We start from the raw sequence: 72,089 nt of genomic DNA on the forward strand, positions 1-72,089 counted from the left end.
GTAACAGAAAATTTTTTGTGAAGAACTGAATCATACCTAGAATTCAGTGCTTCAGCCCTCTAACTTCAACTGCACTTTGGAAAAACTGTGATATAAGCATAATTAGCTTCAGCTGTTGATCTTCATTTGTGCAGAATTGTGAAACTTCAGTGATTTCAAATCACTTCAGATAGAATCTATTTGTAATGAGCATGAATATATTTAATTTGATCTCTATTGGTGTAATGGAAAAGAAGTATGAACTGTAGCTATTTGGGTTGTACCTTGGTTAATGAGCAATAAAGGCAGGAAATAAGTGTTCTAAGAAAATACTTTTTTTTCCTAGAAAACAGAAAAAGCTGTTTTAAGTAATATTTTTAAGTGATATTTTATGTGGTGAACACCCATTCAGTGTTCAGTTAGTGTGAAAAATATATGGAGAGAATACCAATGGACTAGCATTGGTACTGCTTGGAGAAGCAGTGGGATTATGGAAGAGAGAAGGAAACTTTGGAATGTTCAAGCAATTTAAAAATCTAGCAATCAAAGGACAAAAAACCCCAAGTCTTGAAGACTAGAATGGTATGCAAGGTTTGAGGAAAATGCAGAGCCATGCAAGTACTGAAAGGCCAAGTGAGTTTGGTAATTCACAGATGAAGGGGGTAGGACATTTTTAAGAGGACTGACATGAATCAGAGGTGAAATTAATGGAAAGGATATAAATTTGTAACATGACAGGAGAAAAGGCAAAGAACAACAGAATTTAAATTTTGACTGACCGTTTAACACCAATAGTTAAAACTTGTGGGGAAGTCAGGGATAGCCAAGAAGCAGCTTTAGAGGAGTCTACAGCGTATGTCTTCAGGATATCTAGTTCTAGGTGGAAATACTGAGGGTTTTTTTTTCTTAACCTGTAGAAGTAACGATTGTGCATTTCTGTCTAACTTCATTCTTTGCTGTACTGCAAGTGTATATATACCATCTCTTTCAGTTGCCATGGAAAGTAATGTGGCTTCACACCTGTTTGTCCACTTCAGCATGAAACTGGTCAGTGAAAACACTTCTAAACATATGCTCTTCCCTTCATCCTCTGCTCTTCTGCAGAGATCAGCATCTCCTGGAAATGAGCCACCTCACTTCACCATGCAGTAACTGGGTTTTGGGGGTTTGGTTTTTTTTTGGTAACATCTGTGTTTAGCTTTGAGCTGAAGGTTTTAATTTCTTATTTGAAATGGGAAATAGTTGCCTATATCTGTTGATTACATTAAAGACTTCCTTACCAGTATTTTCATTTACAGGAACTTGTGTAACATTGCCTGTCATATTTGGACAGTCAAGTTCTTCTGAAAATAGTTCTTATGCCACTTCTTGTGTGTACAGGAAAGAAGAAGAGGAGAATCCTGTGGGTAACAACTTTTGGTTCTCAGGCAGCTAACTCGCAACAAGTATTTAATGCACAGAAAAAGAAATGTGGATGTTATATGTTACACCTTTCTTAAAGTTTGGGGGGAACTCTGAGATAATTATTATCTACATGGTTCTCATAGAACTTTTCCTCAGAAATGTTACATATCAGTTACTGCAGTTTGTTAGAGTGATCTGGGGTATTTGGGCATTCAGAATACTAAAGGAAAGAGCCAAGGAAGAAACAGCTGCTTGGGGGACCAGCTACTTGCTGTTACTGTGACTTCTCGATCAAAGACGACAATGTGCGGACTGAAGCAGAAGTATTTCTATGTATCAAAATCTTTCTTCAGTGCAAAATATCAACTTACTAATAGACTAAAGTGATGAGGAGTCAATAGAATGAAAAGGGTAGGCAATCTCTACTTTTTAGATATCATACTTGGGAAACCGTTGATTGAAGGGATAGGAAGATAAGAGGATAGATGGTATAAAAATAGTATGTTGCAACTGCCTTTTATCCAGAAAGAAAAATAAAGCAAAACTTCCAATGTTTCTGTATGAGTCATGTTTTCTAACCACCTCTTGTTTTCCTCCGCATCTTTTTTCAGTTTGTCCACTGCTTTTTGAAATACTGTCTGTGAAACTTGGTCCAAGAAATACTTGTCTGTAAAACTTAGGTGAGACCTGATTAGTTCTGTGTAGCATGGTATAGTTAACTCTTAATTTTGTTCATCAGACTTCTGCTAATTATACTGTAAAAATATTTGTCTTTTTTCTAACAGCATCACATTCTGATTTAGGGTATTTTGTTGAACAGTGTAATTCTCCAAATTCTTTTTTGCAGGATTATGTTAATTCTGCCATCCATGATTTTTCAGCTCAATGCCATCTGGGATTTTAAAATTATTACTATCTGTTTCATGAATATAGAAAATATTGACTTGTAGTAGGCCCAGGATTAGTGCTGTAAAAACTCTGTTAAAGTGCCATCCAGTTTGGTTACAGACTGTTTATAATTACTGGTCTACGTTTTTTAAATCATTTATGCACCTTACAGAAATTTTCACCATGCTTCCTTAGTGTGCTATGATTTTATGTGGAATGCTCAAAAACTAGTGGGTTGTATGCTTATATTTCCTACCTACAAGACACACATTTTGTCAAAAAAAGAAATAGTTTCTTTTAACCAAGATGCAGGCTTGATGAGACTTTCCCCAGCAAAATTCTTGTTTACTGCTTCTTGTAACTTTGTTATTTTTGAGTCCTTACATATTGGTTCTTCACTAGACTCACGAATATTTCAAGCAAGCATTAAGGATGTAATTTTTCTAACCCTTTTTTCAAGGCATTCTGTAAAGTGAGCCAGATGCTGTCTGAAAATATAAGCCTATATATATGATGATGGAAATTTTCTTTCATCTAAATCACCAAATCCACATCTGAAAAGAAGTATAAGCCATGCCTGCATTAGCACATAGTATCATGCAACAGCAGTGGTGTTGCTTGGGACCTGGCATCCATGTTTTATTCATTTAGTGGTGTTTACTTTGGACTACTCTCATCTCTAAGACTGACTGCCTTTAGCTATGAGAGCACGTTAGGTGCCCATCTTCATATTTAGTTTCATTGGACAGGAATTCAAATAGTGTTCTGAAACCACTCTGATGCAAACCAAAATGCAGTAAAGTGAGAGTGATCAGAAGATTGTCTAAAAAGCTCACCCCTAATGCAGTCTAAAATGCTGATGTATAACTGCCATGTGTACATGCCCCAAATAAGAGGTCTTAAAGAACCAAGTTCCTAGCTTTGCGAGAAATCTGGTTCAGGTACTCAAGATCATCAGCAGAAGTCTTCCTGCTTCATTCAGACAATTGACTGTCACAAAAATTTATCAGTTAATGTAGCATGAAGAAAATATGTATATGTTGAGGAAATCCCAACGGTTCATTGTGCAGAGTGTCATTCTGCTGTTCTTTTCTTCACTGAATTGTGGACGAGACTTTAAGTGTTTGTCAGGGTGATCCACAAAGAGGTGGTGTCAGATAAGAATAAAGATAAATTGCAAAAAGGTTCACATTTCTGAGAAGGCCCTAAAGCATTGTTGACACAAATCTGGCTTAATCTGCTTTTCCTGCTCTTTCTTTGAAGAATGGTGCAAAATGGCTGTGACACAAACCATTTAAATGGACATATGTTTTATCCCCCATCTACTGGGGATGTTCCAGAAATATCTGATCATCTTTTCAGCAGACAGAATCTTCCATAACATTTTATTCATTCATCTGTGTTTCAGAATACTCGCTGGTTTTATGCACAAAAGCAGTATGACATCAGAACAGCTTTCTATAAAGAGAGGTCAGTCCAAATACATGAATGTTGAGCAATCAGTCTCATATAGGAAGTTCTTTGCGCTACAGTTTCCAGATTCCTTTGTAAGACAGAGCAGTAGCTTGGGGATCACTTGGGGATTACCTTTATAAAGCAAAACAAACTGTATGCAGTGTAACAAATCTGATATCCATGCTGTGAATATAGCTCAAAAGTCAGTGGTATTGAAGAAGGTATGTGGTGGAGATGGAATTTACTGTGCCAAGTTCATGGTTGTATTTTGTGGAGAATAATCAGAGATATATTTGTCCTAACATTAAAGAATTGTATATGATGATTCTATTGACTTGTTTTTATTTAATGTTTCACTATGGAAATTACCGTATCTTTTAAGTTTATCTTTATAGAAGCTTTTCAAATGGAGTTATATTTAATGTTATGGTATACAACCTCAGGGAAGAGCATACTCTAGATAATGCATTATATTGCTGAAATGAAGTAGTAAGGTATTTCTCTAATATTCCCCAAGGGTGATTTGAGGCATTACTGGAGCACATTGTAGGAACACCAGTGGAGCCATCTAGTGTCTTCTGAAGATTGGTTTCTGTAATGGATTACCCATGGTTTTGCCCTGGCGGAGAAGTTTATTCAAAATAAAATGGTATTTTTTTCCTTTGAAGTGCAGATATTTGTATTTATATTGGTGTCAGTAGTGCAGCTTGTGAACAGAAATATAGGTATATTTATAGTTTATAATTCCAAAAAAAAAAAAAAATTCACAAAAGAGTATCAGCGATTTGTAGTGATCTTGCAGGCTTAGATTATTTAAATCCCTTTACCAGCTTTATAAGCAATGTGCACTTGAGTCATTTACCTGCCTGAAGGGCTGCCATATAGCTGGAGTCCTTTAGTGTTTCTGGAACACAAGTTGGAAGATGGGAAATTCCATTCAGATTATTAGGAAAAAAATCTTTGCCATAAGGGTGGTGAAGTATTGGAAGAGGTTGTCTAGAGAGCTTGTGGAATATTTATCTTTGGAAATGTTCAAGCCTTGACTGGATATGGCCCTGAGCAACCCAGTCTAATTAGACCTGCTTTAAGCGGGGAGTTGGAATAGATGGCCTCCAGAGGTCTCTCTTAACCAAAATTATTCTATGATTCTAAGTTAAAAATATGATACCTCAGAAACAAAATGTTTTGTACACTCTGAACATTCATGAATAAATGCATTCTTGTATAATTCCAGTTTTGGAAGACTTTTGTTTAAGTGAATGTCTAGGTATACTGTGCTTCTGTTTTGAAGCCTTCCAAGATGATGATACTTTGTATTTTCTAGCAATCTCAAAGCCATTCAGCTTCATATGGAAATTATCTGTAATTATTTTACCTATAAAATCTTAGCCTTTAGTAAAGCTAGTAATCTAAACTAAAACATTAGTCAAATTGTGTAATCAGCTGCTACATGAAACAAGCCCATATCTTTTTCTGTTTCTGTTTGTGTCCATACTAGTTCATATGGAAACTACTCATAAACATAGAGAAGTACAGCCTACAAAGTACTGAGTCGTGAAACAGAATGTTGAAATATTCTTAAAAGATCAGCCAATCCTTCTTTATTATGTTTGGAAAGAAATATGGTTAAAATACTACTGGAGTAAGTTGGTTTTTGTTTTTTAATATTGTGCAACTTTCCTTTTATATCATGCTAAATTAATGTCTTTAAATTATTTTATCATTCTCTGTGGAAAAATAGATACTGAACTTTTCCTTCAGTAATGATCAAAAGTTGGTAACCTTGGGATCCTGATCTCCCTTTTTTAGTAGCAAAAGGCATTGGGAGTTGCTTTCTCTTCTTCTGTATTAAAAAAAAAAAAAAGCTGAAAACCATTGTATTTGAGAGTAGTACCTTTTCTGAGTTTGTTATTAGAAAATAGAAGTTTCCAGTCATACTGGTCTTATTTTTGGTTCCAAAAACCCTTGTAACCACTTTGTGAAAATTTAAGAGAAAGAAGCCTTTTCAGTGCCAATGGTAAAGTTATGCATTCAATTTAGAGATCTCTAAGAACAAAATGAAAAGTTTATTCCTAAGGGTTATATTATTTTTATTATTAGATTGGAGTATGTATCTACACTTGTAAAATAAGTAATGTATATATTTTGATGAACTTAAATAAACATTATCTGGGTGAACTTTACGATGGAGAATTTTAATATCTGTTTGAATATAAACACGCTGTAAAAGACTTCTAGATCATTGAATCCAATTGTCTGGTATTACAAACCAAAACAAAATATAATATAATTCTTTCATTATGCTCTGTCTTAAAAGTTGGTAGGAGTCCTGCAGACATGCTGCAGCTGTTCCAGAGCCTAATTTCTCATGATTTTTAATTTCCACCTAAAGTAGTTACCTAATCTAATTTCAGTTAAATAAAACTAATAGTTGATCAATATCTACTACTTCTTTTTTCTGCCTGGCATTAAAATACTCACATATATTTCTTGGCCACCACCTTTGGTATGCAACCCAAATCTGGATTTTTTTTTAGTTTCATTTCATAATAGTGGCTCTCATTCCGTGTAGTCATTGAATTAGAGCTTCTCTGTATCAGTTCCACTTTGAGTTGCTTTTTTTTAAATAAGGCTCCCATAATGGCATACACAACTCCAAATGCAGTCTTACCATCAATACTTTTCTCTGCCTAATGAAAATACTTCTGGCTTGTACACCCAAGGTTTTTGTTTGCCTGTTTATGGCTGCATTCACACTATTGTTTACTGTTTATCTTTAATGATCAAATAAAACTTCGTATTCCTTTTCCTCATGATCATTTTCTGATGATAAACTTTCAGCTCATATGAGAATATTTTCTTTTGGCTCCTCAGTATGTGGTCTTGCATGTTATAATTTTGAAATCCTATTTCTCTCTAGTCTTTTCTCTATGACTTTGTCATCCTTTACTGTGGTACTTGCAAAGAATTTAACTAGACTGATATTACTGCCTCTTCTAGGTTAAAATAAGCTTGACTAAAAATTGACTTTGCTGTACTTTTTTACTTATGCGCTTTTAAGGATCGTGCTTCCTGATAGTTGAAACTGGGACTTGTGTAACAGCTTCTGTTCTAATAGCCTGACAATCACATTTTTATAATACAATGTTTCTTCTGTATCATATCTTTTTAACTTCAGCTGTTAGCTTTGGCTGCTTCAAAAATCAGACAGATACGATCATATGTTAATTCAATAATATCATTGAAACTCCAGGCAAAATTGTATAAAAATATAACTCTTTAGTTACCTTACTRCACCTTATAGATGGTGATACACTGTTTTCATTTACTTCTGGGTGTCTTTTTGTTTCACAAGAGTGGTACATTTTAATTAAAAAAAAAAAATCTCAGCTGGAAATATTGTGCTATTACAGAGAGAAACAGAGCTGCAATTTAAAATTGTATGTACTTTCAGGACCAAACATTATTTAACCAGATATTCTCTTATTTCTGCAAATACTTTCAACTTTAGACTCTGTGTTCTCGTCCGTAGTGGTGCGTAACTTGACTGTGCATGAATTCTCTGCCCGTAAAAGCTTATAGGTAGTTGAAGTTAAGGTGTTTCATCAAAAATAATAAGCATTCTTATTTACTAAAATTAAAAGATGATTTGCACAATTTCTGGATGCTTGCTGGGTACGAGGGAAGTGCATTTAGATGCTGCATCTCAGGACTTGTATGAAGTGAAAAGAGTCAATACTCTAAACACTGATTGTCAGAAAAGATTATCACTGATGAAATGCAGCAAAATTTGCCAAACTTCATTACAATGTTTCATAAATGATTTTACAACAGAATTAGAATTTGATATAGAATTGTCTCTAAGATTCCACATGCACACTAAATGAGTGTCCTCTACAAAATAACAAGATCTGACTGGTTCCTAAACAAACCAGATTTATTTCTGTGATAGTATTCTAAAATTGATATTTTTAAATTAGAAAAATGGCCAAGGTCACCGGGAGAGTGAATTCCTGCCAAACTGTATTTAAAGACAGTATTTTAAATCAAAAGCATTTTACAGAAGTTGATGTTTCATTCTTCTGTATAACTTCAAAAGTTTTTCAGAATTTAATGCTTTTCATTGTAACTAAAAATCTGTTATCTTAGGGGGACGTACCTAACTTTCAGTTATGGAATTTGAAAATGCTTTCTTAAGCTTTTGCTTCAACAAACTAGTAAATAAATACTCCCTTTTAAATATGTACTTAAACCTTGTAATCTTTAGTAGGGTTAAGTGCATGATTTTCTTTCCAAGCGTAGATTTCCATGCTGTGACAAATAAACATAGATATAATTTTGAACTTAAGTGCTTTGTAATTTGGGACATGAGTTTACATTTGCAGAGGGTTTGTAAATTCAGAAGTTAAAAAGTACGGTTTGATAAAGTGAAATAACTGTTTTTGAGGAAAGAATGAAGAGCAGATGGAAACACAGAAGTCTTCTGGTGTGGGTTTTTCTGCCTAGCTATAAGGGATGTTCATCTCATTTCAAAGCAATGAGTTCACCAGTATGTGACAAAGTCACTGATGATTGTTGCTTATACTAAGTTACTCGGTACAGCAAAGATCAAGCTTACTGTGAAGAACTTCAAAACCTTACGAGACAGATGTATAGTTAAGTATAAAATGATATGTGGCAGAAAACATCCAAGGTTTAGTTATGTAATGATGGGCTATGAGCTGTGTATTCTGTAATGAAATATTGGGCTTGTAATATATAGTTCTATGAAAACATAAACTTAGTGCTCAGTAGTGGTTAGAAGAGCATGTTAGAAACTATTAGGAATGGAATAGAGAATAGAACAGAGAATGTTATGGTGTCATTTAAACTCATGATTGTTTTCAGTGTTATGCACAATTTTGTTTCCCCTGTCTCAAAAAAGATAAGGTCTGGTACAAGCAAAGATGTGGAAGAAAAAGGCTTGTGGCTTCTGTAATTTCCAGCTGAATGATGCCCCTACTTCACTTCTGCCTTTATTTGCATTACTGTTTTTTCTCATATTTTTCCTTCCCGCAATTAGAGGTATATGGCTGGGACATGTGATCCTGAGTGTTTGGATGATTGGACGGTTTAATGCTCGAAGTGGTAGTCAGTTAGGAATGTAGACATGCTCTTACCTGAGAGAACTTAGATTTAGAATGACAGAAGGGAAGAAAAAGTTACTTGTTTCTTTCATAATATATTCTTGATGCGAGATGTATTCATCCTTAGTGTTCTAAGGTTTAACTACCATGTCAAACAAAGAAATAGTTTGTCAAAGGAAATAAAAATTGTATAGGACTTTTTCAGGCCACTCCAATACTGTCAGCTACTGGATAACTAAGAAAAAAAAACCCTACTGTGGTTCAGATTGTTTTTCCATTTATTGTCATAGTATTACCACTGAGTCTGAAGGTCTAGACTCATATTTTGTTAACTAGGCAAAGGCTATGTGAAGGCTATGCAAATATATTCCAAATATCAGTAGCAGCAGATCTGTCAAAGCAACAATTATGCACAATTTTGAGCAAGCTCTCTCCATGAATAGAGCACTTTCGAACGCCAGAGCTTATGATGTGGAAAAATATTGGGTAACTTTGCTTTGTTAACTAAAGAAAATTTAACAATCGTTACATTTATTAGTGGGTTCTGCAGAGAGGAAGAGTAGTTTATGTGCTGCACGTCTGTGTTTTTATAACAGTCTTACAAAATGTAAACCAAATTGTAGTAGGAGTCATATTAAAACAATTGAATGTGGGGGTGTAGCTAGGAGTAGCCTATTCTGACACTTGATTACATGTTACTCTAAATCATCAATGTATGTTCTTTTAACTTCAAGTTCATGTTTTATATGCAGATAAATATGTGGAAAAAATTAACCCTTTAAACTAGTGAATGAATACTCTTGGAAGTCAGTTAGCTATATTCGAATCTTATAAACTGACTACTTTCTCCATAATCCTTTGCTTATGAGCAGATTACTGTGGATTTCTAAAGGGATAAGCTTAGTTAGAGAAAGCACTGAACAATGCAAGGATTTAATTTTCCTTCATATGAAAATAATTTTTTGATCTGATTTTCCATTATGTGTAAAAATTCCTTGTTCATTAATTTCCATATTGTTCAGAGAATAGTTAATTGCTGCTTTAGGTAGGGCAGAAACATATTTAGACAGCACAAACGAAGATGTTCAGGGGAAGGGGTGAAGTTAATAGAGGAAGTACACTTTTTTTATTCCTTTAACATAGAGGAGCAACAAGCTTTTGTCTCAACTTTAATATACACTATTTTGGTCATTATACGTAGCTGATCATAACTGATTAGTAATTGGTCAGTAAATCTGATATATAAAATGCATGTATGAAATACATATACGTATATGAAATAAGTATCCAGAATTTATTTCTGTATTCTACAGGGTTTTTGCAAATGAATTAAAGAGGACTTTTCTCCCTTCTAAGGCCAGTAGAAAAAATTTTGTTGAGGTCAATGAAGCAGCATTGTATCTGTAATGAAAGTGTAAATTGGTGGGAAAGGGAGAGGAGGGTTATAAAAAATGTATATTTTTTTTAATTAAGCTGGTATTAAGCTATAGAAAGAATGAGGAAATAATACATAAGATTTATCAACTCAAAGGAAAGTTGCTTTACTACTGTTTTTTTACAGTGAAAAAAACTCCTGAGATAGAACTGAATAGTGAGATGAACATTCCCACTTTAAAACTGTTTGCGTAGCTGTCAGCAAAAATGCTACAAGAATATCAAAACTTCTTGCAGTAATCTATTTAGTTATTAGGAGATCTAAAATAACAGGCAGAGTCATTGGTGTATGTTATCTATACATATCTATGTATGTATCTATACATATATCTATTGTTTCTATCTGGGGCCATGTAGTTTCATTGGCTGTAGAAATTATTGCATAAGTCTTTTCTTGTTTCAGAATTACGCTATAGCCCTCTGCTTCATTTGTGATTGAGTGGAAGTAGAACCACAATGATTGTGATTGTAGAAACAAAACCTTTCCTGGTGTGATTTGCCTCCATTTTCTTCAGTTATCTGTCTCAAATCTTTGATTTCCATAATCATGGAAAATGAGCGTTTATGAACACGTATCTGGCATTTTTGCCATCTCATTCACCATTTTGCCCAACAAATTGTTTCTGTCTTGGTATGTGTTCTGTTTCTTTCTTTATTTGCATTATACTCTGTTCCATGGAGGTCATGTGAGGAGGAGAGGGAACAAAAACCAGTACAAAAAGAGCCAGAAGTCTGAAGGGAGCAGTTTAGCTTAAGTTAAAATCAGTGTTAATAAAGCTGTGGGTCACAATGAATGTTTGGTAGACCTGAGATGATTATACAGGTCTTCAGCTGGTTCGATATTTTGTCCTCTGAACCTTGTAAAACTAGACTCTCTTATTGCCATGAATGCTAACCTAACATTTACCTCTAAATAAAATCAACAGATAATGCCATGTAAAGTCAGAGAAATATTTATGGTTCTTCTCACAGATCATATTTTGTCCTTTGAACTAGTAGGTTCTGTGAATGAAAGTCAAGGCATGCTAATGGTTTGGTTTCCTTGGCACATATGAATGATGACAATATATTACACATTTTGTATTGGCCTTCTGTTTGCCAAGAAAAAACCTACAGTCTTAATCTTTAATTTAGCCAGAGAGGAACACGGTTCATTAGAAATTTATATTTTAATTTTTGCTGTGGACTGGATTGAACATACCTGCTGTGGAAGGTGTCTAATATGGTAAGGTTTCTTTTATATTCTATGGAACCGATCTTTGCTCTATTGATTAAATAATTGTATCTTTTAATTAAACAGTTTTTGGTACCTGGATTAAATGGGACATGAGGGGCAAAGGCAGCATCATTTTATGGAATCTGTTGGCAGGGGTAAGAAAGAGAGGAAGTTTACTGGAAGCTACGGGAGAACAATTAAAGCAGGAAATAACTCCTTTTGAAATGGTGTGAGTAGGAGGCAGTAAAAGGGAGGCGGAAGAAAGGCAATTGACAACAGGAGACAGAAAAGCAGTGTATTCACCTTTGCTTTACTAGTTTTGACAATGCAAGATGTTCGGTGTTCTAGAGGCTAATATAAAAAGTTGTTGGCTTTTTTTCTCTTCAAACTTTATGGAGAAGAAGTATTTAACTTGTAGAATATGTGAATAATTTTTAATTGTTCCCAAATTTTAAGTGGGAAAACATGATGAGTAAAAGTTTACTAATTCATAAAGACTTAAAGTGGCATTTCTGTAATTGTAACATGGTGAATAAAATTATGGTTATACCCCCCAAATTTGAAAATACGAACTTACTTGATTCTATGGAAATTGTTTTTTACATATGCTTCTTCCCGTTTTTTAAGGTCTTCGTTAATCAGTGACTGAGATTAGATTTTTTGATTTTGTGGTACAAAAACCAACCTAGGCTGAAGTGTTACTTCTTAAATAGATATATGGGCTTTTTCCAGAGCTGTGAATAATTTTTGTAAAGCTGGGAATGTAATGACAAGGCTCCTTTATAAGTTAGCAATTTAATAGAGGTTGAAATTCTTCATTTAGTTTTTGTTTGCAAACATAGACTGTGGCAATTTCCCATTTGCCAAAGGTCATTTAAATTTTTTGGAGAATATGCAGACAAGTTTTTGAGAGGGTGTTTGTGCTGCGGCAGAGTAATGCTCATAACAATTTCTAGCTAGGGTGCTGGAGGTTGCAGGGGATTACAGCTATCTGACAGCTGTTCAGTGACCTAGGTGGAATGAGTCAACCTCATTACAGCTAGTGCTAATTGGCAATCAGTAGAGTTACTGAATCAGACAAAGTGCCAGGTTGGTTTGATTTACATTGGTGAGAGTTAGTTGAAGAACATTCTCTTTTTGGTTCTCTCAAAGAAACCATTTTCTCTGGTTGAGTAAGAGATATTTTTCACTGTTGACAAGGGATCATCGCTTCCTGACATTGTGTATATTCATACATAGAATTTGTAATGGTAGCAATGGTAGAAGATCAAGAACAAGGATTACTGTTTATTTCTATATTTATATATCTTTGTGAAAAACGCTGAAATACCGTGAAAGCATAATAGTACTTTTTTGTGAAATTACTTGACTGATAGATGTCACAGCAATCTTGAAGAAAACTACTACTGAGAGGAAGTAAGTAAGAGAAAAAATTGTTTTCTCAGTTTATTTTGTAGAAGTTAGGATGATGCTTTACTTTTTTCTGGTGCATCCCTCTCACCTCAGTGAAATAAAAAATATTTTTATAAAGCAATATAAAATTAACAGCGGTTAACTGAAAGCAGAAGAGCTCATAATATTTTGGAAGACTTGACACGCTTTTTCTCATTCTGTTTTTTTTATATAGTTTAGAAGTGTGGATCTGATGCCTTCTGTCAGAATTACTATGCTGTGTGTCATAGTAGAATATAATACTGTGTTGTGACCTGAACACAGGGTTCTGAGCCCAAAATCATGCTTGTTTTCCAAGTATAGCAGGTATTACAAGAATTCTGAAAGCCCTTGAGGCTGGTATGCAGTAAAATCTATTAGAGGCCCCAGAACATATGTAGCAGCTGAAATAATATTTTATTATTATAAAATTGGCTAGATTGTCCGTGTTCCCAGTGTTCTTTTAAATCCTTCAATACTTTTTGACATTCTCTGAAAAATAAAAAAATTAATAAAGATGGACTGAGGATGTGGAATATTTGGAGAAGTTGGAGGTTGCTTGTCATTTGGGAATTTACCAAATAGATTTATCCTATTACCAAAAAAAAGCCAAATATATGAAAGCTAAATATATGAAGGGTATTGTCTGCTTTTTTACATTCTCAGACCATAATCTCCTAAGTTGTCTTAGCTTTCTGCATAGCTATATTCAAATCACTCATTATTAAACCCTATAAATCTTATTTTCTCCATTTATAAGTTGGGACTAAAAGCACTTCATAATCGTTTTATGTTTCTAAAGTATTTGAATATTTGAGGTGGTGGTCAAGTACTAAGTTTAAGTATTTGTTCCTAAGCAAGACAATTGGATTTGGTTAGGTTTTGGCTGTTACCTTCAAAGAACGTTTACAATACTTAAAATGCTTCCTATCTTTGCGACCCTTTTATAGTCTTGGCAACTTTCATTGGTATCCCCAGAACCACCCATTCAGTCCTGGTCTATAATGTTTCCATATCCTCTCTCCTCTCAGGCTTTTCTGAGCTATAAACCAGACTATTTCATTTGATGTGTTGTGATGTTCCCTAAGTCACTGGTTTGCCTTTCCTGATTTTTCCACTAAGCACTGTTTTTGCAGTATATTAATACAGAAGGGGATAGTGGACAGATTTTCACACTAGGTAAATATGGTCATGTCTGCGTATCTGGAGCAACAGAAGGCATGTGACTGTAGGAAATAAATGTATTAAGCATAGGGTTCATAAGTTTTTATTATTTATTTGATCATTTATTTGAGGCTATTCTGAAAAATGAGACAGATGATGTAAACAGTCTGAAGGCAGAAGAAACTGAGTTTAAATTAAACATTTTTGGAGAAAACCATGTGTTTAACAGGCAGTTATTATTTGAACATAGGCAGAAAAGGGAAGAGTTTTATTATGATCTAATAAAATCTTCTGAATGTTTGGTAAAATATTTTTCTTTGAAATGTGTCATTCTCATAATCGAATAGATTACTCCATGTCATCATTATCATTGTTACAATCTTAGAAAAAGAGTTTAGATTCATTATATACATTTTCTATACATAGGCTATATTTTCCCACAGGTGAAAGACTGACATCAAAACGTCAACCTGTTTTGTTTGGTTTTTTTTCAACCTTTCTATCTGCAAACTCCAAAACATTTTCCAGCTGAAGGATGCCTATCCCAAATAGTAAATTTCAACTTCAAATATGCTTGGGTTTTTTTTAATTACCTTTTCCTAATCCCAAAGGGTTGACAGACCATAAATCAAAGGCCACTGTCCTAAACATCTCGGGCATCCATTTGTTTATGATTTGCTTAAAGAAACATAATCAAGTTTCTAGCAGGTCATAAGGATATAGGTCAAATTCATTTTTTGAAATGATTGGTAGCCGAATACTACACTAGTTCATAGCCCCCAACATGGAATATTGTCTGGTGGGGGAACTAGACAATAGCAATTTATGATTTTTTTTTCCCAGTTCTCATTTATTTTTCTCTGCCACATACAGAAGTGTAAAGCTCATTCATTTACGCAAGTTATAAAATAGAAAAACTGCATTTGGACGAAGCGAAATGGATTTTCAAGAAAATTCCTCTCATACTGAAGGGAAGAATAATCTCAAACCTGTAACTATTAAGCTTCAATTAGAGCAAATATATTGAATGGATCATTATACTTTTCAGGAACTGTCCGTTCTTCTTATTATTAAGCTGAATAGTTGTATTTAGTTTTGTACAGTACAGTAATAAATTAAGAAATCTGTATATGTGATCATGATATCCTTCATGAAATACATGTTCATTCCAGGTATTTTCCTGGAATGAACTGTGTTAAATAAGTTGGCTCACTCTGCTGTAATGAGGATACCATTATACAGCTAAATGTTCTTTCATATATTTATGGGGTCATAAATTTTTATTTTAAATGGTGCATTTTCTCTCTCTTTTTTTTTCCCTCATAGCATTTTCTTAATTACTCCAGTTGAATGAGTGCAAAAATACCTCAGATTCTCTGTTCATGCACTAGTTTAAAAATGAAGCCACTGCAGTCAACTAAATTATGTCATAGTGCCTGTTGTGTCAATGTTAAACTGATCAGAAAGAAGGATTAGACTTAAGCTGGTATTTTGAAAAGACGATTGTCTCATTTTCAAAATGACTAAAACACTGAAGTGTCAAAAAGTATAAGCAGCTCTCCTTTTGTAGTTGCAACAGTTCAAGGAATTGCTCTCTTCATTCACTCTCTGTTGCCCGTGTAACTTGGACACAATGATTTAGGTTAACCTGGCTTACCTTGTAATATGTGAACACTAATCCATATGGCGGAGGAGCACTTATCCAAACCATTATCAAAACTCAAATGTGGGGGCTCTTGCTTCTATTTAGGGGACAGTAATATATTGGTTTTTGCAGGTACTACTTAAACCTGCAGCAGCATATTGGTTTACATTATAAATCTTTGTGAAATTGTTGAGATTTTGACAGCCAGATCCAATAATGGTTTAATTATAGATCTCCTGGTGCATAGACCATAATCAAAAGTACAGGCTTAGACACCAAGAAAGAGTTGTGGGACTTCAGAGGTGTGTTTCTTCCTCTCCGTTGCCGCCTCACTTTCCCTTTCCAGCACAGGCATATTAAGCAAGAACCACCTTAAAGCTAAGTAGGAAAAATGCTAAACACAAAAATGCATATGAACTACTGCTCTCTCCAGTGATTAGGTGGTTGTGTCAGAACTACACAGAAATATTTTATCTGCTCGTGATCCAGTGCACCTAATCTTGCCCAACTATTGTTGAAATGACAAGTACCATAAAAATAAGTGTTTGTCCAATAGCAGGAACCTGAGATTTTCTCCTCTCAGATTAAGTATTAAGCACAACGCTGTGCAGTCATGGTCTGTTTTCCTTTGACTCCAACAATCTTTGTTCTTTTCTGCATTTTGGCCTAACTTAACTAAGAGCCCTACCCAGAGCAGTGGATACCCTGGTGGTTAGGGCATTCCCCCTGGACATAAAAGATGTGCCTTTGAGTCCCTTCATGTTGAAAAATGGAACTGAATTCCTGTTTCCCTTGAGTGGGAGCTCTAAATAGGCTGTTATATAAAAGGTAGCTGTATGGCTGCCACAGGCTGTCACATGTATCTGAATGTGCTTTCACTGCATTTTGTTAAGGCTCAGTTTTACTGGTGTGTGTTAGATGTGTTCTGAATTGCGTGTTAGATCGGCCTGATCTCAGGATTAGGCCTTGTTGTGTCAATTATTGTAGATATAAAGCACCCTGGTTCTTTGTGAGCATTTGGAGAACTTCGAGATCAAACAGGAAGGAAGTAAAAACTAGCCACTGACAATGGGTTGGATCAGTTTTGCATATTGGCTTATAAAAACTGCCTAACCTATTATTTTGGGTATAGCCATGTTGCTTTTGAGTCATGTGAGCCCTATTATCAAATTCCTACTATATAAGGGGGAAGCACTGCACTATTACAAATAAAATGGAGACTATTCATTTGTGATTTTCTTACAGGAAACAGATTCGAGCTCTTCTAGGACAGTTTAGCCAGGCAGAGGCTTTGTTAATCTCATCTGGAGTTGAGCCAGGGACTCTAGATGGAGTTCTCTTGGATGCTGGCTGTTCTTCAATGCAATTTGATACACCTGAAAGAGGTTTTTCCCTGCAGAAGGATGGTCCTTTGGACATGAGGATGGATAGTGACAGGTACCTATTAATAAAATATTTCTCCTTAGAACTCCAAAAGCTATTGCTTAGCAAAACTCTGTGCATTTCATTTCAGGTTGAAGAATTCCCATCATAAAACCACGTCTAATTTTGCACTAGTACGCTCTCTTTCTTCTGCCCTGAAGCTTCTCTAGATTTTAATTCTTAGAACCTTGGTTATGTTCTCTTTCACCTCTTTGAAATAAGAGGGTGGATCCAGTGATGAGTAATTAAAACAGTAATATTTTTTAACTATTAAAATTTTTTGTGACGTATAGCATGTACAGTTATTGGGACAGCTTTTAATGTAAGACTGAAAGATTTCTGATAACCTTGAGGAGAGTAAGGAAACTGCCAAGTATGATGATTATGTTGACAGGTCACTGAGTTAAGGTAGCTTTGAGGTAGATTTCCTACACCTTCTATAGTGAGTTCTCCAAGAAACATCACAGGCTTTTAAAGTTTAAAAATACATTTATTAACTAGAATTTCTTTTTTTTCCTCTCTCTCTCTTTTAATTGAGAAGAAGTGACTAGGTGAGACAGTATTTTTTTTTTTTCCTTTCCTTTAAAAGTTGAAATTACTCTACCCTTTCCTGTTAGGTCACTGTGAGGTTTCTAGTCTTGATTTCAGCAACTCCATGACTAGCTGCGTTGTAGCAAGCTCTGCACAGTCTGCTTTGACCCCTAGGAGGCTTTTTGTTTGTTTTTTCTTCACTTTGCTGAAATAACAGGGAGAAAACAGGCCTCAGTTTTTCAGACTCTGTTTGATCTGCAGGCTGACAACTCCTTACTGGGATCCCTTTCCTTTTCTGCCACGCTTACTATTTGCAGAAATTTCACTTAAGCATATTCAGTTGCTCCCTCGGGAAAGGAACAACCTCCCTCTTTTCTGGAATGGCCATCTGACCCAGTTACTTCTCTTTAACGTGAATATAATGTAAAATTAAAACAACAACAACAACAAAAAAAGATCTTGTCTTTGATACCTGTCAATTAAAATCAGAGGGCAACATTGCTTTTAACATAAGAGTGTAACATTGTCTTATGCGAACTTAGATTTTACTGTAAGCTTTCCTTAGCAATATTATAAGCTTCCTTTCACATTGTGTAAAAGGCATATCAGGCTTACTTAAGTCACAAATAAACAACTATGAGTAAATCTCGTGTGTACCTGAATTATCAGAATTGGTGCTGAGTACATTCAAGAGGATGAAATGCAGTAGTAGGATAATAATTCCTATTTATGTAGGAGTTTTCATCTTCAAGCAACCTAATACAGGATCGTACTTTTTACGAGAAAAAAACAAAGATCTTTGTGTAGATGATAGTAATCGCATAATGCGTTACTAGGAAAATTAAAATTCCTTGCCCAGTATTTTGATGAACCTGTAGTCTTGAGGCATATCATTTGACCTTTCATTGTTCACATAGAGCCTGTGGGAAACCTCAGTTACTGAGGAAATTATTCAGAAGTCTTAACACATAGCAAATTTCGTGATACTCACTTTTTCCAGTTTTGTATAAAAATCTCAGATGATCCTATTGGGATTCAGCCCTCTGATTTCAAGAATCTGAACTTCAGGCTTGTATTTGTATCATAAGAATACATACATGTAGCAGTATCATAAGAACAAAGAATACCTGTGGCATAACAAAAGCCTAAGCTACAGTTGTTGCTATGATACTACCTGCCTCTGATTTCTAAGTTTTGTTATCTTTTGTGAGATACTGCAGGAGGGTAATAAATGGCTGAAAAATATTCTGCATGTTAGTAGAAGAGAATTTATTAAACAGTAGATTGTATGTTCTCTCCACATGAGTAAACCTGTACATAATGTTCATAAAATACCTTGAACTATTTCAGTAGCAAAGTGTCATAGATTAAAAAAAAAGTATGTATGGTATGTACTATTTATATTTTAATAGTTCTTTTCATTTGTAATATTAGGTCTTTTGTATTCCCTCAAAAACAGTATTTGAATATAAATTCTGATGCCTTGTAATGAAAAGTAAATTATTTTCATAAGCAATTATTTTCATAGCAGTAGATGTGAGAGAAAAGATCTTTGAGATCAGTTCTGAATAGAAAACGTATAATACAAGGTGACTAAAATGAACCTGTAAAGGACAAGTTTATATTCTGAAGCTGTCTAAATAGGAACAGTCACACAGCATTTCCATTTTAATGTGATACTGAAATATATTTATTCTTGTCAACTCATTAGGTATAGTTGTATTGTAGTGCTTGGAAGTTTAAGCTAGTCTAATTAATGTTAAGGAACATACTCTGTCTAAAATAGCAAGAAATAGGATTTAAAAGGTACAAGCTCTATCTGTTTTCATAGGGTTCCTGTCTCTTATTTAAAAACCTCAAAGGCACTTGTATGCAATGTGTGTGTTTGACTTTATGTCTTAATGCTATGAAGCTTCACCTCTTGTCAATGAAAACTGACGTCAGTGAACTAATTGACTCTTCTTGTGCGTAGGTACCCTGACATGCCCACTGCTGCTGATGTTGTGAATGCTTTAGATCAACAGGCGCTTGCGTCCATCCTGAGAACATACGGGGAGGAGAGGCATGCCAAGAAAATCGCTTCAGCCATCGTTCAGGCACGCAGCATATACCCCATCACCAGAACTCAGCAGCTTGCAAGCATTGTTGCAGGTATCCTCATTAATTCTTCACAGTGGCTGAGAGAGGAAAAAATATTAATCCCCAAAGTCCCAGAGGGATCTATTTGTACTTGAAATCATGCAGGATCTAATCCTGCCTATTCTGCTCTGATGTCAGCTCTTCCTTTTTTCATTTTGTAAGCTCCCACTTTTTCTACTGTAGTTCGCCGATTAGTATAATAATAGATTTTACATGAAGCGATTTATTATTTGTGCCAACCAAGTTGAAACACAATGACAGCAGCCTAGAGAATTCTTTATCCCAGCTATGGATAAGCCTTCAAATATCAGATATGTGATATACTTCTCTTAGTTTTAAATTTCTATTGTTTAATATTTTGGAGGGGATAGGGATGTACCACAGCAGTTTCCAATTACAAATGAAATTAGATTATTTCTTTCCTTAAAGAACCAGAAAGCAAAAAGAATATATAGCTTGCTTCACTTTGTGAATGCCAACCAGATCAGCCTGAAGCACCTGTTGAAATATTTTATCTTACTTGCTCTTCACTGTAAACAACTTGAACAAAATGTAGTTAGGCACTACAAGAACCTTCATGTTTGTGTTCTAGAGTGAAAATTTTAAAGGAGAAAAATTAGATACAAATACTGTTCCTTAATGTTATAATATATAACTTTTTTTCCCAAGAAATGAAAATTACTGGGTCTTGTCACAGATATGTCTACATTGTTCACCCCTTAAAACTGGCTATCCAAATTTAACATTTAGTAAAAAATAGTGTTAAAGTTGTGTGTATATCCTAAAGACCTTTAAAATTATTATTGTTTTCACAAAAATTTGTATTACCTAAACTTTAAATTTAATAATTTCTAATAAGTGATAAGTAATAGAACAGTAATTAATAATTGACAAATATGCTAGTAATTAATAGAAAACCTTAGTAAGTTTAATAGGGGCTTATTTTTAAAGACAAGAAACAAAAATTTTGGATTTGTATAAGTCAGGATACTTAAGCAAGTTGTCAGGTTAACCCCGGCCCAAAGTTTAGCTGGTATGATAAAAGTACCTGAAGGGACTGCTTGCTATAGGAAGACTCTGTTGTGAATACAGTGTATGTGGGGAACAAATAATGTTGAATAACAAAGAGGTAAATCACTATATGATCCTTTAATAATACTTGACAAGTTACATTTTTAAAATAATCATTGTCATCAGCTTTATGAGCTAATAATTTGGGGAGTTTTGTCACATATATCTCATGCTCTTTGGAAGACTGTTAATTAAAAGTATACCATTACTAATGGATTTAAAGCAGCCATATTGCTATGCTACAGATATAATGTGTTATGTGCTGTAAAAAAAAAAAAAAACCTTCCAAATTGATTTTGCCCCAAACTTGCCCAAACTAAGTTGCTTGAACTTTAATGGGTTACATGTGAGTCATCACCTAATGGTCACTTTAGGTGACAGTGAGAGCTTTTTTTTGTTCTCATTTTTAAACTCTTACTGCTATTTGAAGAGCTGTTTGATATGTGAATCAAGTACTCATGTATAGTATACACGCCAAAGAAAATCCAGCACACATCCACCAAGGTGGTTCGTAAATACATATGGTTTTTATGTGCCTTTTCAAAGTATGCAAATAATTAAAACAATTTTAGATTAATTGTTTTAGATTTAGATTGGTACCTGTTTGGGTAGAATTTAATTTGATTTCTCTAGTAAGGAGCACAAGGGTGGATCTTTACTAGTTTTTAAATTGGTTATACCTTAAGAAAAATTCTAAATAATTAATAATTTTCAAATAAGAGGAGACAAACCACCAAGCACTGGTAACTATAATGTATTTTGTGTAATTCATCATCTCTCATCGATATATGTTCTTCTGCAAAATGATACCCATGAAGGAATTGAGATAAGCTAAAGTGCCAGACACCAACACCTCCAGAATGCCCTTGGTGGCCCAGCACAAAAACCTCACACTAATTAAAGATTTAACCAGAGTACAATCTGTGACCCATTGTTTAAATGTGAAGTCCTTAAAAAAAAAAAAAAATTAAAACAGAAAAATAAAATCTCGCATTTTAGATTTCACAGACTCTATATGAACATGATTTCTTCTCCAGAACGGAATCATTTTTGCCCAGTATAGGGGCAAGAAGAGAAATAAAAAGCCTAGCCAATGAAGCTATGTCTCTCTATCTCTTTCCCTGCTGATTCTTTTTGCTGATTTGAGTATCTGAGAATTCATGTATAGTCCATACTTGTTTCACAAGACATAGTTTACTATGGCTTCAGATTTTCTAAGACTCCAAACTTCTTTGTTAAGGTCCAGCTGATAACCAGAATCTGACCAAGTCCAAGCTAGGTTTGGACCAGCCCATAGAATGCTAGATTTCTGGTCTAAACAAACAAAAAAAAATTAGAGGAAGTATTGTTGTTCTTAATAAATTGATGGGGAGATAAGTGTGCAGGAAATTAAAAAAAAAAAAAAAAAAAGCTCACAGAAATGTCAGAAATTTGTAAAGTTTTATTGGCAAGAGATATAATTTTGAGATATAGTGTGAGAAATTTATAAATAGATTTGTATTTCAGAGTTGCCTACAACAGCTTGGGGCTAACTCAGGTGTCCAAGTGATTTCTTTCAGCCCTGTGTTCCAGTTCAAGAAAATACTTTGTTCAAGTTCTTACTGTAGAGCCTGAAGGTCATCTCTACATACTGGGCCAATGAATGAATTCCTACAAAAAAAAGTAAAGTGTTTGGCTTGATATTTTTTTCTGAATGCTGTCTGAAAGGCTTCTAATCCATTTAAATAAGCAGACCTCATTGCTATGGAATTTGTAGTTTACTTGGGGAAAAAGGAGTGTTGTTCTCATAGAATTAATAAAACTTAAAAGTTTAACCATGTCGACTATCTTGTAACCCTCATGCACTCAAATCTTGAAATCTTATCGGACGTCTCATTTTTTATTCACTCCTGTGAACATTGTCTCTTTCTGCAGCACAACCAAACCCCGCTCACTGTTTATATTTCTTCACACAGCTATCTGTAATGATGAATGCTCTGTAAATACTAGATGTCAGTGGTTCTTAACTGAAGATCTGTGAATAGATGTGTGGAAGTCAATTAAGAAGTACTTTCCAATGGCTTTTGCTGTAGCTAGTTGAGTTCTGTTTGGAAATGCTAGGCTTAACAGGATGTGCATTTAACTGTTTAGAAAAATTAATTATTGAATTTTTTCAATGTAATTTTAATATGCTTTTTCTGATCATCTACTTTGATTTCTTTTCAGTTGGTAATATACCTTGTTACCTCTTTCTTTGTGTTCAGAACTTAATTTTTCTCAGTGTCATTTAGATAGGTAATCTATTAGCAGGTTATTTTGAGATCATGTAATCATTTGGACTTGACAGAAATTGATGATGAGCTATTAAAGAAAGTTGAAGTTTGAAAAGAACTAGTGGGTAAAGCCAGTCTCATCCAGATCTGTTCACACTTAGACTTTAATTATCAGTTTGAAATTTGTAATATTGCCTGAATTTCAGATGGGTGTGAATTAACACCATACTAAGGGAGCCTAGACAAAAGGACATTAGTTGCGTCACAGAAACTTATTAAATGCAATGCTAATTCAACAGACGGATTCCTGCAAACAGGTGCAGGATCTGAATTAATTTTTAAACTCTCCCACTCTCATACACTCTAGGGAGTTTAATAGTTCATATTGACAGGCACAGCACATTGCTAATTTCATTCACAAGCTTAAAAATTTCAATATACTTTAACATGTAAGTTTATTAGATTTTTAAAAGTGCAAGTAGCATGAGGGCATCCCAAAACAAAAAATGATAATTTCTCTCACTGGGATTTCAAACCAGTCATCTAGCCAGAAGCATGGTGTTTTTATGAATGAAATCCATTTTACAAGCTTCCCATACAGATTTTTTTATATTATTGTACCTTGTACAGCCTATTACCAGGAAGGATTTTCTTTTAGTATCATGATAATTGGAGGGAGCTGGGTGAGGGATTTTGTTCCTTAGCAGAAAGCACAATTAGGTCATTATTTAGCTATATCAAGATTAACAGTGGGGCAGAAAAATTTTTCACCCCAGCATAGATCAAATCTACTGCCTGTGCTAAAAAGAGGAAGGCCAGTATGACAAAAGTCACAATGACAAATTATATTTATTAGTAATTAGTGATCTCTGAAGACAAACCAGTAAGTCATTGGACTTGAATATGGTTTGAGTTTAGATGTGGGGCTTTAGCTACATAAAGCTGCAACGTGTTACTGTGAATATTAATATTCTGTACTGCTCTATAGGACCTGCAGTGCTATTTGTTCCTGTTCATCTGAGGCATACAAGGCTGTATTATACTTACAGAATATACTTGGGTTTTTATTTATTTTTCTTCAACATATATCATAAGTCTGTATCCTAAGGATTCAGTTTTCAAATCCAACTCTTACTTTACAGATATTTCAAAGCACAGTTAGCTGATACTGTAGGAAGACATGGCGCTCTACAATGGCCATGCATTTAGAAGAACCTTCCTAAGGCACTTTAGTGTTCTAGTTATCCTGGTAGCCTGAGTTTCTCATTTCTTTTATTTGTCCATGCAGTATTGCAATTGCAAAGCACAGAATGGTGTTCATGGTCAGACTGTAAAAAAAACCTGATCAGATATCACTGTGTCATGTCTATTTAGATTTTTACAAAAGCAGTTTCGAAATAGAGCAGATCTTTATATTATTCTTCTTAGTTCAGATAAGTAAAAGATATTTTGATGACATAGAAGATAAAGCTTTCAGTAGTTGACTAAAATTCCAGTATGATGGGCTGTGGAAATTAAAATAAAAGATCTCATTCTAGGCTTCTGCTTTTATGGGTTGGTCCCAAAAAATAGACACAGATCTGTACCTGGATTTCACTCTGCCCTCTTGTGGATTGGCTTCGCTTTTATCTGTGATGCTTTTGGAACCTCAGAACATCAGGAATGGATCATCCCCAGAAAACCAGCAGTATTTTTAGAAAACACTTTAGTATTTAGACTACTAATATATGATACTTAAAGTTTCTGGGTCCTGCTTTGAGAAGTGAACATGAGCTCTGGATAGTAACAGCCCAAAATTGGAAGTATAGAACTGATGTTAAAACTGAAGTCACAGCTGTAAATTTTTCAGCAAATGGCAGGAGAAAAGAGGTCCTGTGTAAAGCTAACAGAATAACACAGGTAGAACTGAAAAAATGCTGTTTTCTAATCCACTAGCTTGCTAGTAGCTAATATTTTTGTAAGGGAACAGTGCCTTTTCATTCTAGTTTTAACTATTTTCAGTAAATGAACATGAGGGGATGGATTTGGTTTTGGAATGGGGGGGTAGAAGAGTGAGATTTTTAAATGTAGGCTTGCAAAAAGCAAGAAATAGGTTTGTGATGTGAAGTCTTTTACGAAAAGAGTAGTTTCTTCTCTCAAGAAACCAACAACTTCTGTAACTTAGTCCCCAAAAATTCTCAGGTGTCAGATGTGACCTTAAATTCTGTTGAAGAAAAATCCTAATGTCTCTTATGGAGACTATGAAGCTATGTGTATTTAGTCACTTAGTGTATAAATTTCAAAGAAGGATATCTGTGTGTTCCTTCTGACTGTGCTACAGAAACATGCATGTCCTGTGGTATTTTGGATATATTACGATTTTAAACCCTGCTCTTTCAATATAATTGATAACTGTCCAAGAGTCCTGAGCAAATTATTAGTATTTGTAGTTTTATTAGTTGAACATTTAAAGGAAATTGTTCATTTTGCTCAGCACAGTGTTCTCTTACGTCTTAAGAAGCAGTTTTCTTCACACATAAATGGCAGTCAGTGGTAGTTTCAAGGACTCCATTTTCAAATTGGAATGTATTTTTAGATATGTAAAGAAATATGGAAACAGATATTGTGCCAAATAACACAAACTTGGTGTCAGTTGGTTTTTTGGGACATCTTACTTTCTGAGATCCTGAGTTCTCCTTTTGGTTCACCCTTCATCAAGTCAGATTTTGTGACTCTGACACTGACAGTGTGAGGGGTTGTTTTCTTATTATTTACAGATTTACACGAAGCACACACTATGGTATTCTCAGAAACAGAAATGATAGTAGCTACCTAGTGTAATTTTTTCTAAAGTTTGCAAGAAATGTAGGAGCCCAATTTCCCACAGATTAAATCTGTTTTGTGAAACAGAATTTTAAACTGAATTCCTATGAACTTCTGGGCAGTGGTTTGTGTTGGGAGAAGTTGATCCAGTTGCTATTTTCTGTCTTGAAGAATTCAGAAGAGAGTAACAGGAAAAAGCCCCGGTTATGCTTTGGGCTTTTTTGGTTGGTTGGTTGGATTTCGTTGTTGGGGGGATGCAGGGGGGTAGGGTGGGGTTTTTTTCATTTAATTCAAGCATTCTTATCAGACTTAGAGGAGGTGGGGAATGTAATTTGGAAAATTGAATATGTAGAAACACATCTTGGATACACCACATATAGGAAAATAACTTAAAATTAAATCATTAGTAACAGTCTCGTCATTGGCCTCTCCCTTTGCTGAACACTGGTAATCAGTGTATGCGTGATGCTGAATGCATATGTTTTCTCACATAATTAAAAGCTTACCTATCAAACTCTGARGAATTCCAGTAATAAAATATTTTGTGACAGCATAGTGGATTATGATATTAGTATTAAATTTTCTTATTGCCTACTTTAGTCACTTTTGTAGATGTGAATTTAGTAAACTCACTTGTTTCAGAGGTACCATACCCCTTTCTTCCTTCTTGCTCCACTATGGAGAATATCATTAACTTGATTATGAATTGCATTTGCTTCAAAACCGTTACTTTCTGATGGTGTAGTTTAGAATAGGCATAGAATTGAGGCATTCTAATACAGGTATATCAGAGGCATTGCCTTACCGCTCATTGGAAATTTTGTTTGGAAGAATAATTCTTTCCCTTTATACACTAGCATTATTCCTTCAATTTACCTTAACCAGCCTCCTGCGTTCACTTACATAATAGATTATAAATTTATTCAGGATTCACAGGTTTTGTAAGACTTTTGCCCTTCAGTCCCTTTGATCCATTGACTTTGACTTCTCTAGCTCTTTGCTCTATACTCAGATAATGAAGATTCAAATACATTAATTAATGCTATAAAAAAGTTTCCACCAAAATTTTCAATCTCTCTTTTTTCTCTCTGCTTCTACAGAGACGAGTATAATTCATTAGATTTTTGGGGAAGGAGGAGGGAGTTTTATGGAACCAGTCTAAATTACTTAATCTTGTGATTTTTTTTCAACAAATTCATACGCTGACACTTTCTGCTGTATAGGCATGTGAGAGAGCAGCTGTGTCAATTGCTTTTCATAAATTTCTCAAGGTATTTTTGTGAATATTTGAAGGAATGAAGACATAGAGGTAAACAATTTTTATACTAACACAAGGATGCCTCTTTTAAGCTTTAAGTAATTAACTGAAAAGTATTTATCACCTGGTAAGAATTGTCTTGCTCTTTTTCTGCCTGTGAATTAATGCATAATAATCTAGAAAGCAACATTTAAAATTTGCGTCTTCATCGTACATTATATATAACTTTTTTGCCTTAAGAGCAAAAAACAAACCACGGCAAAGAAATGCTGAACTATCATTGACTACTCTGAGTTGTAAGGCATAGGATTTATCTAGCCTGTCTTCCTTTTTTCCCCATTTCAGTTTCAGCTATTATTTTGCATTTTAGCTTTGTGAAGCACTTGAGGAAGCAATTTCTATGAATGGTTCTAGGAAAAAACAGCACCCAACTTAAGCCAGCTCAGTTTAATAGGGTTTACTTTCAGAAATGAGAATTCAAAGCAGACAATAACGATGTATTATAAAGAAGGAAGCTCACTACTCTGGGTTCAGTTGTAAGTATACTTCCATTTAAAGTCATCATGCATGAGTGGATCAATGTCAGGATAGCAGTATAGATATAAGAAAATATTAATGTTATACCTTTTAAAATTTGACAGGTGCTTTTCCAGCATCAGCATTGTATGCGCGAAAAGACTTGCTTCAGAGACCTACGCATGTTGCTACCAAAACTTTCCAAGGACTGCGAATATTTGTAAATGATGAGCTCCATGAACTTTTTATGGGGCTGAAGACAGCTGAGAAGTTTCTAAAACCTGGAGGTCGACTTGTAGCCCTTTCTTTCCATTCCCTAGAAGATCGTATCATCAAACGCTTTCTTTATGGAATAGACATGACAGAAAAGTACAATCTTGGCTCAAGGCATAAGATAAGACAAGGTCTAAAAAATTACTCCAAAGATGACGACACAGAAGAATTTCCCTGTGGAAAATCCAACTTAAAGTGGATTTTTATACAGAAAAAAGTTCTCACACCCCAGGCCAAGGATATTCAAACAAACCCAAGAGGGAGGTCTGCCAAGTTAAGAGCTGCTATTAAGCTCTAAAACAAAATGTTTGATTATAAAATTGTATGATTTCCTAAAGTTTTGTTTTCCAGAAAGATAACTGGACAGATAATATCAAATTGAAAAATAAAGTGGAAAAAAAAGGCTGTTGGAAAACATTTCTTTCTTTCTTTTGTGCTTCTTTTTACTTGGGATGTAGTGTTAAAAACAGGGCATTGAAAGGTAAAATATAGGTAGATGAGAGGTTGTCAATAATTATACAAAAAAGACAACATTTTAAAAAAACCATCAAAACTGAAGTTTATAAAAATTACAATTTGAGTGTATTTACACTGTTTCCTTTGGATTTAATTCAGAACTTTGACATTAACAGTCTAAATTCAGTAGCTGATTGAGATGGACACATTTTTACAGGGGTTGATTTCACACACCTAATTCAGATGACTAATTTAGTCTGGAGTATGTTTAAAGTAACCTCAGAATTCACAATATATAAAATTCTGTCTCCTTATTGATTCATTGCATGAATGCCTGTAGGACTATTCCAAGAACTAGTTCTTAAATAAATTAATACCAATATCTAATGTTTTATCCAAGAATTTGTAAATGGGCTTTTACCTTTGTTAATTAGTAAATATTTACATTATCTGAGTGATTAACTGGTTATACAGTGTTTATGACATCTAAATAATGAATATATTTGGGGGGAAAAAAGATGCTTAAAAGTTCACTGTTTGTATGCAGACACTAAAAGCAGCAACAACTGGAGGAAGATTTGTAGTACATAATTTACCTGTGACCCTAACTTCTGTGCATAGATCCAGTCAAAATTTTATGTGTTGATTCAATTATAATAAAGCCATCAAAAAGGGGGGTTTATGGGTCTTATACAGTATTCTCATTTGCTGGTGATGGTTTATTAAGAGTTGCTACTTAGGTAAGTAATAAGTAATTTTTAAGTGGCCCATTGTAACACTGGATTCCTATTTGGATGCTATACTAACTAGTATAACTTGTAACAGAGTGGATTTTTTTGTTTTTTGTTTGTTTGTTTTGATAAAGCTAATTAATATGAAATGGATTTTGCTCTGAGTTTGTATTTTATGTTACAAGACTGTTGCTTTGTTATCTTAAAGGTGACCAGAAAATAGTGCAAGTTTCAACTTCTTTGAGCTCTGACTCATCTCTTCAGAAGAAGAAAAAAAAAAGTCTTTGGATAATCAAATCTGTAGCAGGATTTCATTTCTGATAAACCTGGAGCTTGGCTGGTAGAATAAGAAAATGCAATTTCTGACTCTGAATTAAATGATTACTACACTAGCTTTTGAAAGAAAACTGACTGGGTAATTTCAGACTTGATTTTCATCAAACATCCTCTTTATGTTGATGTAAATATGATTGCTTCACTAGAGTTGAGTCATCAAACATCAACAAGTTGAAATTTAGTTTCCCCATCTATAATAATATGCTATACTGAAATATGTGAATATTGTTTAATTTCTTGGTGAAGCTAAGCCATCTAATGTCAGTGGTATTCTTAGGTGTATATATATCATGACATACATCACTCGTCTGAAATAACAGCTGAATGATGATGGGCACTTCATATTTTTCTGAAATTTCAATATTTTTTCCTACTTTCATTGTATGTGCTATTAAATACAACATTCCACTTCAAATAATATTATTTACTGTTGACATCATAGAGACAATAAACTGTACCTTGAATAGACATTTTTTCATCCAAACATTAAATATAAATAGCTAAAGTTATTTTTGGTTAAGATATCATATTGAAATGTTCTCCAATTGTAAGTTGAAAAAATTGTGCCTCTATAATAGGCTTAGAAGAGTTGTAATGCAGTGTTATGAGTTATTCAGGGATACACATCAGGAACAGAACATCAGTAGAAGCAGGTAAGTATCTGCATCCCAGAAATTATATGGAAGTATTCCTTATTATTATTCCAAATTCCTTATGCTTAAAACTGTTTAAAAACCACACTCCTCCCCTCTGATTTCCAAGGCACAGTCTCTTATGCTTGTTACCAAGATTTGATCCTGTGTTCCTACTGTCGGTTCCTTACCTTTTCGTTTCAAGTTCCACAGCCATGGTGGGACATCAGCCATTGAGCTTTTCTCTGTAGGTGATCTGTTTCATTCCTCGCAGGGTCTCTTTACTTTCTGCTTTGAACTGGTGATCTGGAGAGCACATGGGTTTTAATTACTGTTTGCCTGAAAGCAGAATATTCTGTTTTTCCCAGAAAAACTTCTGTTTATCGTTAGTCTATGTATTATTGCATATATTAAGTGTTTTGTTTTAATTTAGTAGGTGAAGTTGTATTAGGTGAAGAACAGAAGATCTTTACGTGCTTTTCAAGACGCAGGTATACATAGCATATGTTAAACTTTCCTAACATGGTATGCATGACACATTAGTAGAACTAAACATTTTTTACCATAATCAGAAATGTTATCTGTGAAGGAGACAGTATCTGATGAAAATTATAGTCTCACTGAAAACCAAATCATGCTGTCAAGATACAAATTGTACATTGTTTCTAGAATGTTGCCATTCACCCTGAGCAGCGCTCATTTTAATACAGCCAAATGCAAGATAATATATCTAAGGAAAAAGACTCTAGCCCACATTTACAAGAAATATGGCAATACTGTGGTGCTAAACATGACAGGAAGAAGAGAAACTTGAGATATGTAAGAGAAGAATATCAAGTAATAGTTGTAGACATGGTGCTGTTGCCAAACAATAGAGATGTGCAGAGCATATTTCTAGAGTACAACATATTTTTTCATGTCAGTATTTCAGAAGGATGTTGAAAAATTAAAAAAAGGATCAGAAACCAGCTATGTGAGTATTTCTGTGCCTTGTAAACATGCTTTGTATTGAAATGTTATAAAAACTTGATTTAATTGGGTAATCCAAGAGAAGGTAAAGTGTTGATATTTTTACAGGCTAAAGTACCTATCTGGAGAAGAGATCACTGATGGTAGACAGTAGTAGAATACATAGAATAGTTACTTGAAAATTAGACACAGTTATACTGTGAGAAAGGTTTTTATAGTAAAAATAAAATACTTTTTAAAAATACCATTTTAATGTGTAAGCAATTAGCTGTATTTAAAGCCTATTTAACAATATGAGGGCCTTGCGACAGCTGTTACTATTGCTTCACTATTGTTGCCTAAAGAAAATTAAAGTTTCATTTTTTCAGAATGTAAAGGCCTAATCATGTGTTATGCTTTCAATAATACAAACAATTGATATCTTTTTCATTGTTTTTTTTTTAAATCTATTACAAATGAATAAAATAATCTCTCATGAGTCTTTTAGAGTAAAATACAGAGAATGCCTTTTGAGAAAAATTCTTGTTTAAAATGTCAACATTTGTATAGATCTACTAAAGTATTTCACATACGGTAGCTTGAAGGAGAGGATTCTTAATGTAGTACAAATGGAGGAAAAGTTATTTCAGTAAACACTATTAGCAAATGGTTACCTTCTAGTAGCAAATATTGTATAAGACTTTTTGTATATTGCTTATATGCTAATGTATAATACCATTAATAATAAATTAATAAAATTAATAATACAATACATATAATACTATTACTAACAACTTATATAATAATAATGGCTACAGTATTCCTCTTTATGTTGGAAAAGACATGGTTTTAATTGGAGAGTTTATGCTCTAAAGAGCTCACCACTCTGGGGGAGGAACCATGAGAAAATATGTCCTGAGGTAAGGGTGATGGTGCACGTGTGGGATGATTTCAACAAGCAGTCTTAGATACAGATTGTTGTTGATTTTATTTGATTAGTTTAAATTTTAAAATAACTTAGACATTGGTCTTGACTCATTGTTTTGAGTACCACTGTACAAAAGTGCTTGTGAAGAATGAGAAGAATTTGAATGAACAGGAAAGTAATGAACTCAAAGACCAATTAGTTGCTGTCAACCCACTTAACATCCTTATCTCTAGCAAGATTAATAAATGGTTCAGACTTTTTTTTTCCCATGCTCCAAAATCTCTCCAGACAGGCTCCTTCAGTAGAAGTAGGACTGTTTACACTTGGATTGCAAACGCTATTCAGAAGACTATGAGAGTCTCTATATAGGCATGCATTTATTTTTCTCCATATAACAGTTGTTTAAAACTAATCTCTAACTTGAAATAATATGCCATTTTATTTATAATTCTTTCAGAAGTGTAATCAAATGTATAGGTCTTTTTACACCTGAGGTATGCTGGAATTAAAGTAGACTTTTGTGGGTTAATTAAAAACTGCAGTGCTATAGTGAATCTTGTAAATACTTTAAATGAATGTAGAACAATTCCTTCCCTTCCCCTCCTCCCAGCCCCTGTGGAAGACAGAGGAGAAAAATATGTTTAATTAAAAAGTAAGAAGTATGCCATAAAGTTGAACATCTTCTTAGAAAAAATCCATTTTATGGTGAGGTTGAATAATTTAACATCCAATGTTAACAGAATTATATATACCTAGATGCAGTATTCTGTTAGGTTTTCTTTGTTAATTGCCTAATTTTTCCTGTTTTAGGATAACTAGTAGAATGGTAGCTTGCTCCCCATACATGGACGCTGAGCATGATTTCTAGTGCATGTTCACAGGTAATAGGAGGGTAGAGATGCTTCTAAATCCAAGCCTGTATTTTTTTTTTTTCCACTCTGTCTCCTATGCTGTTGGAATTGTGTTTACCTTTCAGAATTGTAATGTGAAATTACCCCCGTATGATTGAGAGGGAGTGGCTTTTCTTTTTTGGGAAACTAATACATGTCCACCCAACTTTATTAAACAACATGGTGTTCAATAGTTTTGTTTCTTTTGACATATTTCACTGATGACATACCATGCTTTCTAATATTGCTATTACATAACTAAAGCAGGAGAAGGGGGAAATATTTGTTCACAAGAAGTTTAAGCTGAAAACACATAGTAAATTATTGGTTGCCTGGATTTCTTACTGTACCAGCGTAGACATGTTTATAGAAAGAAATAAAACTTGTTCATTGTATCTTGATCTTTAGGCAAATTATATTTTTGCTGATGTTTTTAAAACCTACTTGGACTGGTTGTAATACTCAGTCAAAAACAAGCAGAGAGTATTTTTTACTTTTATGGTGTTTGCAAATTTAAACTTGACACCTTGTTTATAGATGTCTCTTTAAAGAGTAAAACTGGAGATGCAGCTCCCTCTATCTGTCTTGGGAATATCTATGCTTTGTTCCTTTCAGAATGCACCTGCAAATGATTATAGTAACAGTATGTTTATTGTCAACGTGAAGATACCAGTCAAAAACGTGGATAACTTTTACAGGTGAGTAGTTGTTTTAAGTTTTTCTAACTGGTATTTTAAAAGAACAAAGACTACCAAAGGGTGAGTCATTTTCTCATCTGGAAATACTTCAGTCAAGATATCTAATTCAAAAGACAGAAAAACAAACTTGGATAGTAAGAATCCTAAACTTGTAAGTTATAAAATATATAGAATACAGAGAATAAAATTTATTCTGTAAATATGTAGAACAATACGTGTATACATAACACTTCTAGCTATTCTTTAATGCTATTTCTGTAGAAGTAACAGTGGCAAATGTACTTCATGTTTTTGTTAACATTCATAAAAGAAATACTTTCTACATTGGTGGACAAATCTCTGTAAACAGCAAAACGCTAGGATGTATGACAGATACTGAAATAAAACAAATGACATTATGTAAATCACATCTTAGAATTCATACATGCTAGAATACCTGAATAAAAGCTTAAGTTTTAGAATATTCCACTCTCATTTGTTCAGAAGTCACATTAGTTGGAGTCTCTGGATGTGCTCGTGGGAAAGGAAGTGTAATCTACCTTTGTTTTGGCTTGAGTGCACAAGACATAGTAGAACTCAGAATAAGTCACTACTAGGCTTATGATGTTATTAGCATTATATATTAGCTATGATTACATTAATAACATTAACATAACAACATTAATAACAGTGTGTTGTAAGTTGTTAACGACAGCAAAATAATGAACAATCGTGAAACATGCTGCCGAAACTTGTGCACTAAAATGAATGGAAGTTTAATAATAACTTAGTCATCCACAACTTAAGCTAGAAAATCTCTTTCTATTATTTTAAACTGTATTTTACGCATTTTTACATTCTACACAGATTTCTGCGTACCCTTCCTGAAAATTGTATATTTTTCTCCTTTTTTAAAATCAAAGCTAATTTTACACATAGAAACATGTCTTACAGACTTTGCAAAGAACTGAAATATGGAGAATTGACAGTCCTGGCTGATAAGTATCTGAAAATGAGGATATCTGTGTAAAAGTGTTTTGTAATACAGTGCTAATTGTACATGTTCATACATGCACAGTCTGAGAGCCTAATCATGCAACCTTTACTTTTGGAAATAGCTTTGTTCTAAGCACATGTTATTTCTAAATGTCCTGTTTCTCAAAGTCCTATTAGAAATGGAAGTAGAAATCTTGGTAGTTAATGAGAGATGGGTGGAGATAAGCCCAGTAGTCTTATGTTAAGTCCACTGAGTATGGGGCAGTCCAGGCAGTTAGAAATAAGGTAATGCTGAGTTAACAAAGTTAACATAGAGGCAGATCCACTGGTGTATATGGAAATACTGTATTTCACAGTGGTTTAATAATGGTCACAAAGGGTTTCAGAAGACTAAGGTTAAGAAAACTTCAAAAAATCCTTGGTACTGAGTCTGTATGCAGAGTTTTACAGTGTCTGTTAGAGAGGGCAGGAGAGTGAGAGAAAATTATTTGAGACGAAAGGAAGTTTACTCCCCAAAAGGTTTTACTGCTACTATTACAATTAAAGCTAATAAAAATCTTCCACTGATTTCAGAAATGCAGGATCAAGACCTAAACTGCACATATACTGCAGTTGTCGCCATTAATCATAATCAGTCTAAAAAAAAAGTCAACAGGTGATGCAAAATTAGAAATTGGGAGATAGATTAAATGAGCTTGGCAAATACCATGCTTTATAGTTGTACAGCAGTTAATTGTATCCTGAAACTAAAGTATTTAAGATAGAAGATGAGAGATGTGTCACACTAGCCTTCACACCAGGCCCCTGCCAATTTTTGGTGTGTAGGTCTTAGGTAAACATAGCAGTGTTGGGCTGCACCCTCCACACCTGGGTAGAAGCACTACTGTAGCTGATACAGTGTGATGATTGACAAGTAGATTAAAATCTGAGCCTTCCCTTAGAATGTTACAATAATTCACTTTTTAGAGCGTTGACATATTAGCTAATGCTTTATTAATAGGGCTTTAGTGGGGTGGAAAAGAACATGTTACAAGCTGATTGTTGGGTTGTTTTCTGGTTACTGCCTGAATTTGATTTTTTTTTTTTTTTTTCTCGCTCTAATTTGGGGCAAGCTACTGTTCCTTTAAAATTAAAGGAAATTTTCCTGGAACAAGCAGCAGTCAACATTTTTCTTTGAGATATGAAAAATAATGAATGAATTTAATACAGTGACAGCTCCAATTAGATCCCAATGGGAGTATGATCCTGCTGCATAAATACCACATTTTGCAATAGTTCAGTAATTCAGCAGCAGATAAAAATATTCGTTTGCTCTTTAGCCACTTGCATAGTTAAAATTGGCAAATACTTCATGCAGGCTATCCAAGGGTTAGGTTAGTTTTCAGGATTCTGTTTCATTTGAGTGGGCTTCTTGTAAGAAATGTTGTAAAGCATTTAGTTTTCCTTAGAAAAGGTAGTTGATTCCTTTTATCAAACATAATCCARTACTAAGAAAACAATGCTTTTTTCAGTTTTCATTTTTGATGAGGAAATATGGATCTAGTCACTTTGACTTTGGCCGTCATGTCTCCTTTGAAGTAATTCATTGTTTGCATTAGGAGTATTGATGCTGGCTACTGAATAAAACTATTGAATATCACATTCCCTCTTACATATCATATCACATTAACTGGCCTAACTTCCAATCGCTTCTTAGAGCCTTACAGAATAATAAGTCTTCTCACCATGCATTCACCTTTTGTTCCTCTTAATACAAGACTATAAAATTGTTTAAGTCAGGTTATCTTTTCTCAAAGTAAAGTCCATACTAGTAATTTTTTTATTTTCCGTACAAAAAATTAGGAAATGTTTTCTCGTTCAAGTCAACGCATCAGATTTAGTGTTGACAATACTCATTACCCATGTAATTAATGGTGTTCCAAGTTTTCCCATGGGCATGAGTCTCAGCTTTCCTAAAACATTTAAGTCACTTTCCAGCCTTCTCCATAACCGTGAAGAAAATCATGTGACTTGGGGCTTTTTATCTTTTCTATGAGCCCTTATGTAATCCTTTTTTTGTCCTTTCTGTCTTCTTTTAAGATAAGCTTATCATTTTTGGAGCCTCACTTCCGATTTTTGAACATTTTGGTTTGGCAGTGGTAGAGATTTAAAAAATAATACTTTGGGGTTTGCTGTTTTATCTGGGTACTTGGCTGTTTTCAGCCTTTTTCCCTCTTGCCCCTCCACTCCTTTTGCCATTCTGCAAAGTGTATGTGTGGCAGACTGGAAGAAAATGCAAGACTGGTTCTGTAGTTTGTTACTGTGTTTGCCTTTCCTTGTTCTTTCATGTTACTGACTTGTACTGAGTCTGTTACTTGAAGGATACTGTTGATTAACACTTTATTGAAATTGTTAGGGAACCATGTAATTAAATAAATGCATAGAACAAATCAGGGTATGCAATTACACACCTAAATACATTGTGAGTGGTTGTTTCCTGCATAGGTTACTGGCTCTGGTCCATTACAGATCTTCCTGTTTTTTCATTTGTTCACACAATTATCTAGCTTTTGTTGAGCTTTACCTGCTGTAGAGCTACAAAACAATTCTTGTTACCCTCTTAGGAGTACAATAGACAGGGATCAGATGTCTTTGTTTTTAAATTAGTGCAGAGAATTTGAGAACATAATATAATACTTACAGCTTCTTCTAAATGTTTTCCAAACTGCATTCTGAGCCAAACTTTCTTGTATTAATTTATTGTATTAATTGTCATATATCTTTGGTATCTAGGAATCCCTGTCATGACACAGTTAAGCAAATTTTATGGCACTGGTTTGAAGTGGAAGAAGAGGAGACGTTACCAGTACCATTACACAGTATACATGTGGTATGTGTGTAATCATGTCATCTTCAACACACAAAGTTTTTACACCATCTGTGGTACACAAATCTCTTTTAAACTTGAACCTTTTAGAATGTATCCTTGAAAGTATTTCCTATGCTTTATATCCCAGTGTGTTGAACTGAATTCATGATTCAAAATATTTATAAATACAGCTTTGTAAATAGTCTTTCCCAGTGAGCAATTCATTAGTCTCAGTAGCCAGAGTCAATAGATTTCCATAAGAACCTTTGGGGTTGTGTGAGGCACCTTGCCTAAACAAGAGTGCTAATGGTTCAGTAAGCTACAGCTTTGAGGTTCATAGTTTGTTTGTTTGTTCTGCCTATGGTCATTTTCAGCATTGACTAAGCATTTAAGCTATTTTGAAAGCATTCTGATCCAAATGACGAGTGCCCTTTGCCCACCCAGGATGTCCAAAAGAGATAGTAAGACAGTATTTTACACTTACGCAGTTCAGGAGGTCAAAAACTTTCTAATGGGACCTTCATATTTGGAAAATCTCGGTTTAAACTGTCCTGGTGAAAAACAACTTAGTTTTCTGGCATCTTAGCCATCTTCTGAGCACCATAGGTGAAGAACCCAACACTGGGGCTTTTAGCATCCCTGAAGAGACTAGTTTTGAGTTGTGGAGAGGTAGGAYTGTTATTTCCCTGGGGTTCTCATACAGGCCTCAGTTTTGCAACTGCCTCAATTTAGTGAACTCCAGCCTGTTGGAAGCACTGAAAATGAAGATGGGAGCCTAAAAAAAAATGTTTTATTGCATATTGTGAATGTTAAAGTATGAAAATTACAGGGAATGGCTTTGTAGTAAAACCCTGTGTGGGCTACTTATAATTACCTTTATCTTTAGTATCTTGGTCTTTAGTTCTTGGTACCATAGTGCAATGGAAAACATGCACTCCCTTCCTCTCATTTTGCGAGTTGAAGAGCGAGATATCTGTTTGTTTCAGTTTCAAGGAAAAGGTTATAATTTCAGTCACTTCCCTTCTGAGTCACCATTTGTCACCATCAGATCTGCTTCTGTGGCAGAACTGCTGCATGGCCTTTCTTTTTCAGGGCATAGTAAACTCTAGCCGATGTATGAAGCAAGTTCAAAAGTCTATGAATAAAAAAGCAGAATGAACCTTACATAAGTATTTTGAAACAATATGAAGTGAATTCTCTAACCACTGAACTTATGAATAGGTGCCTGAAATAAACCTTTTTTTCAGCAATTAATACAGGATTAAATGTGTCTTTACCTTAATTGATTTAAAAGTAAAAATTCTAGGACCTTCTCAAGCAATCCTGTTGTATCCTGGGTTTAGAATGCCTGCCTCTCTCTTGCTTTATTGGCAGCTGTGTGGCAGGGCACTGGGATGTGGGTATGTGATTGGGTCTGACTGTTGACTGACACCTAAAAGCATTGTTCAGTGATATTAAGAGTCTGAGTCTCTTATTGCTGAGACTGTAGCAGTATGTAGTATAATTGGTGGTTGTGTAAAGTGGCCTTTGGCTAACCCTCAGTGTAGATTGAGGTTTATTATTGGAAAGGGAGAAACATTTTATTCTCAAGGAGAAGAATACTGCACATGACTTTTTTGGGGCAGGTTAAATTTGGGTGTGGGGGGGTGTCTTCTGCAGTGGGGAGAAGTGCTTAGTTTAAAAGAGTTCTTCAGCAATATCGCTTTAAGTGATTAAATCTAGATGCAATTCAAGTTGCTTGACATGTTTCCGTTTTTTCCCTAAATCATGTTAAACTGCTTGGCAGCTAGCAAATATGTGGGGTTCTGACCCAATGTTAAATCCAACAGCTTGAAGTGTTCCAAATCAGCCTTTAAAATGGGCCAAACCCCTTTAAAATGGGCAAAGCTCTATATTGTTTCTTGTATGTCATTTTATGCAAGTTATTTAATGAGCTAATGTACATCTTTGTAAGATACATGCCTGTAACTGTCATTCCATCATATGGTCCGTACATACTCATCCAAGCAACAGCTAACACGTTTGTATGCAAAATGTGTCTAGTGGATGCTTTGGGCATCTCCACAGGTCAGGAAATACTGCAGAGCATCTGAGATGTTGAGGATGCTGGGACTACTGGGAGTGGGCTAGCATCTCATGGTATCTAGCAGGATCTGTGTCATAGTTAAGGGAGGTTTTGGATGGGGTATCTAGGAGAGGATGGCTGCTGGAATAGGAGCAGGTGTTAAAGTGTCATTGTGAGAAAACTTGAGAAACATGAGAATGTGTGACTAGTACCCAGTACTTTAGTTGTTGCTGCCTTTATTATTAGCTCTGTTAGCATTCCCTCATAGCTACTGCTTCCTTCCCAGAATCCAGTGGGGAAACCGAGAGAAGGGAACTGTAGCTGACCGGTTGCCTTGGCAGTGTGTGCTATAATGGCCTTTTATGGCAAGAAGAGGCAACAGCAAAAAAATGTCATTCTCCTTTATCTCAGCAAAATGCTCAGTTAAGCTGTATGCAGATGTGAAAAGTTGTTAGGTGCCTGAATGTTAAATAAAAAGCACAGGTTTTACATCAAAGGGGAATCAAGACTTTGCTGTGATTTCACTCAGAACAAAGAATTAGCTTATATGCACACAGTTTTTAATGACTCAATATGAATTGATTTTAGTATCTAACTTAAACCTGTGCGTATGATGCATTAGTTCTGGAAATGAAAGCAGTTTTTTTAAACCAGAGCTATTAATCCTTGCTGAGCAAAGTTTATTAGCTTGATAGCATGTTAAAATGACTATATTGCTTTTGGGACAAAGCAACTATTCTGTCACACTATCGTTTTCTTGAGTGTACTAACTTGAGTCTGCAGTAGTTTGGGTGCTTATCCATGATATTCTACTTAATGCCATGTCAGCTCACTTACAAGCAAGTAAAACTGTCATTAAATGCCAATGCATGTTACATCTTTAACTTTTCTTTGCGATATCTGTGAATGTCTTTTTATAACAATTCTTTTACATTATTGTTCTCTCTAAAATTACTTAATATGTTGCGAGCACAGTGGAGCACACCGGTAAAGCAATGTTAAATTAATTCAGAAGAAAATTGACAAGTATTGTTTTGGCAAATAGTGTAGGTTTTTAGTCCAACGAGGTTAAAGAGTGTTAGAATCCTGAACCCTTTCCTGGGAAATGGTAACATCTCCAGCAGCATGCCGACAACTATATGTCATTTCTTCAGAGTTTAAGCTACTGGAGGATTCGTCATCTGTGGCAGATGTCTGTAAATACACAAATCTATTGATCTAGGGCACATTTTCTGCAGAAATGTAGCTGGCAAGGATGTTTATTTCTCCTCTGTGCTGAATGTAAGACGTTGCCTTATCTGTCTAGAGACAGAAAAAATGAAAATGAAGGGGTTTTTGGTAGGTCATTGAATAGCAGAGGTTAATAGGCTGGGAAAGTATGATTTCCTTATTATCTTTGCTTCTTTCCTTTCCTATCATCTACTCTCATCAATAAATAAATAAGTTAATTAAAAAGCTGTTTCTAAGGGACAAAGTACAGATCTTTAAGATATATCAAAATCTCTGTAAAGGATTTGGCCTCTAGCTTAAAAAAAACCCTAGGGTTATGGATGGATGAAAGCCCTTAGCTTCAATGGCTTTTACCATTATAACAAGCTGTACAAGTTGCAGTAGTAGACAAATGATACAGATTCCCTGTAGACAGTTTGGCCAGTGGGCCACTATGTAGAAAAGGTAAGATGAAGATCCTAGTTACAAAAATGTGCAATATTTCATATATACGTTTAATTGTGTTCCTAATATTTTGGAAATGTTCCAGATAATCAGGATATGTATAAAATATTCAGAATCTAATTAAATGCACATAGGAAATTCTTTCTGATGGTCAACCAGGAGTTTATAAAGTGTGTGTGCATGCATGTGCAGAAGTGAGCATATTATTTAATATTTAAATACATTATTTAATATATTTTATTTACCCTGTATGTTTTTTTCTATGACCTCTTTCTTTTCTGTGTTGCAGGATCCCTGTGGTTGCACTACTCATCCAAAGGTGCAGTATGATGTTTGAATTCAGTAAATTTGGGAAGTGTAGCTTTAGCCCTGCTGATATATGTGAAGAAAAGGATGTAGGTACGCTGAGGAATTAGGCAACATATCTGAATCACATTTTGGCTGAGAAATTTCACTTCTTAGGAGTTTAATTTTTCTTAATGAAAAATCACATTTCCATGTACACTTTATGACTCTTTAAATTAAAATCTGTTTTCTAGCTATTTAAATCAAACTGAATTTTACACTGAAATTGGTTTAGAGAAAAGAATTTCAGCAACCCAGTTTATGGTCTAGTTTATACTTGCTTTTTCTCATATATCAGCAGGAACAGCCTTTTGCTTACGTCACTGTTGGGGGAGCTGCTATTCTGAGGTTTCTGTGACAATTCAAGTGTCTGTGTGAACAGATGTTATTTGTGCCCAAGTGCTGCTTTCATGAGGTGAGTGTGGATTGTCTTCTGCGTGTGGACAGTAAGTGGTCAGAGAGACTGAATAAAGCAAAAAGTGTGTTATGCTTGGTGTTCCGGTGTCCAGCACTTGCAGCTCTCCCTCGGGCACTACACTGTTGTGCAAAGCAAGCCAAGGTGGCGAGCAGGTGACCTGGGGCACCACCCTTCTTCTCTGTCCTCAGGGAAAAGAGAAGATGGAGAACTTCACTCAGAGGAGGGATGGCATTTTGTTCCTCTAGAACCCAGCAGCATTCTTCCAGTAATAACTATTTCTGCCACTTTGCTTGCAAAAGGTAAATAAAACTCTGGGTATTTCATTCATTATAGTTTCTTACCTGAGTTGTCTGCTAAGTAAATAGAAAACCCTGTTACAGTTGATGTAGGTTTTTTAACGGGACTTGTGACCTCTCTGCACAAATTAATAACTGATGTTAAATACTTTCCTGATATTTCTAGGTGCATTTTTATTATATTCAGTGCTCTTTATAGCCAGAGGGTAGCTTAGTAGGTGATCGTATTCAAGTAGCATCCAACGCTATGGATAGGTTTAGTGAAATAAACTTTGCCACCTATATTTAGCAGGCCACAACAATTCTGACTAACAAAAATGTATTTTGTGAACAATAAATTAGAAAAGGGAAGAATGTGTATTTCTCTAGCAAACTTCACTCACCAAAGAATTAAAAATGCTTAAATTTATTTAATATTTTTTCAGATTAAGTTTTTGTTGGGCAGTTGGTTGTTCAGGATGTTTAACCCTATGCAGTGAATGAAAATTAGCCAATGTGAACAGCCATGGAGAAGTCGTCACTACTCTTTTCACAAAAGCCAACACACATTCATTAATAGAAGAATTTAATTTTGCCTGTTTAGTTTCTTTAAAGAAAATAATAAGTAACATCATCCACAGAAAACAAAGAGTGGGTGATTGGTTCCTTTCATTTTCCTTTTTAGTATGAATATAAGCCCTACAGTTTTGTGAATCAGTTGCGTAATTTCCTTCCATTTAACTCAAGTGGATGTTTTGGGAAAGATTTCTTTCTTTGCAGATTAGTTCGTGTGAGGGTTTAATATGTTTTTGCAAAAATACACTATTGTTTTCTTTTATCATCTTGACAGAGAACAAAGCACAACAAGTTCCATTAATTATGTCTTATTTTCTTTATTTGAGCTTTTTCAAGGCTTAAAAATAAGTGTTATCATCTATTTCAGCAGACTGCTTTCTGTAATGCTGAAGGTATACTCATCTAAGTGGATTTTTAAAAATAGATTTATGATTTCCCTACCTGTATAAATGTGTCCTTGTCTCCCCATTAATAACAATCCATCTGGCTTAAATATTTCCAGTACATTATAGTGAGGCTCATCCTCTTATCAAAATGGAAGTGCTGTTCTCAGATCAAGAAGAAATGTATAGAAAGCAAGACATTCCTGAAAGTGGTATGGTTTATTCCATAGGGCTAATGTAAGTTATGTAAGAGTTATGTAATTTATCTGTGCTACACAGTTAACTAGTTACCTGGCATTACAAAAGACAAACTGGGAATACAGTATTGCAGAGTATCATGAAATTGCTGTTAAATTGTACGTTGATTAATATGAAAGCAAGTTTCTTGCTAACCAGACTGCAGTGGTTGGAAGGTCGGACGGCCAGCCAAGACCCCGGGGTCTGTTCCCAGCTGAGTGCCTGCCTCCCTGGCTGGCCGGAGGCGAGTCAATTAAACTGGAATGTTTGACTATGGATGCTAAAAGTTAGATGCCTAAAGCCATATTTCATAACTTGCTTGGCTTTGCAGAAACACTGAACACCAAAGCTTCAACTCAACTGAAATAGCAAATACAGTATCTTAATTCCCTCACCTTCCAGTGTTAGGGAGGAGAGGAGGCTTCTGTTGCACTTCATCTTTTTAATTGAAATGATAGTCATAGCTTTTAGTCATTTCTGGCCAGGAAGAAGTTAATCAAAAATATGTATAGATTTACATATTTATAAATATATAAATACTTAACATCATTCTAATGGCGTGCATATAGAGAACTGTCTGAAAACAAAGCTTTTATTAGTATAATTACAACATAGTTCCTGCTGCAAAGTTGCCATTGCACCAGCATAGTCTCAAAATGGGATCAGAGTTCTAACTTGGTCTTTATTAGCATGCTACTCAGTCTATAACAGAAAACAATCATCACATTTCTAGTAAAATTCTGTTTTATGTGGGTATTAAATACCTTCTGCTGAGTCAAGTACCAATTAAGCAATGAATTACAAACTATTGCAATTTCTTTGAAATGGTGTTAATTACCGCTGTAGTTCTTTATTGATGTTGAAATCTTCAGGTGTGGACTGAAGGAATAAACATGTCACATTAGAACTGCTTTCACATGATAGTATCTTCCAGTTACTGCTTACCAAGATCTGAAGTATTTCTTCTCAACTTTTGTCTTTCCCCTGTCCAAATCCTATCCCTCCTTACCCTTGATGTCACTGAAATAATGTACAGCTTGCTTGAAACTACCTTATTCCTAGTGAGAATATTGCACCTCTTTAAAATGATGTCTATTGGAAAATGACAAGCAATTTCAGCCAAAATTATTTAAAAAAATGAAATAGATTGTGTATTTGAAAACAAGCAAATCTTTTCTGGGTTTTCAAGTTTGAAACAATGAAATTTCTGCTTTTCTTTCTTTACCCCAAAATGAAAGTATGGAAACAAATGAATGGGTTTTTGGCTATTTTTCATCTCCATTTTATTTTTCTTCAAAATTTGGACCAGCTGTGGTGGAGGTTAGAGCAAACTTGCATTTTGCACAGATATTAGTGATAATATTAAGAGCAGTACAATGGCAAATGACTCCTGAAGGCTATGAATTTGCTTGCATCTAAGGTCTTATGCTATAGGATCAAATTCTACTGTCATTCCTTTACCTCAGCACAAAGTTTATATAGCTGCACTGTTTTAACAAAATTGTTTACATGCACATATATTTGTAGGGGTGTGTGTGTACACACACACATGCGCACACACAAATTTATAGTAAAAGAATTCATGCTTCATTAATTAGCATGCCCATCCCTATGATATTTAGCAATATAAGGCCTGTTGCTTCAAGAGGATGGCAGGCTAACAAAGGGAAAATCATATATATCTAAGCATGAGAACAGATCATACATTATCTGCATATGTCATCAAGGTGTTTGCATAAATACAGTGCAGTCTTATGTTTACCATTTATCATGCATTCTCCAAATATATTTTCTGGCTCTGTATCTCACCAAAATCATATCTTTGTATCCTACTGTCTTAGGCTTATAGCATTATACAAAATTCTCAGCTGAAAGCATAACCTGAAAAGGGGAGGGAAAAAAATCCTAAAAAAACTAGTACAAAGATGAAGTATATTGTTTTACGAACCACTTCTATAGGTTCAGTCACCAGATACCAGGTTCTAAATTATCTAATGTGAACAACAATAATGGAGTGCACTTGCTAATCCATTTATTACCATACTTGCTTTCATCTGTCCACACCCTACAACTGAGTGCTTGGCTAACAAGTGATATTTGAGCATAAATACTTGAAAAATGAAAAAAGCAAGAAAGAGAAGAATTTGGGGATGATTTGAAGGAAGAACTTGAATAAATGGATTAAAAAATAAGGGTGGTTTTAATGGAAAACTTTGTTAAGACACGGAAGATTTTCCAAAGGAAGTGTGGAGGTGTCTTTGCCAGGATATTTAAAATTAGACTTGATAAAGAAATGACAACTATCATGTAAGAAATTATTCTGTACTGGCAGGGGAATGAACTAAAAGAACTTCTCCATTTCTCGTTTTAGGCCACTTGATTGTGTGGGTGCTACTTAATTGAGCTCTGATACTTATATCTGGTTAACAAGAAGTTGGAGGTGGAAAATGTTCATGAAGTCACCCACTTTGTGCCTGCTCTATTCTGGTTTTTTGGACAGTTATGATAACCCCTATATGATTCTCTTCCCAAGAAAGCCAGTGTATATTTCCCATCTGTGATACTGTTTAAAAAGAACATTAATTACATCAGGATTTCTACTAYTGTGTTACATGGCCACTGTTTGAGGAAGTGAGGTATGTGTAAGGATACAGGGAGCAAAAGGAACTTGTGGAAGTAAAATGACAATTGTGATGGCAAATGAAGTTACTCAGCTCCAGTTTTTCATCAGTAATACTTTAAAATGTGTTTCTGTTATCTCTGAGGGTGAGGGTAGTTTGGCTTATATAATTCAATTTTTGCGGTATATATAGCATAGAAGAATAACAAGGAGACCCTGGTTGTTGAATTCTCTCTGTGAGTGTGTAACTCATATTTCATGTGAGTGATGCTGTGGGGAAACGTTCTGGGTTGTTGTGAATTACCAAAGTAAAGTTCCATGTTCTACTGTCTAAAGACCACACTCCTTTTGAACCTGCAGGGAGCTGTTTGTGTACAGCTCTGGCTGCTGAAGAGCACATTGAGTCACACATCAAAAATGCAGGCTTTGTCCTCTCTTGGCTCCTATCAGTTATTCTTTCTTTCTCTATTACTTAGTGATACTCCAACTCTTTCCATGAAGTGTGCATGACTCAAGGCTTACACCATACTGTTACCGCTGAACTATTCTTCTCTTTCTGAATCACAGCTTGGAGGCTTGGAAGGGATTTATTAAGGGAGGTATATGGGAAGACAAAGTTGTAAGCTACTTGTGATATTAGGTTCAATTCTTAAAATGGCAATTTTGTTTAAACCACTTAATATGTTGAAAAGTTGGGCTGAAAAGTTTTAGAGGTTCAGCTTAAAAAAAACACCCCAAAGTTCAGAGTTGAACCTCTCAGTACAATAAAGTTGTTTTGAGAATTAAGTGGTATGGGTTTATTTCTCTTTACGTTAGTTTGTACTTTAAATGAGTCCAGAAATATTTTGAAATAATCCTTTCATTGATGGTTTTTCAGCATTTCTAATTAAAACCAGTAAGCTGAAGCGGCATATGGGAAGAGCCAGATCTCAGAAAATGTTTCATTTACAGAAGCTGAAAAAAGTTAGCAGGAATTAAATACCTTGAAAATCCCTGCATACTCTTATCTTTATCTCTAGGTGCTTGAATAGCAGACAGTGTTTTCTGGAATTTTCTTAGCTTTTGTTTTTACTGTATGAATGAAGAAATTTGGAAAAGAGTAAATTAATGTGAATCACCAATATTTTGAATAAGAGTATCTTTGTATCACCCACGTAACTCATATGCCGAAACGTATTTTCCTGCTGGTTCTTTTCCTAGAAAAATAGATTTAATGGCCTGACATAAAGAAAAAAAAGGAAAGAAAAAGAGCAGTGATTTAAAAAAAAAAAAAGAGTACTTAAAGTACTTTGGGGTTAGTGTCACTTTAGAGATTAGATGTTGAACCCTTTAACTACAAAGAAGGATACTGACCAGTTCTTTATTTTCTCCAGTGTGACTGTTGCTGTTAGGAGACTCAAAACTTTACGGTCTAAATACAATATTAATATTCCAGTGTTAGTAATAAAATGGTCATAGCCTCATTCTTGCAGGTTTATTTGTTTATTTTTCCAAATGATGACACACACTTTTAATATGGATTTCTTATGATCATTAAAATCATAAGTCTCCTCCATATTGGCAAGGCACTGATAGAGCTGGTACTATACTGTATTTTAAGGTAGACTTTAAAAGCCAAGTATTCCAGGTTTTACACCCTGGCATGTTATCAAGATTACTTCTGTAGCAACCTAGCTTTGATGTCTGAGGTGAAAAACACATGAGCACACTGTGTATTGGAAGCAACAGTGTATGTCTGTGTTATGTCCCAGGGATGTGGCTGTACATTATCTAGCTGCTCCTTTGTTACCCATCTGCACTTCTCGCCACAGACAAGATGGCCCAGAGTCCTTACGAGAAAGAATACCGCATGGAGACTGTGGACATTCTGAAGCTGGAGTTGTCTACAAGAGCCATGTGGCCATAGAGGTAGATCATCTTGGCTGTGCTCCAGACTCCTTCCAGAATTAGTCAGCTGTAGTTCAGTGTTGATATATGTGTGTGTGTGTATACATACATTGTATATATATAATATATATAGATACTTAATAAAGCATACACCAGTCATCTGGGGATTAATGAAGCACATGGAACCTCTGGACATGATCCTCTTTCAGCAGTAAGGAGGGAATTGGGTTTTAGCTGTCTACTGTGGCTGTTTCAGGGGAATCCCTATGTGTCTGGTTAAGTCATTTCATGGGTAAACGCAGCTGAAGTTTGCATAAACCTCATGTAATAATCTAATATCACCTACCAGAGGAATATATCTGGAGTTGCTAAAGATATTGGTCTAATATGCTGGATAACTGCTCCTATGAGTAAGGTGCATAAGGCCAAAAGTTAGAGGTAAGGAAAATGGATGTGCCTAACTGCTAAAATGTATACACTGCATGTTGAGACAAGAAGATTGACATAGCCAAGTGTGCAGTGACTAAAATCCTTCAGATGATTGAGAATAGTAAGTCTGATTTTAACTTGGATATTGAGAACAAAACAGTCAAGAAGGAGAATAGGAGGAGAAGGGCATGAAAAGGATGGCAATAATTTTGCACTATTTGTATTTACTTTTGTATGTGCAATTACTTGCTTCATTGCTTTGGCTGTTATTCCATGGTACTCCCTGCTGGGATGCTAAAATATCCAGACAGCAGTGGCTTTCAATCTCTGCATACCCAGGATGCTGAGAACACTTGGTTGATTTGTGTTGCTCATATTCAGTAGAGTAAATTTTTACTATATAATGATACTTTGAAATGTTGGATGCTGACAGTTTTTTGGAACTTTGAATTGCCTTAAATAACTGGGATACAAGAATGCCTAAGCCTGCAGAGATCAGCCAGCCGAAGAGTAAAAATTACTTCAGGTGTACATCTAAGCTTCATTTAATTTTAATCTAAGTTTTCATGGAATTATTTAGCTATTTTTGGAATGTAAGACTTCTGTGTTTAAAAAAAAAATTAGGGGTGGGACAAAAAGCCATTGGGCAAAACATATGAAACTCAAGTTCTGTGAAAGTTGAGATGCTGGATAAGACACAAGTGAGCATTTTGAGGGGTAAAAAAATTACCTGGTTTTCTTTGTCAGTTATTTTTCTAATGTTTTTATTAACTTTTTTCCTTCTTTAAAAAAATTGTATTCTCTGCTGTTATATATAACTTAAGGAAAAGAAGGCAAAAATCTCCCTACAATTTCTGACAGATTCTGTCAATCATAGCAACATGCAGGAATACGCCTGGAGTAGAGAAGCTCTTTCAGAGGAGGGCTTATTCACAGCAAGATGCATAGACATGTAATATTCCACTAAAAGAGAATATTCTACTTTTAATTCATCCCTTCAGTACGAACTAGAGATATGCAGTCGCTCGTAAGTCTGCTGTAGTGCATAAGAAAACTGAACCAACTGTTCAGGAATTCTGCAGCCCTAGGCAAGACTGAATCCAGGTAACTTCACAAATGAATGCCTCGTGCCCAGAGAGGCTGGAAGAAAGATAACTGGCTTTTCAAAAACTTAACTTACCTATTTCTGGGTGCATAGATTACATACCCTACTTCTGTGTACGTAGATTTATCATCTTGGATTTAGGGCCACTCAGCATTATGGTCTTACTGCCTGTACTAGAACCTCTTATGGAAGACTCTGAAGATGGAAAGCATATTCAGAGGCTTCGGTGATGCTTTCAAAGAAGACATCAACTAATTGAATCATACTGAAGACTCAGCACCACATATATTTGTGTAATTCTGCACAGCAGATTGCCCCAATTTTATCTTGTCCCCCATCTTTGCTTAGAACTACCTCCTGTAGCAAACTAGGATCCATGCTAAGCTGAAATCTCTTGCAGTTTTTTGTATTTTCCTCATTATGTCACTTCAGTGTGTTGTGTTTTGTTATATGCTGTTGATCTGTAGGTGATGGGAATGTCCTGTCCTTTAAGTAGTTTACATCTTCATTGCTTCTATACTGCTGAGAGTCTTGCCTTATCTAGACTCTACAATGCGGTGTACAGGACAAACACTGCAGCTTGTATCTGTTTGTGATCATTTTGCAGTTCTCTTCATGCACATGCTTTGGGAAATAAACTGATCAAGGTTTTTGGGGCAGGGGGCTTGCTTGTTTTTTGAAGAGGAATGTCATGAGTATATACTGGTTTCTTTCCTGTTATGCCACATTAGCCAGAGAACTACCTTTCCTGTAAATGAAATAATATTAACTAATTAATTTGTCATGAAGTTTTATTTAACCTCTTTACAGTATTTGGAGCTCCTCTTGAAAAGATGTTATGTAAGGGTAAAGATCTCTTCATACTAGTATTTTCACATGGCAGAATTTATTTTTGTATTTCAGGCTTATCTTCACTGTCTTCCATAGACCAAATCTTTTTTCTAACAGATATCTGTTTTTCTACTGTTTTCTTTTTTGCTCATATTACAACCAGTTTCAACTTGTGACGTACCCTTCTGCTGCACGCATCTGCATTTTTATGTCTGAGAGTGTTGTGAAATACTGCTATTGGTGTTTTGTAATTGCAAGTCAGTACATTTTCAGAAACTTTTGTACAAAATTACCTCATCTTTTGGTATTGAGCTATTAAAGTACATTGTCATAATGAAATTGTTTTCCTTTTTCTTTTTGTATTATTTTGCATCTTTTCACACCTAATTATGATTGATTTATTACCTCAGCAAGTGCATTTTCTTTTAAGGAATACTGTTTTAAAACAAATTTTTGAAAATCAGTAAATTTAGTTGTACTACACCTAAAAATTTATTAGAAGTGAAACAATTTTAATAATTAAATTCACATGTCATTGTCCATCCTGTATATTTGCTTTTGTATTTTCTTCAAAAATTCAGGAGTAAGGTTCCCTTGTGTTGAAGGCACTGGAGCATCTGAAGAGCTGAACTCCTCTTCAAAGTAGACTTTTCAATGCAATCTAGGGAAATTATTTAATCTTTCTCCATTTCATTTTCAGCCTGTGGAACTGGGACTGTAAGCGTTCTTTCTCTATCTGTAAAATCAGTAACAGTGTGTTGAAAAAGAAAAGAAAAATTATCCACTTTCTCTCAGTAAAAGAACCAGGAATTACTCAGTGAATATTATACAGTAGATTGAAAGTGAAGTGAAGGAACTACCCTTTTACACCCTTTTATCTGTGCTGATAAATAACCTAAAGTAAACAGGAACCTTCTATACCTCACAACCAGACGGGCAAATTGTAATCATTTGTAATGCAAGAACATGTGATATGGAAAGGCCTAAGTACTAGCAAATATGGAATTTGATGCTGTCATGTTAATATTTTTTTTCCATTGATTTTATGTTAACCCAAAATAGGGAGAATGTCTCAAAGGAGGATAAAATCTTTATTTTACTGTTGGTCTGATTTGAATAGGTATCTTATGATTGACTACTGAATTTCCTTTATGCAAGCCTGAAAAAAGAAAATGTAAAATTCTCACAAAAAGAGATGTAAGCAGTAGGAAATCTTTATTCTAAATGTAAACATACTGAAGTTTAAGTTCTTTCCAGGAATTTGTCCAGGTGTGCAAAATGTACCTTCTCATAGATAATCTGTAAAAATGTACACACCTTACTGCTTCCTTTCCTGTTTGCTTTTGATTAATAATCTTAGAACAAGCTGTGCTTAGGTGCTTGGTTTCATTGCAAAAGTTTATCTTATCCAAAGTGGCATTTCGTTTATACAGGTATTGGCAAGCAAACATGTACCATTCTGAAAGAATTCATTAAATAGGGACATGTTTACAGGTTTAATCCATATGATATTTATTGGCTGTCATACAGGGAGTGACAGACAGCCAACACACTGTTCAGTGGACTTTCCACCCATCTGTTTATCCATCTGTTACTTGAAAAATAGATTGCTTTTTTCCAGAAAAGCATTGTTCTAGCAGGCCAATGAGATAAAGATATGTTGATATCTAGAATTCATTGTAAAAGGGCCGTCTGAAATAACAACCAATATCTTGATAGGAAATAAAACTAGGAAACTGATGTGCTTCTGATCCCTGACACCAATATATTTGTTACTACATCACTAGAATAAACTCATAATGGACAAGTTGAACTTGCTGTTTTGTGGGGGAGAGAAGGAAGAAGATGGCTTTTTGACCATCTTTTTAAGCTTTGTATTGCTGGGCACACATTGGATTGTTAAGATCAGAATGCTCTGAAACAAAACTATTCTGATCTTTCATGAGAAGGATGATGATAACTCTTGCACCACATTGACACAGTAAGAAAACCTCTGAAAAGAGAATCAGTAGGTCAGGTGCTTAAAAAGTCTGTTAATCCTCTGGAAGTTGTTGTTACACTACTGATTTCTGAAGCCTACAGTTTTAAATATTGCTATCCTATTGTTTAACCATGTATTATTCCTCAGTAACAAAAAAACAACAACATGGGAGTATGATTTTGAAGGAAAAAGGAATAACACTGAACTCTTAAATTTGATAACTTCATATAGATGCAGCTGTACACCCGCTGCCCCAATACCACTAGCATTGCAAAACTGAGGAAAACTACTCATGTAATTTCTGTTGGGCATCTGTTTTTTCATCTGTTGTTTTAGATTTATGTTTAAAAGAAATGCCAAAATTATAGGGGAAATTTAATCTATGGTGTTGAGCTAATTGTGCTGATGAAAAAAATGTACCTTATCACAAATGTAGTTATTATGGCACTCAGAAATGTGCCTTAAAGTAAATTCTTTAGAGCCCATGTGCTGACTGATTCACAGCATTCACCCTGAAAAATGCCTTAGTATCAGATTCTATATGATTTATTTTTGGCAACACAGTATTCTATAAAACATGGAATAAATTATAGGTGCTGTCTATCAGATCTGTTCTATCTAATCAGATCTACTGGGAGATCTGGTTTCATTCTGGTAACATTTTTAGCCTAAGAAATATCTAAACTGAGAAATGTATTGATAAATATTTTCCTTAAAGAAAAACAAGTTCCAAAAAACTTGCACACAGTTCTGCTGATTCAAAGTGTGTTGCAAATGACATGTCCAGGAATGGTCATCTGCACTAAAATGTTTAAGATGGTCTCCTCTTCAGCATTATTGTGCTATCTGTCTATAGAGGGAGAGAAAGGAATGAGCTGTTCCATCAGTTTAAGAATGGTTATCCAGTATATGCAACAGGAAATAATATACTGATGTAGAGAATAAGGTGGAATAGAGGAGAATCAAAGAACTGAGGGGAGGACTAATTCTTTTTCTTATGATTTTTCAGCATGTCTTTCTATTTAGAGTTGAGAGATTTCAGCAATTGAAAAATGAAGACAATACAAAGTAAGGGTATTATTTATTATTATTATTATTTGCCCTTCAGGCAAGCAATGTACAAGCATGACTTTTTTCTTTATTTTTAGTTGAAAGCATTAATTGTAGTTTGCTGAATTGGATCAATTTTTAATATTTCCTAAGGGAATTTATTCATAGATTTCACAATTATAAATTACCTTGTTAAGAGGCTAAGACTGTAGGATTTTCCCCCCACTCTCTCCTGGGATAGCAGGTAAGAGTGCTTATAGCTCATTGCACAATGGGACGTTCTGTGAAGAAAGAACTTGAAAAAAAATTTTTAATCTGAAAAGTATATCTTACTTTCTACAGCACAGAAGCAATGTGATGAAGGAAAAGCAGGAGGTAAAGGGAAAAAGAAAGAATAGCCAGCTTTTGTGTTCTAATGTTTGTCTGGAGTAGGTATGTTACTGAAAAACCTCACAGAACATAATTTACAAATGGGCTATGGTGAAGATATAGTAAGTAAATACAAAGTTTTAAAGTGCTGCAACGCCAGTCTTTACAAACATGCTCCAAAGGCATTTGAAATGTACATCAAGATATGCATATAATGAAGTATGCAAATCTGGAAAGCTTTTGGCAAAATCTTCAAGGAAAGACCTTCATGGCATATATTTAAGTTTGTAAGCAAATTTAATATAAAGGAACAATTTGTATGTTTTATTGCTGAGAGAAAACTCCAAGGAATAACAATATTTATACACAAGGAATGTGAAGTAAAGTCATATGGGAATTCACACTAATTTTCTACCCTAATTCTCCATGCTGATATGCTTGGTGTGCAAAACATGCAAGGTAACTTAATCCACCTGAAATAAGCTATTTCTGGCTCATTTGGGTAATAAAGCCTAAAAGTTTCAAAAACCTCATGCTTACTGTCAGCCAAGAGTGTCTAAAGCCTAACTCACATGGTCTTGCTCTGTAAATTGATATCCTAGGTGATTACACGATAAGCCATCACATTTTGGTCCTCAGAAATTGCACAAAGAGGAGTATTAAATACACACTGAGCTAGATGGTGCTTAAGTATTCTATGAAATACAAAAGAATTTAATTCATTTGCTGTTGAGCAGAGTGAACACCAGATGTATTTGCACTCACCCTTCCTTGACTGTAGTCACAACTGGACCTTGAAGAATAGGTATGTGTGTATACCACTTGGTGCAGAAGTAGCCTTTAAAAACAGGCTATCCCTAGGCTAAGTAAACTCTATTTAATATTCTTTAATGGAGTTTTTCCTGGCTAGATTACTGCAGGTCTATTAAATGCCTTTAGAGTATGTAATTGTACTGCTTTGGATGCATGTTACCTTAATTTCTAGGGGTAACTCAAAAAGTGGAGTGAAACTTGGATGTTCATTCTTCTGTTGATCCAGAAACTTGATGATTATTAGCATAGCAGGAGAGAGAGAGAGAGAGACAGTGCTTGATAATAAGAAGGTGACTGCTGTAAACAGAAAGGGAAAGCTGGAAGAAATTTAGGGGAAGAAAATAAGGATAAAAACAAAGAGAAATATAAATGGAAAAGAAAGATATGAGCTTTTAACTTTTTCACCTGGAAGCTGTGTTCTTTTACCTATTATGTAATAGTTACCCAAGCAATTTACCCAAGTATTAATGCTGAGCAACACTTAGTACTTGCAAAAATCTTACGTTTTTCTCTGTGTATCCCTAGTACAGGTCAAAGCCTAGATTATGATCTAGAAGAGATGAAGTCAGCAGTTAGGTGAAAAGTAATATAGGTACTTAGAGGAAATCTTGGTACAAGTCTGTCTGACACACACAATATAGTAGATTCCAGTATACTTTCTCTGGAGTTTGCTCCTCCCCCAGTTCCAGTGGAAATCAGAGAAAACTTAAGGCACTTCAATTTATGGAGTAAGGTGGTACTAACTAAACAAATGAAAAGATGACCTGAGGTCTGTATTACTTCTTTATATACTCCTGCTGCTATATTCGTATTCCCTCTTAGAAGTTTTTGAGATTGAATTTAAAACAGTACTTTTTTCTCGGCTTCATTGATAACGTTATTTTAATGCACTGTCTGTTGACCTCTTAATGGTATTTTGTTTAATGCTTTCTTGGGGTCTTGACTTTGCTTAGCTCTTTGTTTTCCCTTTGTTCTCCCGACTGTAAGAAACTTGGAATTTTACAGTCTCTGTAGTTGAATTCTCTCCCACCTACATCCATTGTGGTCTGGATCACTATAGTGAATTACTGCATCAGTGAATTAATATTCATATTTTAACACACATCTCCTGGAAGCACATCTCCTGGAAGCGTATCTCCTTACATGTGAAATTACAGGAAACGTTCCTTCAGATCTAAAGGCACTGTATTACTTTTAGGGTGTCTGGATCTGCAACTACCAAGCCAGAAGGAAGTTCTAACAATGTTTTTCTGCAGAAAATGTAAAAATCTGAATATGCAGTCCTAATAAATACATAAGTCCAACTGAACTTCTTTACCATTCAGAGCACCTGCAAACAAAGTGAGAACTATGTTTCTAAAGCAGAAAGCTATTTTTTCTTTTTAGTCATATTTTATAAATACCAGCAAGACACACAGATTTAGACATTCACTTTGAAGGTAAATAAAAATGATATGCTTTGCTTAGGTATAATTCAGGCTCTTAGTTAAATTTTTCCATTTCTGAAAAACATTTTTATCACCCTGATACAGGCAAAGACTTTCACTGAACTCTTCATGCTCTCAACTGACAAAGATAGCAGAGCAGAGAATAGGATATTCTTCACTAACGTTCCTTTCTCTTCCATTGTCCAGAAAGGATTACACAGAGCTAAGCAAAGTCCATTGTCTGTGGGATTCACTATTCCCGAGTGTCCTGCAAGATCTACTCCTTTGCCAGGTCTTCCGCTTTGTTGCAAGCATCATGATTGCTCTTGAATTCAGTCTCCTGGTTGGTATACAGTACATATACCTATTGATTTTAGTGGCATATGCAGTGACAATTGTAAGAAGTACTTTTAAAATGCAGTAGTCTTTAAAATATCTGTGCTTCCTCATTGTGCCTGAAGTCGGAGAGGTTCTATAGCATTGCATAGCAGCTGGAGCATTGCTTCTTACGGGGATTTACTTCCATCATAGTACCCAAGATTCACATTTACATTTGTTTATAGGATCCTACCATATCAGAGAGTTTCTGGACCAGATACATGAAGTTCCATGGGTTGGAATATGTGTAAATTGAGAGAGATGTCTTATGGTTGATAAGGTAAGTAAATTATCCCTGGGATTGTACTCTTACCTTTTATTGAAAAAGTGGGGGGGGGGGGGAAGAAAGAAAAAGAAAAGGGGAAAAAAAGTAATGAGATTCAAAAGCAAACTCAGAAAATTTCAAGCGTGAAGGGTTTTAAAAGCCCAGGAAACAATCTTTCAGCTTGTCTCATGGTTACTTTTCATCAGCCAACACCTAGGTCTCCTTGGCCCTAAACCTGTATGATATTAATAGTTGGCCTTTGCCCTCTAATGGTTCATTTATTCCAGCTGCTGTTTAAGAAAAATGCATATGAACCTCTATCTTATATACTAGTCTTAAGAGAATTTCGGAAGGATGTTGATAAAATTAAAGGAATCCACAAGAATTATGTTAGGACACCAATTATACTGTCACTGAGAGGTGAATAATTTTCATAAAATACTCAATTTCCAAATGAATTAGTGTTTAGGATTTAAACAAGAGTCAGATTTTTTTTTTTAACTGCTTTAGTGATTGTTTTATTAAAATACTGTTTTTATCTTGGAGGACAGACTATAATTGAAATTTAATCCCTGTGGAAAAGAATCTGTGAAAAATCTGGCTTTTGAAGACCTATGTGAATGGATGAGCAAACTGTTTCTTCTTCCTCTTGGTGATGGTAGTTTTGAGTTGAATGGGCTAAGGAGAGGTACAAAACTAACTCTTTATTGCATAGACCTGACTTATCTTAGAGATATATTTTCAAAGCTATTTGTCTACTAGTGATGATATACCAGGAGAAATCTTTGCGTATAGAATACCACCTTGTGAAAATTTGTGGTACACAAGGTAACATGGATGATAATTAATCATACAAATAGGTTCAGTCACTGAATATATCTCTGATTTCTGACACATTCCAGGAGTGCTGGAGAGTACTAAAAGTAGATCTACAGCTCTACAGCCTTCTCGAGGACTTGGTTCTGCTTTTTTTTTTTTTTTTTTCCTCCCAGAAAAGAAATTACCTTGGCTTTTTCTACTGCCATGAAGTTTGATAATCTCATGCCTAATTTTTGGAATTCTAAAACCTATAAATTCAGTTTCTCTTCTGGAATTATTTTGTCCTTCAACAGAATATGGCATTTGGAATTATTTCTTTAGTTGCCTCTGGTCATGCTATTGATAAATGAAATAAGAGGGGTGAAGAAATAAATTTTATTAATTTATGTCTGTTGGCATGCTGGGTGTTGTGAAGAGAAGCAAGAAAGGTGCTTTGGAACAGAGATGTCAATTTTATTGTAGCAGAACTGCATCCACTTAAAGTCATGATGATTCATTGTTTGTAAAAGATCTATTTTTAGCTGGCCTGAATTATATGGAAATTAAAGAGAATGATTAGCATAAAATTCCCCTTGATGCTTCTGCATTTGGTATAATACAAAAGACTTTGATAAGAGTTCTTCAGCCTAGATAACTTTGAATCCCTTAGTATGTGCAGAAGGCAGGCTGGTAACCATACAAAAGCTTTTGTGGGTCAGTGATCTGTTCCTCTGAGTACAGTGCAACTTTTCATAAGGAATGCACTCCAAAATAATGCTTTACAGAAATAACAGTGTCAGAAGAAAGAAACCAAGAGAGAAAGAGGGGAAGGGGTATGTTTATAGCTGTAGAGAGAACAAAGAGATCTTCAGGAAAAGCATTGGTGTCGGATTTTGCTGTCTGTTCTGCTCTCTTAATGCTGAATGAACTTGTCTTTCACTTTAGTGCATCCATCCAGACTGTTCTTTCTTATCTCATAAAAATGCACGCAAATAGTCTGATTGCTAGATGGTGTAGATTCCAGTGGTGACGAAGATGACCAGCTACATTCAGTCACAGATGAATGATTGTCTGAGCACCTTTCTTCATTATCAGCATGCCATAGGAGAAAAAACTATGAAGACATTTGTTACAGTACTTAAGTTGTCACAACAGATAAGAAATATGATGAACAAGGCAGAATATGTAATTGTTACAAAGCACTTTTAGTTAGTGCAGCTCACACATCATAATATATTGTGTTCTTGTAAGGAACAATATTTCCCATCCTAGGAAAAAGCTGTCTGGAGGGAAAATCCAAAAGGTGCTAACATTGTGTTTTGCTTAAAAGAAGAAAAATTTAACAACAGAGTTCAGAAATGATGTTTAGAAACATGAATAAATCATCTCTGTACTTAGCTGGAGAACTGCAAACCTGTATTATATATATCTTCTTCATAAGTGAAATCTGATGTGTCAGTGTGTCATTATATCTGAACCTGGCCTATTGGCTTATCAGTTAATTGTTAAATCAGTAACAACTGTTACTCTGTAAAAATCATGTCTGAAATGTCCTTATCATTTTTCCCTGAACAGGCACTTACTTCCCTTTCTGGTCCTTAAATAAAATACATTTGCTATACCAAAATAAAAATACAAAGTGAAATCAAACACAAATCAGAAAGAAAATGAGGGCAAAAATAATTGTTTTCTATGAGAAGATTTTGTCCGAGTTTTCATTCATTCATTTCCAAGCATTCATTGGAAATTCATGTATGTGGAGAGCATACTTGGACAGAGAATAGATCCATTGCATAATTCTCACTGTTACCAGAGAGACTGTGTATGTCTTTCACATTATGCAAAACCAGCAAACAAAATCAAGGGTCACAGCTTTAAGAAGAGTTGTTTCTAGTAGCTGTTAGACTGAGCAAAATGTCACAATATTTAGTCTTCCAGAAGAAGCAAATAGGCCATTAAATCTCAGATGAATAAAGCCTGTTTCCAAATGGCTACAGATTTTTGTCTTTTTTGAATCACTGCAGCAGTGCTTGGGCTGTGACTATGTTTATAGGAAGACAATAAGTTTTAGTGGGACCAAAATTTGACCCACTGTGCCAGAATGAAGGTCTGGTTTGAAAACTGGCTTATGCAAAGAAACAGTCCCACCAGCTGCAAAACAGGTGGTGACCCACCAGGGCACATGCATATGAAATCATGGCTCTTTATTTGGATTATAGTGAAAGGAAAAATGGAAGGCTAAAAGTTAGGACAGCTGATTTAGAGGAGCAGCCTCCTGACTTTTTATTATGGTTTTCATAAATTAGATTGCTAGTTAGCTATACATTAGAATAATGGAGATTCCAAATGTTGAGCATGTAACACGCAGGCCTCAGAATCAGATGTGTATCTGTTCAATGTGGTAAAAAAAAAATCTAACAGGTGCTAGGATATGGCTTTTCATGATGTGTTTATATATTTTATATAGCTATTTCTTTAGTGAAACTAACTTACACTATTAATATACTGAAGGAGCTCAAGGATTTGCCATTCAGTCGCCAGTGGCTCCATCATGAAACCCAAGATTGTTGGCCTTTTTAGAGAACTTGGAAATGAAGAATGAGATGGAACAGCCTGTCCTGCTGTATCAACTCAGTGAATAACGTAAGGCTGCCAGCAGCAAAATTGAAGTTACTTCAAATCTTTCATGAGTTCTGAACTCAAGTGAAAAGTCAATTTTAAAAGAAGATAAAAATATTTTTCCTATGTATTTTTTACTGCTATGTTAATGAAAGGAGAGAGCACTATATATGACCTTTATGCAAGAAAGGGGGAAAAGGTCAAGAGCTTTTAGCTGGACCTCAAATATTCACTCTGTATCTAGCATTGCACAAAGTAGGGTTTGAAGGTTTACAGGCAGTGCCAAGCTGTAATTCTTGTCCATTGATAGATGCATTATTAAAGTTACATTTAAAATAGTTCCTTCTATTTAAAAAAACCCAAAACTTAAGGTTTTTTTCTTCATGATAATCTCTATAGTGACATATTAAGAATTCATCTATAAGAAAATATTAAATATTATCAGGGAATATTTCCTAGCACTGAAACTTGAACTTGTCTGTACTCTTTCCTGTTAGAATGGTCTTTTGTTTTGCCTGGTCAGATGGTGTTTTCCCTAACAGTTTCTTGGGCACAAAGTAGTTAGCATGGGCCAGGGATCATTCTCACATGACAGCTGGTAACAATCCATTTTTAGGAAAAAGATTATTTAATCCTATAAATGCAAAAAAACTCTGTCAGTGTCCATGGGGCCAGAGAACAAGCCCTGATGATGTTTATTTTAGTTATGGAAGTGTCTTGTATAAGTCCCCTTTGTAAACAGTGTTACATGCTCTCAACACTTCCTGGGACAATTTTGTTGAATAGGAAATGCAAGTGTTAAATCTTGACTAGCATGGTACCATTTAGAATGCAGAGTTACAAAGTTTTCCTGACTATACCATAGATCCTAAAATTAGATTTAAAAAAAATGAATGTACTGAAATACAATTTAATAAGATGAGGAGGGAAGGTAAGCAATAGAAGGGAAGAAATGAGACAATCAGTCTTCCCAGCTTCTAGAGGAAAACAAAGCTTTCCAAGATGCTGAGGTTTCAACATGAGGCATTAACTTGAATATTGTGGGAGCCTATGTTAAAGCACAGGAGAAAGGACTGAGAATTGGTTGGTCCTTTGTAGCTTGGATAAGCAGATTTCAGCCACAGGATGCTTAGCTTTTAGGTTTGGGCTTTTTAAGGTCAAAAGATTTGAGATTAAGCAAATATTTATGTGAGGTTGTGTCTGCATGGTGCAAGAAAGTAAGAACCATTCATAGACTGACATTGGTAGACTGACATCTGTGGATGGTTTCACCCAGGCACTACTGAGATGGGCTGCCTATGACAGAAGATTAAAATATAAATTCAGTCTCTTATTTGAGTAACTGGTCAAATAAGTATGAGCTGGTATAGGTAATTAGCTTCCCAGAATCACCCAGGATAGCTAAAGTCAGCTGTAAATGCAGAGTGTATTTCAGTGATCTCTCGAGAACATCAAGCTGTCATTGTTGAAAGAAAGAAAATTTCCTCTGTATTGAGATAGATTTTACTATTAACTTATGGCAGAAGTTTTCTTGCAAGTAAAAGCGGGTGCTGCCTCTGAACTTGTTAGAACAGGCATTTTAAAATGTCATCAATAGCATTGCTAATATTTGAGTCATATTCCATTTATTAACAAGATTCTAATATACTTTTACAAAATTTTCAGGATTGCAGATGTCTGTAATGAGTTCTGTACTTTTAACATGATATATTGTTAACTGCTTCTTTGAAGCCTCATGTGTACTCCCTTCCTAGTTTGAGTTAGTGTTTAAAACTATTTTGAAATCCTCAGATTTTTTTTTATTATGACTTAAAACACTTTCTGTAGCTAGTTTTTTAAAAAGGAAGTAACAGTTGACTGCTGTGTTTAAAATCAGTCTGTAGCAGATAGCGTAAAAATGACCTTGGCTCTGAATTTAAAAAAAAAAAGGGGAGGGGGGGTTAAGGGGGGAAGGACCTGGCTGAATACTATGCTAATAAGAACACAGCTCATTCTCTGTATAAAGGGGAGAAAAAACCTTCTTAGTGAACCTCTTTGAGTCTGGAGTGATGTGAATAATTTTTCTGAATGACGCAAGACTGAGCTCATGAGAACAAGAGTCCAGCTGGGAATCCTACTATTCACAGATTCGCAATAAAAATGTTGGTAAAATATGAACCTTCTGAAGTCCAGGTACTCCAGGGAAGGTAAAACAATTTAAATGGAACCAATGAATAATAGCCAATTCTGGCTATTCAAGCCTGTTGCTGAAAACAACAAAAGTTTGGTAATAGAACTTGTTGTAAATTTACATTTGATTATTTGCATCATATATTTGAACTGGGAGGCTACTTATTTCTTGTCTCTCAGTGTCACTGTGATTCATTTTGTTGTATCTTAACAGTTTATTAAAAAATTAACAGTTGCCAGCTGGGAACAAAGTCACAAAGCTGTGAAGAATCTATCAGTGCCAACTGAAACCACTGGACAAGCTGTTGCTGACTTCAGTAGACACCAAATCCTAAGATGGTAGGTGGGACACTGACCTTTTTATCTTCTGTTTTGCTAAAAAGTCATTCTTAGTACTTCAGCTTTAAATTACTAAAATGATATTCTAGCAATATTTAGAACATGTATTTATCATTGCAGGTCTGTTCTATTTGTACTGGGCTAAGCTGAATCATCTTTTTAGGTTGATTTTAAAACTTGGGGAGAATCATTGTGGTAAATACAAACTGTGAGAACTACAGTGGTTATATTCACTTGTCAGCTGATTCACTGGGGCTTCATAGCAACACATAATTTTGCCCACAAAGTTTTGTGCTAAGCTATAATATAAGATGTTCTTGTAATAATCCCCTATATGGATATAGCTGCCCTTCCCTTTTCACAGCAAAACCCCTGTTGAAAACAAACCTTGTAAAATGGGCAGTTTTAACTTCACAAGTAGTACATCTGTCCAATGTTCTGAATAACATAGATTCATAAATGAGGGTATTCAAAAAGCCATATAACTAGAACCTTGCACAGGCAGAAAGGAAAGGCTGCACAGTACAGTAAGCGTGAGACTTAACATAAATTTCTTCTAATTTTAAACTTACTTCCTAGTATTCTTACTGAAAGTAGCAATAAATCTTTTTAGATGCACAATTATAACAACTTCCCACCCTCTCCATGTTCCCCTTGCGTCATCAAACCACACCAGCATTACAGTTTGAGCAGTGTCCTGAACTCTGGTATTTAAGGTGCAGGATTAATGGAGCTAGCTGAAAAGAAAGCAAAAACTGCTACTAAGAGTAGGAGTGTACTGCTTTTATCTTGTAGTGGATTCAAGGTAAGATTTGGAGAATGGAGACTTTTCTTTCTTTTTATCCTTCCTCCTTGCCAAGGGAACACAGAGCAATCCTGTGCCACATGATCCTCTTAAGAGACTGCTATGACCGTGTCCAGTGAGTAAGACTGCAGTCCTCTCTTCTTCTTCACAGCTATTTCTAGAAGCATTCTTACTGCCTTGATGTTAGCTTAGCATGGCAAAGACATTAAAATACCTGTGTACCTCATTCTGGCAATCCAAAGAAATACCTGACAGAAGTGTATGTGTATATATGGGGATTTCTGGGGGGGACTGCTGATCTACTAATTTTAAATGAAATATCACACAGTAAGAAAAGTTTGTTGTTGTTAATCTGAAAGCTTTTTACCATTGAAATGGTTTGAATTTTTGTTTTTAAAAAAAGGACACACAACTTTTTTTCTTTCATGAAAAGCTTTTGGTAGTCTAGATACACAGGAAGTTACCATTTCATTCTAATTATTTTACGCTTTACAGTTTTATTACAGTACTGTTACAGTAGTTATTTCATGATTATTAAACATTAGTTAGAGCTTTGTTATTTCAGCTCTTAATTCCATAGCTAGAACAAAAGCTAAGGGTAAACAATACTATTTAATTTACCACTGAATTTTGTATAATGCTGAGAGAGAAGAGCTAACATTGTATATCAAGCACTCACTGCATTCGTATAGAGTATTTTGGACGTTTCTTAAGATTTTGTGTTGAATTAACAGAAGATCTTCAAGCATTCTACAAAAAGTTACTTTCCATACGTCAGTCTTCAAACCAAGGTAGTCATAAAGACAGTGTAGGAAATCCCTTCCTAATGAAACAACCAGCAGTGCTCTTATTCAGAGAGCAGCACTGTTGGTGAGTTGGTTCTGTGTTGTCATGCTGAGGGGAAGAGGCCACCAAGCTGCATTTGCTGCACAGAACCTCACACAGCAATGGCAGATCTTGCCAAGGTTGGGCAGTTTCTTAAGTCTGTAGGAACTCTGAAGACTGTGTGAACCTGCCACACTTTACTGAACTAATTGGATTGGTCAACCTCACGCATTCTTTAAGTCTCACGTATGAATTTTTGCAAATTGTCACAATTTTTTGATTGTATAATCAGATTCAAACAGCAGCCTTCTGCAGGACAGTGTGCCCTGGTGCTAAGCAGAAGCTTAGGCTTAAAAATGAGTTGTTGATTCTCCATGTTGTATTTTTCATCATTTTGATTTTGCTGATCGATTTTTTTAGTCTTAAGAACTGATTCGCCTAGTGATAACTGATGTAAGTTATGCACATGGCATAAAGCTACGGATACAGGACATGTGTGTGATGCAATGTTTGTATACAGTGTATAGAGTAGATAAGAACCACACATATTTCATTAAGGTGTCAGAAGGAAATCTCTGGCTTTTAACGTTGTAGCAAAAAGTCTGTAATGATGCAAATTTTGTGCAGATTGTGACTATTAATTAGGATAACTGGCCCTACTGATATGTCCAGCATAACCCTGGACACTGAACAGAAGTTTCTTTCACATCATTTTTCTTCTACAAACTGATGCTGCTTATGAGTATCATGGAATTATGCAATTAATTTCACTTAGTGAAGAATGGCTTTAGACTAGCTAATTGATTCCTTGATAATTTATGTAGAAAATTACTGAAGGTGATTCTTTGTGCATTTCCAGATATCAACTCATAGAAGTAGATGGTTGTGTTGTCATTCATTTACAGAAAAAAAAAATGCAGGCTTTCCTGTTAATCTGTAAAGGTTCTTTCAAATATACTAAGACAATATTATGAGTTGTCTCTATACTGTTGTCTATGTAAATTTTAGTGGTTGAAATATATTTTGATATAGTTGATTAACACTTACCCTCATTTGATACATCTCTACTCTTTTCTAAAACAGTGAATTAGCATTTCTAATGCACTGCTTTTCTGCAAAACCTCTGGTTTGAAGGCAAGGGCAGTCTTGAGTGGCAAGAGCTCAGAAATGTATATTGAAGTGGTATTTCTTATGCATTATTTTTAGAAAAGCTCAACAGGTAAAGCAAATTTATAGACCACTTGCTGCTTGGAAGAGATTTATGATATGTATCTCCATCAAATTCTACACCCTTTGAATCCTATTTTATGACAGTAGTAAATAAATTGTGCAATGAGTAACAGAACGTTGTTTCTTGTTTGCATAGAACAAGTGGCAGCCTATTGTAAGGCTTCCAAGAGAAGTTCATTCCTTTCTCCTGTCCTGCAAAGCTTTGTTGTGAACTCTGAATGTATGTCTGTGTTACTTGAAGGAAGCTGGGGGGAGACAGTATATAGCTTCTCTGCACTTTATATGTTATTAAACATTTGCAAGTTCCAACACAATTCTTTGCTCGCTATTGAATCTAAAATAGCAGGGATTTTTTATTTTGCTTAGAACAACAAAAATATATGAACAAACTTTGCATTCTGGGGCAAAATATTGACTGGTGCTTAGTTCCTTTTGCAATTAGTGACTTTAAATCTTTGACAAATGAGCACTGGTTATTTGGTGCTTTTCAGTCTTTGGTAGTTAGTTCAGTTTTTCTTGCCCTAGCAGGAGTTATTTCTTCAAATACTGTGCTTACCTTTCCATCTGGGAGTAGAGAATGCCTATTTTCAACTTTGTTATAGTGTATGATTCAGGTACGTCTTGTAGCTCTTTCTTCAATGGATTGCTGATGTGCAAACCACTAAAGGCAGTTAATGGCCACTGTATATTATCTGTGCTTATAGCAAGTTGTGCTGTGTTGTGGTTCCAATCTTTAATTTGGGTATAAAGGTTGAGGTCTATCAGCAATAGAAATGGTACTGTCAAGTAACTAATATATTCATTTCAAACTGTCTAAGTAATTGCAATTTTTCTTGCTTTAATTCTTTTTGATTACTGGGCAGCACTGTGTATTTGAAAGCCATTGAATTCTTTATGTGACAAAGTATACAAGTTTCATTCCACATGTATTCTGAGGACAAATCTATTAAGTTTTTCTGCCTACTCACATTCTGGTTTTGCAAATTTCTATTTTTCAAGCCAGAAACAAACCTACAGATTGTATATAATAAACTCTTGCGGATAAAAATGCTGCATTTCTGAGGGGCCCAAAAGTCCATAAACACTTTTTTGGCCTTCTCTTTTTTTGTTCTGTGTTAAGCCAAAAATGCCATCTTTAGCAGGTTTTCATTCCACTTTGGTACTTTCTTTCTCACAACAAATCTCATTCTACTTGGGTTTATTTCTGTGCACACCTGTTACTACTAGTCCTTTAAATCAATCACAGCCAATAATACAGATCAAGCTGAAATCCCATCTACAGTATGTTACATGGGTATATAGTAAAATGACAGTGTGTGTGTGAAGTCCRAGATCTTGGAAGAATCATTTGATAAGACAATGAAGATATCCCACTGAAGCATGAGACTATTTAAAAAAATAAAATAAAAAAGTTGGGGGGAGAGAGAAGGGTTCCTCTGTGACTAGAGGAAGAATAAAGTAGGTTGGGATTTTTGTTCTGGTTATATCCACCTCCTTCCCCCTCCATATTTTCAGGAAAAAGGGGATGGGAAAGAGAAGAGAGGAAAAGTTAAATAGTGGGGTTTTTTTGTTTTGTTTTTTTTCTCCCTAGGAGGGAGAGACCTGTGGTCAGCAAACCAGCAACAGCCTCTGCATTTCGTCACCTGCCTGATCATTAGTACTGTAGTGGCTTCAAAGTAGGAGTTAGTGGTGAGGAGGGACTTAGAGGTTAGGAAGTGACAGTTTGTTTCCTGCAGGGGGGAGGGTGCTGCTATTTTAAAGTGAGGAAGAAAGTATACAGGTGCTTGCGGGAAAGCAGACAAGCAGTTACTAGAAGCTAGTATCACTGGGAAAATAGAGGTGAGCTCCCCTGGGAACAGCAGCGAAGAGCTGATTCTCTCAGTGAAGGGATGGTGACAAACCTGTTGATTCCTGTTGCTTTGCAATAAATCTTACAGGTTGTGTTGTGAAACACTGCCTGTTCTATCTTCCCTGATCTGGCTGAAACTAAAAACATAACTGCCTTGTATCCTCTTAACATCTTAGAACCATTTTTGGAAGATGGTGCAAGTACGGGAATTAAATTTCCTCCGATGCTCAGAGATGTAACTACTGTTTAGTAGTACAGCTAATAGCCATGCACACATACATGGCCATGGACAGACTGAGAAGAGACTTGGTTGTTCTCTTCCCTGTCTCCTACCCAACTGACTTGTTTCTGATGTTGCACCACAGTTATTAAGTTCCCATTCTTCTCTATACTTCTACTTCATCAGTTGAGAGGTTTAAAAATTCTTTATCATCACTTTATTTTTCTCTGCCTATCACCTGAGCTTCACTGGATGCTGAAATAGCTCATCTATGTGTAGGTATTCTCTTTTGGGTTTTTTTTTCCTTCACTAGTATTAAGAATATCTATTATGTTAGCATATAGGCTTATTTATTTATAAAAGTGGAGTACTGGCACTAAAGACTTCTGAATTCCTGAAAATGAATAGTTTTACCCTAAAAAATAGAGGTTTTTAGAAACAGTACAATGGTCAGAGACAGGAAGAGCCAAACATGTAACATGCTTACGTTTAAGAGCAAGTATGAGCATGATTTTTGTTTGTCATTCTGTGTTGTCTTTTTCATGCTGTATGACTGTAGGCAATCTCTGCCACTAGATTCTTAAGTAAGGACTTTTGAGTCCCTAGAGGTAAGACTTGGGAGCACTACGAAGTATATGGCACTGAGGAGTACTTGAGATTAAGGCCCTGTTTAAGCTTTTTTATTTTTTTGATCTGATGTTTAGTCTTTTTTCCCCACATGCCAAATGAAGAGGTGAACTTCAACAGCAGCTAAACATTAGAGTCTGAAACATACTCAGTGTAGAAAGAATTTTGGAATTTCTTAGGAATAATTTTGAGTGTCCAAGTGAGCATGTACAGGAAGTAAGTGAGGAAAATAGGAGACAGCTCCCAGATCCCTCTCCCTCAAAGTGAATGTCAACTTCAAATCATACTTCGCTCTTTAAACTTGCAGATGTTTGGATGAGAGAGGAGATAGACGCATGACTGGAAATTCAAGTCAGTCTTTATAGTATTGGCAGGCATAGTCATAAAAAAAAGTTCTATCTGCATGTCTAGATTTCTAATGTTGAAATTACAATTGAAAATGTATTTCCCAATTCCACAGCTTAGTGACTATTCAGAATTAAATATCACATTTTTTTCCCCAGAAAAAATTGCAATATAGTTTGTTACCCCAATGGCCCTTAAATACTTACTATGTTCTAAAGGGGCAATGCTAAGATAAAATCCATTAAAATGTGATTTTTTTTCCATGCTGAAATTAGTTTCTTTAACTCTATGTAGAGCTGCATTCAGTGACAGCATTAGTTCCAGTGTTTAAAAACTCTGACGATACCTGTAAGAAAGATAGACAGATTAATTTCTTATCAAACTGAGGTGATTCAGAGTAAGAAGTGGAAATCATCTGATATATTTCATAGATCAAAGCTAATTCTCCATTGACACACATGCACTTGAGTAGGCACATCTGTGTGACAACTAAATTATAGGAGTGCTTTACACACACATTATCTTGTCACAACATAAGAACACCCTACTGTGCTAAAATATCTCTTCCAGAAGAAACATGTAATTTCCATATATTGGTGGGGAAGATGCTAAACAGCTTCTTTCTTTTTACACCTCTTCTATTTTCATCTTCTACAGGCATGACACAAGAAGAAAACTCTAAAAAATTTTTTTGAAAACCATTCGTTTTGTTGTATCTGTGCGTTTACCCTTTCTTCACCTTCTGTCTGTTTAATGAAATCTACTGATAGCTCTGTCTATATCTGGGAGGAAAATGCTGAAGGAAAATAGTGAATTCTTTTCTGAGTTTAGCCCTTGCTTACTAAAGGGACTGTTTATATGGATCTTTTTCCCCTTTTGTGTATTAGGGAAGGTGGTTACCTCAACATTTGTCAGAGCATATCTGTGACACCAGCTTTGTGAGAAAGAGCAACAAAGTATAGTGGTTTTCATCTTCTGGTTTGTGCCCCTGGGATGAGAATTGTGTTTGTATGTTTAGCAACACTTGGAGAACGCGTGGTACACCTTTCACGCTCGCTAACAGTTTATATTACTCAATTTGAGAGTAAAGGCAAGCCAGGCTTTTGAAAACTTAATCTGTATTAAACCAAGGCGCTATGAATTGAACTCAACTTTACCCAACTTCCTGTAAGACAGTTCAACATATGGTGGCCTAGACTTTGAACCATGCAATGTGGGCACTTGCACTTCTGATGGTGGGGCTTTTTGTGCCAGGGCCTTTTGTTTTTCAGCCCATTACAAAGCAAAAGGACAATTGCAACAGTATAATAATCCAGTTCAGCATTTAGCTCTTGAAACAGTCTCCCTGGTTTGGTGATGCTTATACCAGGATTCTGGTCCTGGAAACAAATGAAATGGTTAAATAATATTTCTCTTCTACAAAGGCAATTTCTGAATGTATTTCTCTGAAAACACAGAGATCCCTGCTTAATGGAATAAATGCTTATTTTGAACAAGCACAAAGGTAGTACTGACTTTACTTCTTACTGTAGAGGAAGAAAATGCATAATCCTCAGAGTTACAGAGAAAAGGGGATTCCTACAGGCAAATAAGCTCTTCCCCAGTAACAAGATTAAAAAAAAAAATAGTAGTAAGCTGTTTTGCTTATTTTTTTAATGCGCAGATTGGTTTTAAATAGCATGCTTTTGTTTATCTTGTGTTCTCCCCTCATTTCAAGAAACTGTTCCTCTTTACCTAATGTTGTCGTTATCACACCAATGGATATGATTTTAATGTTTAAATATTTACCAAAATTTTTAAGCTCTTTTCCTGTCTTGTCCTGATCTGAAGTTCCTGATGTATATATATTCAAAAAAAAAAAAAAAAGCTGTAAAGGCCTGTGGAAAGTCTTTTGATATAGTGACACGCATTGATCTATGGGCTCATTTGCTGAAGTGTTGTTCCCCTCTTTATGTATCCGTGCTACTTGCATATTACAGGTTTTAATCTAACAGGCTTTAATCAGAATATTACCATCTTTGTGTTACGACTTAAAAGCAAGGCAAAGAAATTGTAAAACTGTGAAATATTTAAATGTCAAATGATTTATTTTGCCTTACTTATTTATTTACACCTGATATTCTATCCAAAATACAATGATTAAAGAACAAATACTTTAGGTGGGTATCACAACTGCCAGTTGCACGTTGCGTGTTATTCTTTGCACTCATGACTTGACTTGGGGTTAGATTCAGTTAGCAAAAGGGATCACAGGAGGCGACCCATATCTCTGAATAAAATCAGGCACCCTGAAAGCAGCATTTTCAGGCACTGCTAATGAGGGGCGGTTTCTGGGGAGGTCGCAGGTGGAGCTTATGTAACCTGAACCGTTGGTTAAATAACTGCCAGTGGGGTGGGGGCAGGGCATGGTGTGGCGCCCCCTTGCTGAGGGGCTCCAGGGCGAACCCCCTAAGTACCAATCCTCATCTTGTCGGTGCCTGGCCAAATTCAGAGACACCACCGCTGTCGGAGTTTAACAGCTCCTCAGGAGTAAAGTGCTTTGTGGTATATTCGTGCTAACATTTTTAGCATAATTCAGGAGGCTTGGGGGAGGGGGAGTGGCGTAGCACTATGTGCAGTGCCCCACCCTGCACCCTGACAGACATGTGTAGAGTGAGTGAACTTCTCTAGATATCTAACAATTTGGCATACTTCTTCTATTCATCGACTGTTAATTTCAATAGTTTATACGTTTATCCTGTCAATGGTAAGGGTTTACAAGCTTTTTCTATGTTTGCTTTAGGTCTTTTTTAGTTTGTAGCATTACTACTCTTTCCAAAGGAGCTCTGTTATGTTCAAAATGGCGTCCGCTCTGCCCTAGGCTCTAGCCTTGGTTTCTAGCTTTTACATATCAAAACTAACTCCAGATAAATAAAAATTACTAACCAAGAGGCTTGAATTTCATGAGTAGTCAGTGTATGCCAATTTTCCCTGGTTTTGGTGTGGTCTGTTAAATATGGATAGGCTTTCATCCACTGGTCTGGATACTGTTCATGGTGAGGTTACTGCACTTGCTAAAAGTGACAGTACCTGACACGTATGTGTGACTTCCAGTTGAGTAAAATAGTTTTACATATGGTGTGATTTTTGATGACAACTAAAACCACACAGCACAAAAATAGATGAGATGTTGTGTTTCCTTATATTCTGGAAACTGGGCAATGATTTTTCTTTTCATGTATCATGCTTTGGCTTACCATTATGTGAATAATGAATTCAAGATAAGTATATTAATTCTCGGTTTACCAAAGCTGCTGTTTTACAGTAATTTAAAATTAGATGACTAGGTAGATCTATGGCTTCCTCTCCTTCTCAACACCGCTAATATTTTCTGCACCTATTCACCTGTCATTAAGCTCACACATCTTGCATCCATAACATGAAGGTTGGTTGCCATGGAAAAAATTGTGATACTGTAAATGAATACATTTTATGCACAATTCTGATACTATTCCAATAACATGGAAAAAATATATAAAGCAAAGGAAGTGAATAATGCAAAAATGCATGTATATTTCATACAGTCAAGATTATTATATTGTAATATTATGTTGTATGTTGTGTATACCCAGAAATACAGATTATCCCTCCTGAAACACCAAAACACAACACTGGACTTCTACTAAGAATTCTGAATTATTAATTCAG

The 72,089-nt window shown here is 35.2% G+C and overlaps 1 protein-coding gene across 3 annotated transcripts; it reads left to right on the plus strand.

The window, feature by feature from the left end:
- Positions 1 to 928: 928 nt before the first annotated feature.
- On the plus strand, positions 929 to 29,952 carry LOC112970386 (probable methyltransferase-like protein 15). 3 transcript variants are annotated; one of them, XM_026074719.1, is made up of 5 exons: positions 2,088 to 3,741; positions 4,244 to 4,375; positions 16,988 to 17,179; positions 19,668 to 19,846; positions 27,859 to 29,952. In XM_026074719.1, exons 2-5 carry the CDS (start codon positions 4,335 to 4,337, stop codon positions 28,302 to 28,304), a joined length of 858 nt encoding a protein of 285 aa, XP_025930504.1. In that variant the 5' UTR covers positions 2,088 to 3,741; positions 4,244 to 4,334; the 3' UTR covers positions 28,305 to 29,952. The 3 variants fall into 3 exon arrangements, with proteins under 3 accessions (XP_025930506.1, XP_025930504.1, XP_025930505.1); XM_026074721.1 differs by lacking the exons at positions 2,088 to 3,741; positions 4,244 to 4,375 and adding an exon at positions 929 to 2,063; XM_026074720.1 differs by lacking the exons at positions 2,088 to 3,741; positions 4,244 to 4,375 and adding an exon at positions 5,334 to 5,368.
- Positions 29,953 to 72,089: the final 42,137 nt, after the last annotated feature.

Source organism: Apteryx rowi, unplaced genomic scaffold (assembly GCF_003343035.1).
Source record: "Apteryx rowi isolate R43461 unplaced genomic scaffold, aptRow1 scaffold_397, whole genome shotgun sequence".
In the NCBI taxonomy this organism is placed as follows: Eukaryota; Metazoa; Chordata; class Aves; order Apterygiformes; family Apterygidae; genus Apteryx; species Apteryx rowi.

Coding starts and splice junctions, on each gene's coding strand:
- LOC112970386 (XM_026074719.1), top strand. CDS start 4,335: ATGGTTTTGCCCTGGCGGAGAAGTTTATTCAAAATAAAATG. Junction 4,376..16,987: donor AGTTTATTCAAAATAAAATG/GTATTTTTTTCC, acceptor ATTTTCTTACAG/GAAACAGATTCGAGCTCTTC. Junction 17,180..19,667: donor ATGAGGATGGATAGTGACAG/GTACCTATTAAT, acceptor TCTTGTGCGTAG/GTACCCTGACATGCCCACTG.